We start from the raw sequence: 72,089 nt of genomic DNA on the forward strand, positions 1-72,089 counted from the left end.
CAGAATCTAACCACTCAGAGATACTTAGTTGTTCTTTGAACAGAACTGGCCTTGGGCTGTTTAGAAACAAAGGTCCATTACAGTACAGTGAGGTCATTAGCATAATTTGTTTATCAAGTGTGAACCTATTATGTGCCAAGCCTGCTATTTCAGAAGTGTGGCTCTCTGGACAGAGGACAGCAAATACTAACAGGACAATTACTGGCCTCAATCAGTGGATTCAACTTGTAGGGCCACAGTGATTCATTACTTAGGCCAATACACATCAAGTGCAGGGCTTTTCTTAAAAATATTGACAAGAGATGGACTCTATTGCTCTGAACTTTTGCAAATTACAGGAGATGTTCAAAATCCCTAGGAAGGAAGCTGTGATGATGAATGAGTTGCTGTATCACTTTAGTAGACGATGCCCATGCTCTCTCACTGTCTTGTTGATCCCTCAGCCAGGGCCCTTCCCATACAGTACTCTGGTCACTGATGTTTCTGTCTCCTCCACCAGATGGCCAGCTCTGTAAGGGAAGGAGACACAGCTCCAAGACGTTTCTTCATTGCACAGAGAAGGGCCTAAACACACATCCGCAAAAGAAATTATCTTGATGGATTTGGTAGCATGGAAATAAGGCATTGGTGGTTCTATCACTGGGGACTCAGGTTTCTGGGCTCCAGCACGTCTACTGGTCAATACCACATCCTACAGTCCCCACCTCAGACCCTTGGGTTCCTGCTCTGGGCTGGAACAAGTTGTCTGCTCTGAGTCATCAGCTGTGGGTACTGATGTGGTCTATGCCTAATTCTCATACAACCACCCAGAGAACGTTATCAGGCAGGAGGTGTGAGGGCGGGGAAACTTTCATAGAAAGCCTTGTAAAATGAAGCTCTACAAAACCATAGGGGAACTCGAGGTCCCTGGGCCCACCTGCACCTCCTTCCTCTCGCAGGGGCTAAAAGAGAGCACAGAGAAACACCAGCGATCCAATCGGGGCAGCTTTCCTGGGAAGATGTGGCCATTCCTGCTCCTGCTTCTGCTGGCCTTTCTACTGCCCCCCAGGGCACAAACAGGTGAGTGACAATCCCCACTCTCATTCCCACAGAGGGCGCAGACCTCTTGCCCCTCTGCACAACCCTGATCCATCTATCCACCAGGAATGTTCTGAACCCCAGCTCTTGCCCCATCTCAGACTCCCAAGCATGATGCTGGATAAATTACCAGCATAAAGGCAGGGCAGAAGGCTGTTCTCAAGAAAATCCAGAGGGTTCTATTTTATCCCCAGGCCCTACCTTCGCCATCTGGAAAGGGGAACTTTCCTAGAAGTGCCTGGCTGAGGGTGGAAAACTGGAGAGCAGTCCCAACTTCCATGTCTGGAATGAGACAGGTGCTCTTCTCAGTATCTGCTTAGGAAGGAAGCCCAGCACACAGAACACCCCAAAGTTTCTGGGTTTACTGTCCCCAGAAGAGTGCCATTGCCTTAGATCAGTCCCAAGGCCCCTCATTTCCTTTCTCCAATTCTGCTTTTCTTCCCAGATCATCAGCAGCACCCCTCATTCAAGGATGGGCCTCTGAGTTTGGCAACCCCAATCTTCTCTGCTTTCCAGAATCCCGCAGCACTGCCCCTACAAAACCTCCTCAAGAGGTCCATTGTTGGCTTCATGCAGCCAATAAACACTTATTGGGCATAAACCCAGAGCCCTAAATTTAAGTCTGGCCACTAGATAGCAGCATAGTCCTGGACTTCATGGGACAACAAAGCCTCAGAAACTCACTGTAAACCAAACAATGTCCAGAGATGAATTTTCAGCAGCCTCTAGGAATTTGCTGTTCCAAAGATAGTTATGCTCACCTCCAACTAAATGTGGAGAAAAACTCATAGACAAAGCCCACTGCTCTTCCCTTTCGAGATGAGAAATTTGAGACCCTCCAAGCTCGAGGCCAGCCCAGGCTCCCAAGTCCCCATCAATTTAGAGTTAAATCAATGTCTTTCTGGTGGACTCAGTGAGTGCATGCAAGCACAACAAACTTTTCCTTCAGAGGAGATCATCGGGGGACATGAAGCCAAGCCCCACTCTCGCCCCTACATGGCCTACATTCAGTTTGTGGATAAGGGGACAGAGAAAAGGTGTGGAGGTGTCCTTGTCCAGGAGAACTTTGTTCTGACAGCTGCTCACTGCAACGGAAGGTGAGGGGCAGCAGCCAGACTACCCCCTCCCAGACGCCTAAAGGGTTCCCTGTCCTTCCCCAGGGGCTGCAGCCCAGGCGAGCTCCCCGGGCTCCTGCTAACTCCAATCCACAAGAACTCTTCACAGGAGCCATCTTAGAGCCGACACGATGAAAAGCTGAGAAATAGTACAGGCAAGCTGGGTTCAGAGGGTCAGAGGTGAGAACAAGGGCACAGTTGAGAAGAGAGGGACCACACTAGCCAAATCCAGCAATGGTGGGGGCCAAAAGTATTCATTAGGGTAAAAATGCAAACTCAGGCAATGTCATGATACTGCCTGAGGGCAAGAGACAGCTCCCAGAAACCCTACCTTCAGAGTCCTTGAGAAGCAGAGAGGACACTCAACTCCTGGCCCTCCTGTTGCCTCATTTCCCCTAACTGCAGCCCTGTCCCACCTCAGCTGTCACCTACCCTTCACGACTCATGGGCTGTATGTCCTCAGACCCCGCGCCCCCCACACTCTCATTCTGCTCTCTGTGCAGGTCAATCATTGTCACCCTGGGGGCCCACAACATCAAGCAGCAGGAGAAGACCCAGCAGGTCTTCCAGGTGACAAAAGCCATCCCCCACCCAGACTATAATCCCAAGAACATCTCCAATGACATCATGTTACTACAGGTAAGGAAACCTCCTCCTGCGATAGCTCTCCTGGGTCCAGATTGTTTCTCCTCTCACTGTGACCTCTTCCTTCCTTCTTGCTCATCCTGGCCACCTTACTAGCTCTAGTACCTCAGGGGGGAAGGAAGATAGTGCAGCACCATCGCAAGTCCAGGCCCTGGGGTCGCTGGCTGACCTGGGCTGTCTTGCCTTTTCCCGATCAGCTGAAGAGAAATATCAAGCTGACTAAAGCTGTGAAGCCCCTTCGCCTACCCAGGGGCAAGGACTCGGTGACACCAGGACAGAAGTGCAGTGTGGCCGGCTGGGGACAGGTCACCCCAATGGGCACTTTAGCAAACACTCTACAGGAGGTGAATCTGACTGTGCAAGAGGATTGGGAGTGTAAATGCTACTTACAAAATTATTATGACCCTGCCATTCAACTCTGCGCAGGGAACCCGACAGAAAAGAAGGCTTCCTTTCAGGTGAGATTGAGCTTGGCTAGCTTGGATCTGGGGAAAGGGGTGTTTAGGGAAGGATGGGGACCTGGAGACCCAAGCAGTGGGGAACTCCTCCACCCTCCAGCCTGTGATCTTTCTCCCCAGAAAGGCAATGGAGCCAGAGCTGGGGAGAAATAGGGCCTCTGAGACCCAACCAAGGGCCCATGGTCAATCTATACATGGTCCTCCTCCAGAAGGATGATTCTGTTATTCTCTGGCACACACTGAGGCTCAGCGCTTATATAACTGTGCTCCCTGCATGAGCAGTAATTGTCACGCACCCTGGATAACGGGCTCATCCTCCATGCTAAGTGTGAGCCCCAGCCACCTGCATTCATGTCCTTACACAGTAGACAAGCCACAGTCCCACAGACCTGTAGAGGAAGAGCATCAGGGACCTGGGAGAGGAGAGGGAGCTGACACCTGGGGTGAAGTGAAGCTGTGACAATGTCTAATCTGAGGGTCCTACAGCTGCCTACCGCCCTCTGATCTCTCACATGGAAGCCAAGCAAGGTGGTCTTCTCTGAGAGGGGGTTTGGGATGGCAGAGAGAGCAGGACCAGGAGGAGAGCTGGCACCATCCTCCCTACTGTTTGTCTGCAGGGAGACTCCGGGGGCCCTCTTGTGTGCCAACATGTGATCCAGGGCATTGTCTCCTATGGAAGAAAAAATGGGACATCTCCACGGGCCTACACCAAAGTCTCAAGTTTCTTGCCCTGGATAAAGGAAACCATGAAAAATGCCTAACTGCAGGAACCAGACTGTCTTCTCGAGCTAATCCAGAATCACGCTGAGGGGGCTGGGAGAGGGCAGGTGGGGCCAGCACCCTAATAAATGTCTCTTAGCTGAGTGGGAAGAGCTGGTTCCTTGTTTATTCATTGACCCTGATTAACAGACACCAGCTCTATGCGTAGATGGCCAAGGGAACAATTCTGCTGTTTTCTGCTTCCCCTTCTTCCCCAGGCGCCCACCCCCTCTCCCAAACCCCATGTGAAGCAGTTACCCAGCTGTTACCCAGCTCTGTTACCCAGCTCATTCTTACCTAAACCTCTACCTCCAGGGCTCCCTGTGCCAGGGCTGAAGCTGAGCCCCATCAGGAGAAAACAGGAGGCTCTCAGGTGCTGGGTCTCAGCTTGAACTGCTTCCCTCCTTCCCCTGTTACATGGCAGAGAGGAAGGGGTAACACCCTGTGTGCTGGACTCCAAGCCAGGGGCTACAGCTTAAGGGCATTGCCCACCCACACCGGGGAGGGGATGTCCTCCTGAGCAGGACATACTCTCCCACAGCCAGGGTCACTGGTAGAGTTGAGAGGGAAGGGTCCTTGAGAAGCTCTCATTCTCAACAAAGCTCACTCTTTCCTTGCCCTACTCTATCCTCCTCTGAGATCAGAGCCCAGGTTGGCCTCCAGGACTCTGCAGTCCCTCCTTCTCCTTCCCTGCTTGCCGCTGAGAGATCGCAGAGTCTACCAACTCCTGTTTCCTGCAGACTACAAATCTAAGGTGGCCACTTCCCATGTCTCTCCGACCTAGGGCACCCAGAGCTTGCCCCGCCCCCACCTGCCTAGTGCTGGAAGCAGAACAGTAACAGTGTCAGATCAAAGGAGGAGAATATTTGCAGTCCTGAGAACTGTGGTGCACAGACACAGATTCGCAGCCCAATTAGTTCCGGCAAAGGGGAGGGAGATGTGGAAGCAGGACCAGCTGTTTAAGTGGTCGCCGCCATTGCTCTGGGCCACCTCTCACAACTCACCCGGCCCCTGGCCCCCTGGCTTCCATTCTCTGCTCAGCAGTGAGGGCCCAAAGCACTGTTTTCAGCCTTCTTCCCTCAGTCTTATCTCCGAAGTCTCTGCCGTGAGCGTTGGGCTTAGCCGTGTTATATGCTGCCCCCTCAGCCCTGTGGGCCATAAGCGGAGCCCTAGCAGTCCGAGTTCTTCCCTCTCCCGCAGCTGTGATAGTTCCGGGATGCAGCAGGCTCGGAGCACTGAGCTAGGTCTGCATCCTGCCCTGCACAGCTTTGTCTCCTCACTTCTCCCTTCCCTCCTCCCCAACTCGTGCAGTTTCCCCATCTTTAGGTGAATTCAGTCGTGAGACTCTTCATCTAGGCTGTCTGCTGTGCAGGGAGTCCTTTGTGGAGTTATAGTTTTAAATTTGTTGTAAAGTTCATTGCAGCTTTGTTTACGGTGGCCAAGACATGGAAACAACCAAAATGTCCTTCAATAGATGAATGGATAAAGAAGTTGTGGTACATATACACAATGGAATACTATTCGGCGTTAAGGAAAGATGATATAGGAGCATTTGTGACAACATGGATGGATCTTGAGAGTATAATGCTAAGTGAAATAAGTCAGACAGAAAAAGCAGAGAACCCTATGATTTCACTGATATGTGGTATATAAACCAAAAAGAACAAGACAAACAAATGAGAAACAAAAACTCATAGACACAGACAATAATTTAGTGGTTACCAGAGGGTAAGGGGGTGGGGGGTGGGTGATGAGGGTAAGGGGGATCAAATATATGGTAATGGAAGGAGAACTGACTCTGGGTAGTGAACACACAATGGGATTTATAGACGATGTAATAGAGAATTGTACACCTGAAATCTATGTAAATTTACTAACAATTGTCACCCCAATAAATTTAATTAAAAAGAAAAATTTCAGGGGAGCTTATCAGAGGCTCACCTCAGCCTCCAATTTGATGACGTCCTCCCAAATCTTCCTAATGAATATATATTACCACTATAATCAGAGAGGTATTTTTATTTTTAAAATGTCTAGTACTAGGCAAGCTAAGTTCAAAAAAGTAGAATGTGAGAAGGAGAACATTTACACTGAAATTATGCATTTTGATACATAATATTCCTCATAGAAAAATTGTAAAGCACAGAAAATGCAAAGATGGAAATTTAAATTACCAGAATCTAATCACTCAGAGATACTTAGTTGTTCTTTGAACAGAACTGGCCTTGGGCTGTTTAGAAACAAAGGTCCATTACAGTACAGTGAGGTCATCAGCATAATTTGTTTATCAAGTGTGAACCTATTATGTGCCAAGCCTGCTATTTCAGAAGTGTGGCTCTCTGGACAGAGGACAGCGAATACTAACAGGACAATTACTGGCATTTGGTTGCCCAGCATGCATTCCCACTTCACGTGGTATTGGCAGGTTAGCAATCTGAACTTCCTTTGGGAAACCAGCCCTTTCTGAGTCCTAGTAGAAGTGGCTTGAGTGAGAGCAACCCCAGCCTACCCAAAATAGGAATGATGTAGGCTTAGTGAATCAATGGATTCAACTTGTAGGGCCACAGTGATTCATTACTTTAGGCCAATACACATCAAGTGCAAAGCTTTTCTTAAAAATATTGACAAGAGATGGACTCTATTGCTCTGAGCTTTTGCAAATTACAGGAGATGTTCAAAATCCCTAGGAAGGAAGCTGTGATGATGAATGAGTTGCTGTATCACTTTAGTAGACGATGCCCATGCTCTCTCACTGTCTTGTTGATCCCTCAGCCAGGGCCCTTCCCATACAGTACTCTGGTCACTGATATTTCTGTCTCCTCCACCAGATGGCCAGCTCTGTAAGGGAAGGAGACACAGCTCCAAGACGTTTCTTCATTGCACAGAGAAGGGCCTAAACACACATCCGCAAAAGAAATTATCTTGATGGATTTGGTAGCATGGAAATAAGGCATTGGTGGTTCTATCACTGGGGACTCAGGTTTCTGGGCTCCAGCACGTCTACTGGTCAATACCACATCCTACAGTCCCCACCTCAGACCCTTGGGTTCCTGCTCTGGGCTGGAACAAGTTGTCTGCTCTGAGTCATCAGCTGTGGGTACTGACGTGGTCTATGCCTAATTCTCATACAACCACCCAGAGAACGTTATCAGGCAGGAGGTGTGAGGGCAGGGAAACTTTCATAGAAAGCCTTCTAGACTAAATCACTACAAACCATAGGGGAAATGGAGGTCCCTGGGCCCACCTGTACCTCCTTCCTCTCGCAGGGGCTAAAAGAGAGCACGGAGGAACACCAGCGATCCAATCGGGGCAGCTTTCCTGGGAAGATGTGGTCATTCCTGCTCCTGCTTCTGCTGGCCTTTCTACTGCACCCAAGGGCACAGGCAGGTGAGTGACAATCCCCACTCTTACTCCCACAGAGAGCACAGAATTTTTGCCCCTCTGCACATCCCTGATCCATCTATCCACCAGGAACGTTCTGAACCCCAGCTCTTGCCCCATCTCAGACTCCCAAGCATGATGCTGAATGAGCTACCAGCATAAAAGGCAGGGCAGAAGGCTGTTCTCAAGAAAATCCAGAGGGTTCTATTTTATCCCCAGGCCCTACCTTCACCATGTGGAAAGGGGAACTTTCCTAGAAGTGCCTGGCTGAGGGTGGAAAACTGGACAAGAGTCCTGGCTTCAATGTCTGGGATTAGACAAGTGCTCTCCTCAGTGTCTGCTTAGGAAGGAAGCCCACAGCTCAGCACACCCCAGAGTTGCTGGGATCACTGTTGCCAGAAGAGTGCTGTTGTCTTAGATTAGTCCCAAGGTGCCTCATTCCCTTTCTCCAATTCTGCTTTTCTTCCCAGGCCGTTAGCAGCTCCCCTCATTCAAGGATGGGCCTCTGAGTTTGGCAACCCCAAACTTCTCTGCTTTCCAGAATCCCGCAGCACTGCCCCTACAAAACCTCCTCAAGAGGTCCATTGTTGGCTTCTTGCAGCCAATTAAATACTTATTCGGCATAAACCCAGATCCCTAAACTTAAGTCCTGGCCACCAGATAGCAGCATTCTCCTGGATTTCACGGGACCACAGAACCTCAGAAACTCACTGTAAACCATGCAATGTCCAGAGACGAATTTTTGGAGTCTCTAGCACTTTGCTGTCCCAAAGATAGTTATGCTCACCTCCAACTAAATGTGGAGAAAAACTCACAGACAAAGCCCGCTGCTCTTCCCTTTTGAGAGGAGAAACTTGAGACCCTACGAGCTCGAGGCCAGCCCAGGCTCCCAAGTCCCCATCAATTTAGAGTTAAATCAATGTCTTCCTGGTGGACTCAGGGAGTGCACGCAAGCACAGGACACTTTTCCTTCAGAGGAGATCATCGGGGGACATGAGGCCAAGCCCCACTCCCGTCCCTACATGGCCTACATTCAGTTTGTGAATAAGGGAAAGAAGATGTGTGGAGGTGTCCTTGTGCGAGAGAACTTTGTGCTGACGGCTGCTCACTGCCTGGGAAGGTGAGGAGTTGCGCCTGGGCCCCCACCCTTCTGTAGACACCTGGAAGGGAACCCTCATCTTGGGGGCCACAGACTTGAACCCCCTAGTAACACTAGGAGCTGTTCATAAGACAGGTAAGGTTTGGGGAGGGAGGGACAGGCCAATGCAGGTGGCCTGTTAAAGACAGAAGGGACGATTGATTGTGGCATGGGAAGGAGGTTGAGGTTGTGCCCTGGAGCCCAGCGGGGTTGAGGAGGGGGTGAGACCTTCACGGTTTGGCTTAGAGACAGGCAAGCTCAGCACAATGAAATCTGCTCCAGGAACTGCCTCTGAGCACGAGCTGCCAAGAAGCAGAGGCACAAACATGCTCAGCCCCAGGGACCCTGTCACTCCTCTCCACTCCAGTCCTGCCCTGTCCCCAGCTGGCCTCTTTCCTTCACAGCCCCTAGGCTAGATCTCCTGTGACTTAACCACCCTCTCTGGTCTCTGCAGCTCAATCACTGTCATCCTGGGAGCCCACAACATCAAGGTGAAAGAGACTACCCAGCAGGTCATCCCGGTGAAAACACCCATACCCCACCCAAACTATAATAAAACCACGCGTGCGAACGACATCATGTTACTGCAGGTAGGTCTCCACTGGATCTTGCACATTTTAACCCCAGGGTTTTGTGTCCACATGACCTCTGTCCTGTCCTTCTTCCCAGTGTGGCCTCTTTACTTGTCCCAGGACCGTGAAGATGGCAACCACATGACTGTCGCTGCAGTCTGTGGGCCACGGGTATATTAGAATCCTGTCCTCTGCCTTCAGCTGGAGGACAAAGCCAAACTGAATCACGCCGTGGGAACCATCGGTCTGCCCGGGAGAAGAGATAAGGTGAAGCCAGGGATGGTGTGCAGTGTGGCCGGCTGGGGGCTCCTGGGTGTAAACACCACAGGCCCTGCGAAACTGCATGAGGTAGAACTTGAAATCCAGAGAGACAAAGAATGTATTTCTCGCCTCAAATATTACAACAATGCATTCCAGATATGTGTGGGGGACCCGACAAAGATTCAGTCTTCTTTTAAGGTAAGATCCCATCACTGTTCTTAATGCCCATTGCTTGTGGGGACAGGCAAGCTTTGAAGAGACCCAGGGCAGTGTGCCCTGTGCTTTTCAGTAGCTCGGGCTGAGTGGCAATTCCTGGAGTGGGCATACACCTATGTCCTCAGATATTCTGGTGCCAGTTCCCTGGGGTTAGGGTGGGGTTAATGAGGGACTGTCCCACAGCCACTTATGGACAGGCTTTATGGAGAAAGTAAAAGGGGACCAATCAGAGTCTGCTGGAAACCTGGCCTTGGGACCTAGGGAGGAACAAGGCCTGTCCTGGCACTGAACTGCCACACAGCCCCTAACAGAGACCACCCACCCTTGATACAAGAAAGGTTGGACCACAAGAGAGTCCAATTAAGTCCTTCATCCCTCTGCCCACAGGGGGACTCCGGGGGCCCACTCGTATGTGGACAGAAGGCCCAGGGCATTGTCTCCTTTGGAAAAACAACTGGAAAACCTCCACGAGTCTACACCAGGATAAAATACTTTTTGCCCTGGATAAAGAAAACAATGAAACGCTTCATCTGCGGAGACCAGATTGAGTCAGCCCGAATTCATCCATCCATCTGAGCTGGGGCACAGACCAATACTGCAGTAGGTGGAGGGGACTCTGTCAGACACTTAATAAACTCCCATCTCTAGACTGAAAATCATTGACTCCTCCATTTTTCACCGAAACCTTTATTAGTTACCTAGAGAAACAGGTAGACTGGACTCAGAGGATCAGAGGTGAATACAAGTAACAAGGTGAGAAGACAGGGACAACACTGGCCAAATCCAGCCATGGTGGAGGACGAAAGTATGCATTAGGGTAAACATGCAAACTCAGGCAATGTCATGATACTGCCTGAGGGCAAGAGACAGCTCCCAGAAACCCTACCCTCAGTGTTCTTGAGAAGCAGAGAGGACACTCAGCTCCTGGCTCTCCTTTTGCCTCGATTTCCCCTAGCTGCAGCCCTGTCCCACCTCAGCTATCACCTACCCTTCACGACCCATGGGCTGTATGTCCTGAGACCCCACGCCCCTCACACTCCCACTCTGCTCTCTGTGCAGTTCAGTCATTGTCACCCTGAGGGCCCACAACATCAAGCCACAGGAGAAGACCCAGCAGGTCTTCCAGGTGATAAAAGCCATCCCCCACCCAGACTATAATCCCAAGAACTGCTCTAATGACATCATGTTACTGCAGGTAAGGAAACCTCCTCCTGCGATTGCTCTCTGGGTCCAGATTGTTTCTCCTCTCACTGTGACGTCTTCCTTCCTTCTTTCCTATCCTGGTCACCTCACCAGTCCCAGGGCCTCAGAAGAAAAGGAGGACAGTGCAGCCCCATCGGATGTCCAGTCCCTGGGGTCGCTGGCTGACCTGGGCTGTCTTACCTCTTCCCCATCAGCTGGAGAGAAACATCAAGCTGACTAAAGCTGTGAAGGCCCTCCACCTGCCCAGTGGCAGGGATTCTGTGAGGCCAGGACAGAAGTGCAGTGTGGCCGGCTGGGGAGAAGGCACGATGGGCACTTTACCAAACACTCTACAGGAAGTGGAGCTGACCATTCAGAAAGATCCAGAGTGCAGATCCCGCTTCCCCTGCTATTACTGTAGGGACACCCAGATTTGTGTAGGGGACCCAAAGAAGAGGATGACCGGTTTCAAGGTCAGGTTTCTACCGTTTACCTAGACAGGTCCTGAGGGAGAGGAACTTGGGGAGCTCTGGGGTATGGGAATGGCCATATCTTCACGCGTAAGCCTGAGAGTTTGAACAGCCCAGTCCACAAATATAGTCTTCATTGTTCTGCCCTGAGTGGGTCTGGGGTTGGGGAGGAAGAAGGATCAGTCATCCCACAGCAGTGTCATCACCAGAGTTTCCCTGAGGATTGCAGAGAAAGGCTTGGCGTGGGCCAAGCTGGAAAGAACAGTCAGAGCCAGGCTGGAGCCCTCTGACAAGGAGGTGAGGAGGCCTGCCCTAGCCCCGATCCCCCACGCAGCCCCTAACAGAGGGCACCCACCCCTGGCGTAGGCATAAGTTCCAGCTCTGGGCTAATTCCCTCCTGCCCCAAATACACGAAACACTACACTCTCTTCTGACGTGGGGTAAATACTCTGAGATGGCCTAATCCTCAAAGACCCATATGGCTTCTCACATCTTGTTGCACACAAAGCATGCAGCTACACAATCGCTGAATGACCTTGGGCACTTTTACAAGGGAACAACAGTATTATCACACAGCTACTGATTTGCAGCTGAAAAAAATCCCCACGTCTAAGACTTGCTAAGGACCTCGCACCTTGACTGAAAAAGACAAAGGAAACCATAGAATGCAAAACAAAACTAGTATTTTAAAAAGTTGCCAAACCTCGAACCTCGTACTGGTTTAGATACAACATTTACTTTGAGGAAATGTTTCTGTGCTTTAAAACAACTTTGAGGATCCTGTTGTACGACATCCTCTTTTAAGAAATGAGAGAGAGAGAGACACAATGTCCCAGGAGGCAGTGGCGAGCAACTGAAAGTACCACAGAGTTAGGACAGAGCCTGGACTGAGTCCAGGCCCCCTTGCCGCCAGCCCAGCAACAGGTCTCATGTGTTTTCTAACACCTGCCCTGTACCACTTCCTGGCCCCCTGAACAAAAGATAAGCTTCTGCTCAGACACCTCGCTGGAGAGAAAGCTTCTAGGATCCTAGGGCAGCCGTTCTGTGACAAGTCTTCAAAACACTTTCCTTTGTGAGCTGAAGTCTGCCCATGGACACATTGGGATGGAGGCCTGTAAGCACCTTAAACATGCTGATTCCTTCAAATCTCCTTTGCCTGTGGAAGCACCCCTCCCACCCCGTGTCACCCCATCATGGAGGAAACACTCCTTTCCTTGCTTAAAAGTCTTTGTCATGAATATTCAAAAATAAAACAAAACAAGATATCTCTGTAACGTCTCTACTCACAAAGACCCATTTCCACCACACCTTCTTCTCTCCAGACCACAAGAAGAGTTAGGTTTCAGCATGACTATGGAGAGAACTGGAAAGCCTGCACCTTGAGCATGGGGAATGGGCCCAAAGGAATGCAAGAGCTTGCTAACTTGTCCCAGGAACATGTGTTGGGATGGCTCTGCCTTCCCTGTCCATTACCTGACTTCTGCCATATTTCCATGCTACGTGGTCTTAGGTCTTACAGCGTTTATTTCCTGGCTTGGTATCCTATACAATACTGAGTTTGAACAATAAACATATTTTACCATCAAAGGAGTACAGCCATGGATTTGTTTTTTCACAGGCCTCTTGCTAGACTCCATTTCTAATCCACAGATTCAGGATTGTCAGTGAACTTCCGATGGGACAAAGACAGTCACATCTACGCATATACCATAATAGTCAAAATGGTAAAAATCAACGATAAAGAGAAAAAATTCAAAGTAGACACAAAGAAAATATAAGTTACCTTACTTTAGAGAAGCAACAATAAGATTTACAATGAGCTTCTCATCAGAAATAATGGACGACAGAAGACAGTAAACTGATATTTTCAAATAGTTGAGAGAAAAAAAGAAATAAGCAATCTAGTTCTGGAATTCTATATCCACTCAAAATGTTGCTTAAAAATGAAGGTGAAAATAAGGATGTGTTCAAAAGAGCACAGGTAAGAGAATTTGTTGCCATCACACATGCACTGAAAAACTTACTAAAAGATGTTCAGGCTGAAGGGAAATGATCTCCATTGTAACCAGAAGGGGAAAAGAGACATTAAAGTTTAAATTGAGACGAAGTACAAAAGATGGGAGGGAGGATAAACAGAAACGTAGCATTACGAGGTTTTCATAGGAAGTGCTATAACATTAATTCCAAGTAGATTGTGAGCTGTGAAGAAGGCATATTGTACCCTAGAGTAACCACTGAAGTAACATACTAAGCCCAACAATTAAATTTGCGAACTCATCCAAGAAAAAATGCTCCATCCTCATTGCTGAATATCACTATGACTTCATCAAAATGTTTTCCTTTAAATTGTTCCTTTACCTTCAGGTAAAGAAAGAAGTCATTGGGGGCCAGATCAGGTGAGTAGGGAGGGTGTTCCAATACAGTTATTTGTTTACTGGCTAAAAACTTCCTCCCGACAGTGCCGTGTGAGCTGCTGCATTGTCGTGATACAAGAGCCATGAATGTTAGTGAAAAGTTCAGCTCGTCTAACTTTTCAACACAACCGTTGCAGCACTTCCAAATAGTAAACTTCGTTAACTGTTTGTCCAATTGGTACAAATTCATAATGAGTAATCCTCTGATATCAAAAATAGTCAGCAACAAGTTCTCGAAATTAATTGTCAGACCACATACAAGAACATAATTATAGGACAAAAAATCAAAACAAAATGAGATACCTTTAAAGAAAAGAGGAAAAGGACAACAGAAAGAATAAATTGGAAAAATATCAAAATGGCGGCATCAAGTGAGCCTCTGTGGCGCTCCCCTGGAATTTACAACTAATCGGACAACAGTAACTCCACAAAGGACTCCCTGCACAGCAGACAGACAAGACGAAGAGGCCCACTACTGAATTCACCTCCAGGTGGGGGAATCGTGCGAGCGGGGGAGGAGGGAAGGGAAAAGAGCGGAGACGGAGCCACGCGGGCGCAGGACTCAAACCCAGCTCAGTGCTCCGAGCTCACTGCATCCCGGAAGTACCGCAGCTATGGGAGAGGGAAGGACTCGAAATGCTAGGCCTCCGCTTACGACCCACAGGGCTGAAGGGGCAGCATACACGGCTGAACCCAAATCTCACAGCAGAGACCTCAGAGCAAATACTGAGGGAAAAAGGCTGAAAATGGTGGTTTAAGCCCTCACTGTTGAGCAGAGAATGGAAGCCTTAGGCACTGAGACTAGCCGCCCCCTCCCTACCCTACCAGAGCTCTCCCCGCCCCCACCTGCCGGGTACTAGAAGCGATCAAGTAGCAGTGTCAGATCAAAAGGACAGAATATTTGCTGTTCTGAGAACTGTGGACCGCAGACACAGATTCGCAGCCCAACTAGTTCCGGCAAATGGGAAGGAGCTGTGGAAGCAGGACCAGCTATTTAAGTGGTCGCCGCCATTGCTCTGGGCCACCTCTCACAACTCACCCCGCCCCTGACCCCACCTATCTGGGCGGATCCCTGGAGTAATAAACAGAACTGCTGAAACATATGGGCTCTGAATCGGGTGCAGAAAGAGCTTTGGAACTTCAAAAGCTCTCCGCACCCCCACAGAGACATGGCGCCCTATGACCCAGGTGAACTGTTAACAGAGGAGAGGCCCATCTCCCAGGGAATCCCCCCATTGTGTGAGAAACTGGAATACTGCAGAGAAAACAGCACTACTGTGTGAGAGAAAAAAGACAGCTGCAGTCGGAGAGAAAATAAAACATTCTACCAACAAGTATTGGAACACAAAAAAAAGACCTCTTCCTATCAACCTGTTGCAGAAGCCACTCCTGTAGATGTCTAGAAAGAGAAATAATAAATCAGTAATTGCCATGAATAACCAAGGCAACAAGACAGCTCAGAAAGAAAGTGAAAAGTATCCAGAAAACGAACTTAAAGATATGGAAATATGTGACTTAAATGATAGAGAATTCAAGATTGCAGTTCTGAAAAAACTCAACAAGATGAAAGAAAACACAGAAAGGCAATTTAATGACCTCAGAAACGCAATCAAAGAACAACACGAACATTTTACGAAAGAGATTGAAATTTTAAAAAAGAAACAAATGGAATTTCTGGAGATTAAGAACTCAATAGAAGAAATTAAGAATGAAATAACCAGCTTAGGTAGTAGAGTTGACCAGGTGGAGGAAAAAATCAGTGACATCGAAAATAGAAACCTGGAAATGACACGGATGGAAGAAGAAAGAGACTTGAGACTTAAAAGAAATGAAAGAATTCTACAAGCATTTTCTGACTCTATCAGAAAGAGCAATATAAGAATAATTGGCATACCAGAAGGAGAAGAAAGAGGGAAGGGAACAGAGAATATCCTAAAACAAATCGTCGATGAGAACTTCCCAAATTTGTGGACGGAACTGGATCCTCGAATTCAAGAAGCAAAAGAACACCTAATTACCTCAATCCCAACAGGCCTTCTCCAAGGCACATTGTATTGAAGCTGTCTAAAATTAACACCAAAGAAAGAATCCTCAAGGCAGCAAGGGAAAAGAAGACAGTAACCTACAAAGGAAAGCCCATTAGATTATCATCAGATTTTTCAGCACAAACTCTACAAGCCAGGAGGGAGTAAAACCAAATATTCAAACTATTAAGAAAGAGAAATCATGAGCCAAGAATAATATATCCAGCAAAGATATCCTTTAGATATGAAGGAGAAATAAAGACCTTTCCAGACATACAGAAGCTGAGGAAATTTTCTAATACACGACCTGCACTACAAGAAATACTAAAGGAGGCTATTGGACCACCATCAACAGGGACAATTTGTGGCAACCGAAACAAAAAAGGGGGAGAGTAAAGGCCAGAACTGGAATATGGGCATGGAGAAAGTGAGCGTGCTGAAGAAAATGGAATACTCTAAATATCAAACTTTCTTTTACATAAACGTAAGGGTAACCACTCAAAAAAATCCAGAACTGAAATACATACTGTAATAAAAGAAGAAACAGAGGGAAACAACATAGAATACCACCACACAGAAATAATAGACAACAACAAAAAGGCAAAGAAACAATGGAGACACAGCCTTACCAGAAAACTAAAGATAGAATGACAGGAAATGCTCACGTATCAATAATCACCCTAAATGTAAATAGACTGAACTCACCAATAAAAAGGCACAGAGTAGCAGATTGGATCAAAAAACAAAACCCAACCATATGCTGTCTCCAAGAGACACATCTCAGCTACAAGGACTAGCATAGACTCAAAGTGAAAGGGTGGAAATTGACACTCCAAGCAAATGGTACCCAGAGAAAATCAGGTGTAGCCATAATGATTTCCGATGAAACAGACTTCAGGGTGAAAAGGATAACAAGAGACAAAGATGGACATTTCATAATGGTAAAGGGGACTATACAACAAGAAGACATAACAGTCATCAATATTTATGCCCCCAATCAGGGAGCACCGAAATATACCAAGCAACTACTAACAGAACTAAAGGAAGAAACTGACCAAAACACAATTATACTAGGGGACTTAAATACATCATTGACAGCTATGGATAGATCATCCAAACAGAAGATAAATAACGAAATCGCAGCCCTAAATGACACATTAGATGAATTGGACATAATTGACATATATAGAGCACTTCATCCTAAAACATCAGACTATACATTCTTTTCTAGTGTACATGGAACATTCTCAAGGATAGACCATATATTGGGACACAAAATCAGCCTCAGCAAATTTAAGAAGATTGAAATCATACCAAGCATATTCTCTGATCACAAAGCTTTGAAATTGGATATCAACTGCAAAAAGAAAGCAGGAAAAAACACAAATACATGGAGATTAAACAACATACCTTTAAAGAACGACTGGGTCAAAGAAGAAATTAGAGGAGAGATCAAAAGATACATAGAAACAAATGACAATGAAAATACGTCCTACCAAAATTTTGGGGATGCAGGGAAAGCAGTTTTAAGAGGGAAATATATATCATTACAGGCCTATCTCAAGAAACAAGAAAAATCCCAAAAAAATAACCTCATGTTACACCTTAAAGAACTAGAAAAAGAAGAACAAGTGAAACCCAAGGACAGCAGAAGAAAGGAAATAACAAAAATCAGAGCAGAACTAAATGAAATAGAGAACAAAAAGACAATAGAAAAAATTAATGTGAGAAAGAGCTGGTTCTTTGAAAAGATTAATAAAATCGACAAACCCTTGGCTAGACTCATTAAGATAAAAAGAGAGAAGACACTAATTAACAAATCAGAAATGAAAAAGGGGAAGTTTCACGGACACTACAGAAATACAAAGGATCATGCAAGAATACTATGAAGGACTATATGCCACCAAATTCAATAACCTATAAGAAATGGACAAGTTCTTAGAAACGTATAGCCTTCCAAAGCTGAACCATGAAGAACTGGGAAATCTAAACAGACCAATCACCAGTAAAGAAATTGAATCAATCATCCAAAACCTTCCCAAAAGCAAAAGTCCGGGACCAGATGGCTTCAATAGTGAATTCTACCAAATCTTCAAACAGGATCTAATTCCAATACTGCTCAAACTCTTCCAAAAAATTGAAGAAGAGTCAGTACTCCCTAATTCATTTTATGAGGCCAACATTACCCTGATACCAAAACCTGATAAGGACAACACAAAAAAAGAAAACTACGGACCTATATCTCTGATGAATACTGATGCAAAAATCCTAAACAAGATTTTAGCAAATGGAATACAACAATGCATTAAAAAGATTATTCATCATGACCAAGTGGGGTTCATCCCTGAGGATAAGGGTGGTTCAACATCCGCAAATCCATCAATGTGATACATCACATAAACAAAATAAAGGACAAAAATCATATGATTATATCAATTGATGCAGAAAAAGCATTTGACAAGATACAACATCCATTTATGATTAAAACACTTAATAAAATGGGTATAGAAGGAAAATACCTTAACATAATAAGGGCCATCTATGACAAGCCCTCCGCTAATCTCATAATTAATTGTGAAAAACTGAAGCCCTTTGCTCTACGTTCAGGAACATGACAGGACTGTCCCCTATCACCTCTGTTTTTCAACATAGTGTTGAAAGTCCTTGGCAGAGTCATCAGGCAAGAGAAAGAAATAAAAGGCATCCAAATTGGAAATGAAGAAGTTAAAATATCACTCTTTGCAGATGACATGATGCCATATATAAAAAACCCTAAAGACTCCACCAAAAAGCTGTTAGAAACAATCAACGAATACAGTAAAGTTGCTGGCTACAAAATCAACGTACAAAAAAGGCCATTGCATTCCTATATACTAACAATGAAATCTCAGAGGAAGAAATACAAAAAACAATTCCCTTTGCAATTGCAGCAAAAAGAATAAAATATGTAGGAATAAACTTAACCAAAAATGTGAAGGATGTATATGCTGAAAACTATAAGACATTTTTGAAAGAAATTGAAGAAGACACAAAAAAATGGAAAGACATTCCGTGCTCATGGATTGGAAGAATCAACATAGTTAAAATGGCCATATTACCCAAAGCAATATACAAATTTAATGCAATCCCCATCAAAATCCCAATGGCATTTTTTAAAGAAATAGAACAAAAAAATCATCAGATTTGTTTGGCACCACAAAAGACCGCAAATAGCCAAAGCAATCTTAAGAAAAAAGAACAATGCTGGAGGTATCACACTGCCTGACTTTAGCTTGTACTACAGGGCTACAATAACCAAAACAGCATGGTATTGGCAGAAAAACAGACACATAGACCAATGGAATAGAATTGAGAACCCAGAAATAAAACCACATAAATATGGACAGATAATTTTTGACAAAGAAGCTAAAAACATACAATGGAGGAAAGACAGCCTCTTCAATAAATGGTGCTGGCAGAATTGGATAGCCACGTGCAAAAGAATGAAACTGCACTGTTATCTGACACCATGTACCAAAATTAATTCAAAATGGATCAAAGACTTAAGCATAAGACCTGACAACTTAAACTGCACAGAAGAAAACATAGGTACTAAACTTATGGACCTTGGGTTCAAAGAGCATTTTATGAATTTGACTCCAAAAGCAAGGGAAGTAAAAGCTAAAATAAGCAAATGGGACTATATGAAACTTAAAAGTTTCTGCACAGCAAAAGAAACCATCAACAAAATAAAGAGGCAACCTACTGAATGGGAGAAGATTTTTGCAAACAGTTCCTCCGATAAGGGTCTAATATCCAAAATATACAAGGAACAACAAAAAAACAAATTGAAAAATGGGCAGAGGATCTGAAGAGACATTTCTCCAAAAAGGACTTACAAATGGCAAATAGACATATGAAAAAATGTTCAACATCTCTAATCATCTGAGAAATGTAAATAAAAACCACAATGAGATATCACCTCACCCCAGTCAGAATGGCTATCATCAACAAGACAAATAGTAACAAGTGTTGGAGAGGCTGTGGAGAAAAAGGAACCCTCATACACTATTGGTGGGAACGCAGACTGGTGCAGCCGCTATGGAAGGCAGTGTGGAGGTTCCTCAAGAAATTACGAATAGAATTACCATATGACCCAGCAATCGCTCTCCTGGGTATCTACCCAAAAATTTTGAAATCATTTATACATAAAGACACGTGTGCTCCAATGTTCATTGCAGCTTTGTTTATGGTGGCCAAGACATGGAAACAACCAATATGTCCTTCGATAGATGAATGGATAAAGAAGTTGTGGTATATATATACACAATGGAATACTATTCGGCGTTAAGGAAAGATGATATAGGAGCATTTGTGACAACATGGATGGATCTTGAGAGTATAATGCTAAGTGAAATAAGTCAGACAGAAAAAGCAGAGAACCCTACGATTTCACTGATATGTGGTATATAAACCAAAAACAACAAAAGAACAAGACAAACAAACGAGAAACAAAAACTCATAGACACAGACAATAGTTTACTGGTTACCAGAGGGTAAGGGTGTTGGGGGGTGGGAGATGAGGGTAAGGAGGATCAAATATATGGTGATGGAAGGAGAACTGACTCTGGGTGGTGAACACACAATGGCATTTATAGATGATGTAATACAGAATTGTACACCTGAAATTATGTAATTTCATTAACAACTGTCACCCCAATAAATGTAAAAAAAAAAGAAAGAATAAATCATGCTGAGAGAAATCAAATGGCAATATGATATTCTTCAATCCAACCTTCTCTGTAATAGCATTAATAGTAAATAGATTAACCACTCCAATTAAAAAGCAGAGGTTGCCAGTCTGGCTAAAACAATGCAAGACCCAATCGCGTTCTGTTTAGAAGAGACACATCCTAAATATGAAGACATGTGTAGAATGAATGTAAAACTATAGAAATATAAAAGAGATACTCTGCAAGCAATCCAAAGAAAACAATCTTGCCCGTGAAGTGTGCTGTTTAACTTTTGAATTTTTGGCTACCTGTGAAAGAGCTAAAGTGTCTCAGTTGAAGTTTCATTTCCATTTGTCCATATTTATTTCCATTTCTCTTAATATGAGTGAAGTTGACTTCTGTTCATTATTTTTTAAATATATTTTACCGTGATCTGTGCAGGTCTTTGCCCATCCTTCTGTCAACTTTCCCTATTTTTCTTCTGTATATTCAGAGTTCTGTTTATATAAGACAGATTCCTTCTATAATTGTGATACATATTGCAATGATTTATTTCCAAGATTGCTGTCTGTATTTTGAGTTCGCTTCTGCTACTTTTTGACATTCAAAATTTTAAAGACTATTTTTAACATATTAAAATTTATTTATTAATCTGTTCTATTAATGTTTCTCTCTTTAGAGTTATTGCTAGAAAGGCTTTCCCCTTTCTGAGTTTATAAAGAAATATACTCATGTTACTATCTAGTGCACTTACAGTTTTATTTTGTGTATTTGAGTCTCTTATCCATTTCAAGTTTATTCTGGTGGTTTATGTGAAATATACTCCAACTTAATATCTTAAAAAAATATATCTAGATGTTGCAATATCCATTATTAGAAAGTCTATTTCCCAATGAACTGAATTGCCACCTTATCATAAACTACATGTCCTTACGTACTTGGAAATGTTTCTGGAATTTCTATTCCATTTTGTTGGTCTCTCTGTTTATTCATGAGTCAGCATCATGCTATTTTCTAGAAAGAAGTTTTATAGGATCTTTCTAATATGTGATAAAGCTAACCCTCTCCTTTAACATTCTATTTTATTTTTGTCATAATTTTCCTAGCTATTCTTGCATGCTTATTTTCCACATAAATTTTAGAAGAGTCTAGAACTTATATAATGCTAGGAGAATAAACTATATTTTCTAGTGCAAATATTCTTATTCAAATCACATTAAATGCATATGTTAGCCTAGTACCAGGATATCAGAAATGTAGTAGTTCTATGGACAGTGGTCTGACAATAATGCTTTTGCTTCCTGGCATCCATTCCCACTTCACATGGTATCAGTAATTCATTAAAGAGAACAGCTTTGGAGAGATCCTACCCTCTTCCATTCTCAGGACACGTGGTTTGGACAGAGCCCCCGACGTTTCCAAAAGCTGAGATCTTGGCTTACAGGGATTAGTGGTTTCGAGTCATGTGTCCACCTCTACATGTACCTAAAGCAGTGTGGCAGACTGTGCTTTTCTCTGACCGCCACTGTGTATGTCCCATCTCACCGGCTCTCCTTACATGACTGCAGCACTCCTTCCTTTTTAAATCTGGGTCAGGGCTATTGATTGCCCCAAACAGTACCTCGTGGTACAATAGATACCATACAACATCAAAGTCTAGGTAAGAAAAAGAATACATCTTCTACCCTGGTAGATTTTTCAGAGATGCTCACTCTGCAGACACCCACCATCATGCTGCCAGACCAACCAATCCTTTGCTGAGACCATATGATAGGCCCTCACGGAGAGGAACTGACATGCCCAGTGGGCAGCGGCACCAACCACTGGGCATGTGGCAGTCATCCCTCGGGTGATCCCAGGCTCCAGGCTGAAGCATGCCCTTCGTGAAGGGGAACAAATGGGAACGATCCACACTACATCCTGACCAACATGCAGATCTGTGAGAAGAATAAATTGTGTTGTCATTGTTGTTTGAAACCACTCGGGTCTGTAGAAACTGGAATAAGCCCTCCTCAGCACTGTTGCCACACCATTGTATCCATCCCTCTAACCGTGGCCTCACCATCTTTATCTGATCACTGATGGTTTTGTCTTCACCGGATGAAAGAAATCTCATGACCAATACCCCTGAGTCTCAAAAAAGGGGCCTCAATAAACAGTCTACGAAAACCAAGGAAATGAAGAGTTCTTGCATGCATAATCATGAGACTCAGGTTTCTGGGGGCTCTGGGACCTGCTACTGGCTAATACAGCATCTCCCATCACCCCACCCTGTAGCCACTGTTTCCCGTTTTCAGCTGCTGTGCCCAGCATTGAGTCAAGAGCTACACGTGCTTATGCCGTTACTGATAAGTTCTTACTCCACTCAGGCTTGAATATTTCACCAGACGGATGTGTCAGGCATGCAAATAGAGTGATGTGATAAAGGCCTCAACACCAAAGAGCCCTCAGGTTAGAAGACCAAGAGGCAGCACCAGCAGCTCTGACCTCGGCCACCTTCTCGAGAAGATGCAGCCACTTCTGCTCCTGATGGCCCTTCTTCTGTCCCCCAAGGCAGAGGCAGGTGAGTGACTGTCCCGACCAACAGACTCCCAACCGCATCGCACACTGGCACAGCCATGCTCAGACTGTGCTCCATCCCCAGGAACTTTCTGAACTCTAGGTTCAGCCCTGAATCAAAGACCAGCGTATCTGATGCTGAATAAACACTCCACTGGAATGCAGGACAGAAGGCTGTTCGCCAGGAGGGCCAGTGGGTACCATGTCCTTCCCAGGTCCTACCCTTCTCGTGTGGAATGTGGGCTCTTCCACAAAGGAATCTGGCAGAAGGCTGGAAGCTGGGAAAGAAAAATAACTAATTCCCCAGGAAAGGGCAGCTTGGAAAAGGGGCTGGCTTTTGGAATAAAGAAGGCCCTCACATTCTAACTCAATGTCTTAAAAATCTACCCTCAATCTTCCCCTCCTTCTCCAAGCTTTGTCATTCCTGTGCTGCCTAGGAAAGAAGCTGAGGACACAGTTGGTCCCAGAGTTTCTGGCATCTTAGTCCCCTTAACACTTGTGATTGGCTGGTTCAGTCTCAAGTTCTCTCTGGTAATTTGTCAGTCAAAATGTTCTGAGTCTTACAAACTAGCAACAGCTCAGTGAATCTGGGAAACAAGAATGGAGAGAGGACCCAGGGGACGTCAGGGAAAAGATTTTCCAGGATGGACAGGGCCTTCCCTGCTTGTTCCAAACACAAATCCTCTCTGCCGACATAAGTGTTTGCAGCTGCAATTGAGTAATGAGGACTGTTCTTCTCTTTGTCAGAGGGACAATCTGAGTCTTGTGTGTTACTTGGCAGGCCACAGTTGTTGCCCCAGTAATCAACAGGACCTCTTCCTATTACTGCTGCTGACTACAGACCTCACCATCACCACCCCACTCCTCCCAAACCTGCCTTTTTTGTCCCAGCCTGCCTTGATTCAGTCCTTGACTCCATGAGCACAGCACACAGAGTAGAATTTTTCTTTCAGGGGAAATCATCGGGGGCCGTGAAGCCAAGCCTCATTCTCGTCCCTACATGGCATATCTTAAAATCACATCTTCAAAGAATACATACTGTGGGGGTTTCCTTGTGCGTGAGGACTTTGTGCTGACAGCAGCTCACTGCCTGGGAAGGTGAGGAGTTGCGCCTGGGCCCCCACCCTTCTGTAGACACCTGGAAGGGAACCCTCATCTCGGGGGCTACAGACTTGAGCCCCCTAGTAACACTAGGAGCTGTTCATAAGACAGGTAAGCTTTGGGGAGAGAGGGACAGGCCAATGCAGGTGGCCTGTTGAAGAGAGAAGGGCCTGATTGATGGTGGCATGGGAAGGAGGTTGAGGTTGTGCCCTGGAGCCCAGCGGGGTTGAGGAGGGGGTGAGAACTTCACGTTTTGGCTTAGAGACAGGCAAGCTCAGCACAATGAAATCTGCTCCAGGAACTGCCTCTGAGCACGAGCTGCCAAGAAGCAGAGGCACAAACATGCTCATCCCCAGGGACCCTGTCACTCCTCTCCACTCCAGTCCTGCCCTGTCTCCAGCTGGCCTCTTTCCTTCACAGCCACCAGGCTATATCTCCTGTTACTTAACCACCCTCTCTGGTCTCTGCAGCTCAATCACTGTCATCCTGGGAGCCCACGACATCAAGCAGAACGAGACTACCCAGCAGTTCATCCCGGTGAAAACACCCATACCCCACCCAAAATATAATAGTACCACAGCTGAGAACGACATCATGTTACTGCAGGTAGGTCTCCACTGGACCTTGCACACTTTAACCCCAGGGTTTTGTGTCCACATGACGTCTGTCCTGTCCTTCTTCCCAGTGTGGCCCCTTCACTTGTCCCAGGACCGTGAAGATGGCAACCACATGACTGTCGCTGCAGTCTGTGGACCACGGGTATATTAGAATTCCTGTCCTTCAGCTGGAGGACAAAGCCAAACTGAATGACGCCGTGGGAACCATCGGTCTGCCCGGGAGAAGAGATAAGGTGAAGCCAGGGATGGTGTGCAGTGTGGCTGGCTGGGGGCGCCTGGGTGTGGACATCAAACGCACTGGGAAACTGAATGAGGCAGAACTTGAAATCCAGAGAGATGAAGAATGTACTTCGCGCTTCGAATATTACAACAAGAAATTGCAGATATGTGTGGGAGACCCGACAAAGATTCAGGCTTCTTTTCATGTAAGATCCCATCATTGTCCATACCCAGTTCTGGGCACAGGTGAACTTTGAGGAGACCCAGGGCAGTGTGCCCTGTGCTTCTCAGCAGCTCGGGCTTAGTGGCAATTCCTGGAGTGGGCATACCCCTATGTCCTCAGATATTCTGCTGCCGGCTGCCTGGGGGCGTGGGGTGGGGGAGAATGAGAGACTGTCCCACAGCCACTTATGGACAGGCTTTATAGAAAAAAAAGAAGGGGAACCATCAGAGTCAGACTGGAACCCTCGCCCTGGGACCTAGAGAGGGAACAAAGCCTGTCCTGGCACTGAACTGCCACACAGCCCCTAACAGAGACCACCCACCCTTGATACAACAAGAGTCAGACCAGGAGAAAGTCCAACTAAGTCCTCCATCCCTCTGCCCACAGGGAGATTCCGGGGGCCCCTTCATATGTGAACTGAAGGCCCAGGCCATTGTCTCCTTTGGAAATCAGAATGGAAAACCTCCAGTAGTCTACACCAGGATCAAACACTTCTTGTCCTGGATAAAAAAAACAATGCGGAGTTCAAACTGCGGAGTTCAGATTGAGGCACCCCGAAATTGATCCATCCATCTTCTCTGGGGCACAGGCCAATACTGCAGGTGGTGGAGAGGACCCTGTCAGACACTTAATAAACTCCCATCTCTAGACTGAACATCATTGATTCCTCCATTATTCACCGAAACCTTTATTAGTTACCAACTATTGTGTCCAGAAACCATCTGTTAACATCTCTGATCTTTTACAGGCTTCCTCATTTAATGTAACTCACCTTCCATCTCTACAATAAAAAATCATGCTGCATCAATAACAAACTCCTTCCAAACACACCTTCCCAGTGCCAGCTCCCCCTGCCAGGATGAATGTAAGCTCCATCAGGAAAAAGGAGAGACTCCCCAGGAAAAAGTGACCCTCTTCCTGACAACCCTCATATGGCATCCATATGCCTCTCCTACTTCATTCCACACCTACAGCCCTATCCCACTGGCAGAACCAAGGGCCAATACACAACATAAAAGAATTCAGATATTGAAAGAAGGAATATCTAAGACACTCTGGGTAGGGAGCCATTTCTCCTACCAGGACAGAAATGGGTGAGAAGCTTTTGGAAAGCTGTAATTTTACCCCACAAAACACTCCTTCCCCAAATCTGAGCAGTTGGAAGCCAGAGAAGATTCGGGAGGGCCCTTCAGTACTCCCAGGCCCAGCTCAGTGCCTGTCACAGCCCTGTCTTGGGCCCAGGGCTCAGTGCAACCTCTGCTGTCCTGGCAGCCCATCCTCCTGCAGCCCGAAATGACCTTGAAGGTGCTCTTCCATCTTGGTCTAAGCCAGCCTCTCCCCACCTCCCATTGTTCGTGTGTGTGTGTATGTGTGTGTGTGTGTGTGTGTTTGTGTGGTGTGTGTATCTCCAAAGGCAACTCACTATAATGAAAAGTGCTAGTTTCACAAGTTTTTTTCCATTGTTTCAACAGTATCCTATAGTATAAAGCTTATTGAGGGAGCTTTTTTTCTTCTATTTTTCAACAGTCTCTAAATCTTTTACAAGACTGAATTCAGAAAAGTAACCTCATTTTAAACATCCATCTTGGAGAAGGCAGGACAGAAAAAGAGTGGTTCACTGAATGTTGGCCATTGATGAGTATGCTTCGACTCAGGGAAAATGTATTTAGGGTATATAAGTAATACCTATTTGTCATAGAAAGGGAGGTAAAGACATAAATAAAAAAATGAAAACTATCGAGACCTCCACCACCCAGAGATCATCACTTGTAGTCGCACAACAGCCTAGCCAACTGTCCCTCCATGTCTTTCCTTAAGGAAGAAGAGTCTGTGAGATTGTGCCTTTCTGGGACTCTGTTCCATCCTTGTGTTTACACCTTATGTCTCTCTGTCTGGTCACCAAAAGATGGCTTGCAGCCAAAGACGGGTAAGATATCTCACGGGAGATACAACCTAAGCCAGGCAGAACAGCGTGGGGACCCACAATGAGCTGCCTTAAACAAATATGGGAAAGAGCCTTGCCTCCCCTTCCCCCTGCTTGGGAAAGTCTGTTGCCGGCTCTGGCTTTTCACTCTATCCTGTTTGTTAGAGAAATAATGAGGAGAACAAAGATCAGTTATCTCTACGGAGCTGTTACAATATGAGAGACTTGACCCTGAGAAGGTACATACCTTAGGTAAGACATCATGGACCTTGTGCTTCGGCTGTTTGAAGATCAAAATAATAGGTTTGGGATGTTTCTATAACGTGATAAGTGAGTCTCACAGACCGTGCCAAAAACACTGCTGCTACTCCCTTGCATACTTATCATTAAAAGCCTCCAGTCGGCTTTGTTCTGGGCTCCAGTCCTCTGAGAGTGAGAGACCCTGGGCTTCTGAGAGATTTAACTGCATTAAGTCTCTCTTTGTTTCTTTCTTAAAAACTTAACCCAAACCGCCCCTTCTTGCACCTTCCCTGCCCTTGTTGCGCGGGACACGAAAATCACTGATGCTAAAGCATATTTACTTCCACTCTTTCTCGATGTATTCATGAGATACTGTGCCTAGAACACAACTGGGGTTGGGCTGTTTGGAACTCATCATGCCTTCCTTTCCACTTCTCTTTCTTCTTCTGTCACACTGATGACAGCATTGGGATAATCAGTTTGCACCATATATAAGTGGTAGGCCCAAGGACATCAGAGACAAGGTTCTCTGGACACTGGACAGAGAAAACTTAGTGGAGAGTAACTGTTAGGATAGTCGGCATCCATTTCCCCATTGCCTAGCAACAGAAACCAGCATTTCTTGAAGGGAAATTGCCCACACAGAGGCTCTATGATTTGAGTGGAGCAGTGCCCTCCTCAGCCTAAGGGGTGCTAAATAACCGCAGCATAAAGTAATCAGGCCACTCAGCTCCCACAGACCCCATGATGACTGTTTCCATCCAGTGAATATCATGTCCAGGACTTGTGTTCAAAACTGTGGGGTATGTGAAGTTCTAGCTCTGTGTGTCACAGAATATTTATGTTTAGAGTGGGGATTCTAAATATTCGAAAAACATGGGCTGGAGTGGTGGTAAGATAGGAAATGGAGTGACCGTTTGGCATACTGGGGTGTGTCCAGGGCTACCTGGGCCTCAGGCCAGTCCAGCCTCTATCTCACACCACCAAGCAGACCCTCCACCATAGCCCTTGGCACCCCAACTACCCACAGATTCTCAGTCTACTCCAGCTGACCGTCAGCTTCTGAGGGACAGGGCCGTGTCACTCATACCACACAACACAACTTGCTAAGTGATTATTCATGATTTCATCAGAAAGGAAAAAGAGGCAGGAGCCATGAAATGGAAACATTCTTGATTTAATCACTAAGGGACTTCTGGGGTTTCAGCCTCTCTGCTGGCAGTAGCCATGCTCTTACTTTCTTTTTCCTTCTTTCTGCTTTTGCCCTGTCACTTAGCATATGAGTACAAATGTGGTGACAGTGCCATTCTCACATAACCAAACGAGAGAACGTTTACAAACCATCTTCTATGATAACACCCATCAAAACTAAAGGAGCAAGTGTTGAGGAGGTTGTGAGTCACTGAGCCACACTTCCTTTGTTCCCCTCTGGGGCTTTGTGTCTGGAAGGCAGAAACACCAGCAGCTCTGACCTGAGCAGACCTTCAGGGAAAATGCATCCTCTCCTGCTCTTGTTGGCCTTTCTTCTGCCCAATGAGGTCAGGACAGGTGGTGACCATCCCATTCCTGAGGCCTCAGCCCATCTCATAGAACCCCCTGTACTCCTAACCCTTTGGACCAGCACAGTCGGGGCTTGTACTGCATTTGAGCCCAGGAACTCCTAAAAGGCCAGTTTGTTTCCCTCTGAAACCCAGACCAACATGTTCCATGCTGGATAGATACGCAACAAGGATGGCTGAGAAGATGGATTCCACTACAAGGTCTTAGCCTCTCTCTTATCACTGGGAAAGGAGGTTTTTCATAGAAAGGCATTTAGCAAATGTTGTAAAGCTATGAAAGACAAGGAAATAAATCCCTCACTCCAACCCAGGAAAGGGCACTTCAGACAAATATCTTGTAGTGAGAGTTGTCCCTGGACCAGCTTAAGACCCAGTTAAAGTTTTCATGCCCTGCATCACCTTGCTCCTGCCCAGGAGAGGAGCCCAGGGTGCGACTGGTCTCAGCAGTGGCGAGATGACTGCACACAAGCTCCCCGGTTGCCTTGCCTCTGCCCACGGCCTGGGCTGCCTATTTCATCTTCTCCTCCCCTGGCTTTCCCAGGCCCTCAGCTGCTCCACTGTCTTTGGCAGTGCCCTCTACCCTCCCTGTGGCTTTGAATCCCACCAGCACTGTCCCCACCAATCCTCAGCCAGAAGCTAATTGGATGCCAGGCATTGATGCAATCAAAGCATGCCTACTGAGAACCCAGGATGTGTTAGACCTTAAGACAGGAAGATTTAGAAATCCAACTCCATATCTCATGGGTAGATCATTAGTAACAGCACCAATCAGGATTCTACCAGAGGTTTGGAGTGGTCAGGGAGACTCAATGCGTCCTGTCCACATTACCTGCAGCTCCGCCATCTTCAAGATATGTCTTACCTCCTCCATACATGTGTCTGCGTAGGACTTGGAGAACAGGCACTGTCCCCCTTTCTCAAGCTGGATTCTGAGGCTTGAGGTTCAGAAAAGGAGATTCTGCTGCAAGAGAACCAGAGATCCTCCCCACATTGTCTTCAGGGCACACCTCAGTCATCACCTCCCTAGCCTTCCCTCCTACCACAGCCACTGCCAGTCACCCACCTTCCAGCCTTTCCTTCAGAGGAGATCACAGGCAGACAAGCTGCACTCCCACCCCTACATGGCCTACATTCAGTTTGTGGATAAGGGGATGGAGAATTGCTGCGGAGGTGTTCTTGTACGAGAGAACTTTGCTCTGACGGCTCCTCACTGCAGCGGAAGGTGAGGGGTAGCAGCCAGACTATCCCTCCCCGCTAGACTCCTACAGGGTCTCTGTCCTTCCCCAGGGACTACAGCTCAGGCGAAATCCCCAAGCTCCTCCTAAATCACCACACTGGCCAAATCAAGCAATGGTGGAGGACGAATGCATGCATTAGGGTAAACATGCAAACTCAGGCAATGTCATGATACTGCCTGAGGGCAAGAGACAGATCCCAGAAGCCATATCCTCAGTGTCCTTGAGAAGCAGAGAGGACACTCAGCTCCTGGCCCTGCTGTTACCTCAATTTCCCCTAACTGCAACCCTGTCCCACTTCAGCTGTCACTTACCCTTCACGGCTCATGGGGTGTATGTCCTGAGACCTCGCACCCCCAACATTCCCACTCTGATCTCTGTGCAGCTTAACATTGTCACCCTGGGGGCCCACAACATCAAGCAACAAGAGAAAACCCAGTAGGTCTCCCAGGTGACAAAAGCCATCCCCACCCAGACTAAAATCCCAAGAACCTCTCCAATGAAAACATGTTACTGCAGGTAAGGAAACCTCCTCCTGCGATTGCTCTCCTGGGTCCAGATTGTTTCTCTTCTCACTGTGACCTCTTCCTTCCTTCTTGCCCATCCTGGCCACCTCACCAGTCCCAGTACCTCAGGGGGGAAGGAAGACAGTGCAGCCCCATGGCATGTCCAGGCCCTGGGTCGCTGGCTGACCTGGGCTGTCTTGCCTCTGCCACATCAGCTGGAGAGAAATATCAAGCTGACTAAAGCCGTGAAGCCCCTCCGCCTACCCAGCGGCAAGGACTCTGCGAGGCCAGGACAGAAGAGCAGTGTGGCCGGCTGGGGACAGGTCACCCCAAGGGGCAAATACCCAAAAAACCTGAAAGAGAAAAATCTTTGCAAGAGGATTTGGAGTGTGAAAGCTACTTAGGAAATTCTTATGATCCTGCCATTCAACTCTGCACGGGGAACCCGACAGAAAAGAAGGCTTCCTTTCAGGTGAGATTGAGCTTGGCTAGCTTGGATCTGGGGAAAGGGATGTTTGGGGAAGGATGGGGACTTAGAGACCCAAGCAGTGGGGAACTCCTCCACCCTCCAGTGTGTGATCTTTCTCCCCAGAAAGGCAATGGAGAGCAGCCAGGGCTGGGGAGAAATAGGGCCTCTGAGAACCAACCAAGGGCCCATGGTCAATCTATACATGGTCCTCCTCCAGAAGTATGATTCTGTTATTCTCCAACACACACTGAGGCACAGCGCTTATATAACTGTGCTCCCTGCATGAGCAGTAGTTGTCATGCACCCTGGATAACGGGCTCATCGTCCATGCTAAGTGTGAGCCCAGCCACCTGCTTTCATGTCCTTACACAACAGACGAGCCACAGTCCCACAGCACCTGTAGAGGAAGAGCATCAGGGACCTGGGAGAGGAGAGGGAGCTGACACCTGGGGTGAAGTGAAGCTGTGACAATGTCCAAGCTGAGGGTCCCTCAGCGGCCTGCTGCCCTCTGACCTCCCACATGGCAGCCACGCAAGGTGGCCTTCTCTGAGAGGGGGCTTAGGATGGCAGAGAGCGCAGGACCAGGAGGAGAGCTGGCTCAGTCCTCCCCCCGTCTGTCTGCAGGGAGACTCCGGGGGCCCTCTTGTGTGCCAACATGTGATCCAGGGTATTGTCTCCTATGGAAACCCAGATGGGACATCTCCTCGGGCCTACACCAAAGTCTCAAGTTTCCTGCCCTGGATAAAGGAAACCATGAAAAAAGCCTAACTGCAGGAACCAGACTGTTTTCTCAAGAGAATCCAGAATCACGCTGAGGGGGCTGGGAGAGGGTAGGTGGGGCCAGCACCCTAATAAATGTCTCTTAGCTGAGTGGGAAGAGCTGGTTCCTTGTTTATTCATTGACCCTGATTCACAGACACCAGCTCTATGCGTAGATGGCCAAGGGAACAATTCTGCTGTTTTCTGCTTCCTCTTCTTCCCCATGTGCCCACCACCTCTCCCAAACCCCATGCAGACCTGTTACCCAGCTGTTACCCAGTTCTGTTACCCAGCTCCTTCTTACCCACACCTCTACCTCCAGGGCTCCCTGTGCCAAGGCTGAAGGTGAGCCCCATCAGGAGAAAACAGGAGTCTCTCAGGTGCTGGGGCTCAGCTTGAACTGCTTTCCTCCTTCCCCTGTTACATGGCAGAGAGGAAGGGGTAACACCCTGTGTGCTGGACGCCAAGCCTGGGGCTGCAGCTTAAGGGCATCGCCCCCACACACCGGGGAGGGGATGCCCTCCTGGGCAGGACATACTCTACCACAGTCAGGGACGCTGGCAGAGTGAAGGGGCGAGGGGCCGTGAGAAGCTCTCATTCTCACCAAGGCTCACTCTCTCCTTGCCCTACTCTGTCCTCCTCTGAGATCAGAGCCCAGCTTGGCCTCCAGGACCCTATTGTCCCTCCTTCTCCATCCCTGCTGACCGCTGAGAGATCGCAGAGTCTACCAACTTCTGTCACCTCCAGACCACAGATCTGAGGTGGCCACTTCCCATGTCCCTCCCACCTAGGGCACCCAGAGCTGGGTGTGCTTCCAGCAGGGTCTCACCACGGAGATGCCTCCCCAGCTAACACCCTGAGAGAGGGTGATCAGAGGCACCAGGCCTGTGCCTGCTCCAGGCAGGACCCCTGGAGGACAGGGCTGGCAGGATGTCTCTCCAGAACCCTTCTCCCATCCGCCACCCCGATAGGGCCAGCCTAACCCCTCACATCCAGCCCAGTGTCCCACATGTGCTCAGAGTCTACTGGCCTCCTGGGCACGGGGTAGCCTTAGTCCCTGTCTGCCTGCTCCTCTGAGTCACTGCTGGCCCCTAGGCTAAGACTTCCTGCTGGCCACCTCGGGCCATCTCTACATTTTTAGTTAGAAAAGACTCTGCTCTGCAGAAAAACTGCAAAGCACAATTTTTTCTATCGATCAACAAACACGTGCTGATTGAGCACCTACTATGGACCAGGTATTCAGGATACACAGTGAACATAATACAGGTTCTGTCACCCAAACCCAAAAGAAAATGACTGTGTTGGCTTTTATCCAAATCATCTAATGCCCTCTCCTCCTTCACATGAGTCCCTGTGGCCTAGGTCTATGTGGGAAGCCCACAGGAGTGAAGTATTGGTGTTTATTTATTTTTTGTCTTTCTTTGTCTTTTTTTTTAATCTATTGGCGTGACAATGTTAGTGATATTACATAGATTTCAGGTGTACAATTCTGTATTACATCATCTGTAAATCCCATTGTGTGTTCACCACCCAAGGTCAGTTCTCCTTCCATCACCATATATTTGATCTCCCTTACTGTCATCTCCCTCTCCCCACCCCCTTTACACTCTGGTAACCACTAAATTATTGTCTGTGTCTGAGTTTTTGTTTCTCATTTGTTTGTCTTGTTCTTTTGTTGTTTTTCGTTTACATACCACATATCAGTTAAATCATAGGGTTCTCTGCTTTTTCTGTCTGACTTATTACGCTTAGCATTATACTCTCAAGATCCAACAATGGTGTCACAAATGGTCCTATATCATCGTTTCTTACCGCCGAATAGTATTCCAAAGTAGTATATACCACTACTTCTTTATCCATTCATCTATTGAAGGACATTTGGTGCCATGTTTAGGCCACCGTAAACAAAGCGCAATGAACATTGGAGCACACGTGTCTTTATGTTTATGTGTTTTCAAATTTTTTGGGTAGATACCCAGGAGAGGGATTGCTGGGTCATATGGTAATTCTATTTGTAATTTTTTGAGGAACCTCCACACTACCTTCCATAGCGGCTGCACCAGTCTGCGTTCCACCGACAGTGTATGAGGGTTCCTTTTTTTCCACAGCCTCTCCAACACTTGTTACTATTTGTCTTGTTGATGATAGCCATTCTGACTGGGGTGAGGTGATATCTCATTGTAGTTTTTCTTTGCATTTCTCAGATGATTAGTGATGTTGAGCATTTTTTCACGTCTATTTGCCATTTGTAAGTCCTCTATGGAGAAATGTCTCTTCAGGTCCTCTGCCCATTTTTCAACTGGGTTGTTTGGTTTTTTTTGTTTTTGAGTTGCATGAGTTCCTTGTATATTTTGGATATTAGCCCCTTAACGGAGACACTGTTTGCAAAAATCTTCTCCCATTCAGTTGGTTGCCTCTTTATTTTGTCTCTGGTTTCTTTTGCTGTGCAGAAGCTTTTAAGTTTCATATAGTCACATTCGTTTATTTTAGCTTCTACTTCCATTGCCTTTGGAGTCAAATTCATAAAATGCTGTTTGAATCCAAGGTCCATAAGTTTAGTACCTATGTTTTCTTCTACGCAGTTTATTGTGTCAGGTCTTATGCTTAAGTCTTTGATCCATTTTGAATTAATTTTGGTACATGGTGACAGATAGCAGTCCAGTTTCATTCTTTTGCACGTGGCTATCCAATTCTGCCAGCACCATTAGTGAAGAGGCTGTCATTCCTCCATTGTATGTTTTTAGCTTCTTTGTCAAAAATTATCTATCCATATTTATGTGGTTTTATTTCTGAGTTCTCAATTCTATTCCATTGGTCTGTGTGTCTGTTTTTCTGCCAATACCATGCTGTTTTGATTATTGCTGCCCTGTAGTACAAGCTAAAGTCAGGGGAGTGAGATACCTCCAGTATTGTTCTTTTTTCTTATGATTTCTTTGGCTATTCGGGGTCTTTTGTGATTCCAAACAAATCTGATGATTTTTTGTTCTGTTTCTTTAAAAAATGTCATTGGGATTTAGATAGGGATTGCATTAAATCTGTATATTACTTTGGGTAATATGGCCATTTTAACTATGTTGATTCTTCCAATCATGAGCACGGAATGTTTCGATTTCTTTGTGTCTTCTTCAATTTCTTTCAAAATGTCTTATACTTTTCAGCATATACATCCTTCACATCCTTAGTTAAGTTTATTCCTAGGTATTTTATTCTTTATCATGCAATTGCAAAATGAATTGTTTTTTGTATTTCTTTTTCTGAGATTTCATTGTTAGTATATAGGAATGCAATGGACTTTTATACGTTGATTTTGTAGCCAGAAACTTTACTGTATTTGTTGATTGTTTCTAATAGCTTTTTGGTTGAGTCTTTGGGAATTTCTATATATAGCATCATGTCATCTGCAAAGAGTGATGATTTAACTTCTTCATTTCCAATTTGGATGCCTTTTATGCCTTTCTCTTGCCTGATTGCTCTGACAAGGACTTCCAACACTATGTTGTAAAGCAGAGGTGATAGGGGACAGCTCTGTCGTGTTCCTGAACGTAGAGCAAAGGGCTTCAGTTTTTCACTATTAATTATGAGATTAGCTGAGGGTTTGTCATATATGGCCTTTATTATGTTAAGTTATTTTCCTTCTATACCTATTTTATTAAGTGTTTTAATCATAAATGGACGTTGTATCTTGTCAAATGCTTTTTCTGCATCAATTGATATAATCATATGATTTTTGTTCTTTATTTTGTTTATGTGATGTATCACATTGATGGATTTGTGGATGTTGAACCATCCTTGTGCCCCGGGATGAACCCCACTTGGTCGTGATGAATAATCTTTTTATGCATTGTTGTATTCGATTTGCTAGAATTATGTTTAGGATTTTTGCATCAGTATTCATCAGAGATGTAATATGCGAGTTTTAAGCCTGAATTTTCCTCTGTCCAGTTTAGCTGCATTCCACAATTTTTAATAAGTACTGTTATTTTTATTATTTAATTCAAAACATTTTCCATCTCTTTTGAAATTGTTTGGTTTGTGGGTTATTTAAAAATATAGTTCTTTTTTTCTAATCACCATTTTATTTGTTCCTCATTTAATTGTGTTGTTGGCCAGAAAACATTCCAAAGATTTACATCTTTGGTATTTCTCAAGATTCACTTTACGGCCCAGTAAATTACCGATTTATTTATGAAAATATACACTCTGCACTGGGTGGGTGCAATGTTTTAGATACGATGTTGGGACCAAGACTGGAGCAAGAGAGAGGATGGAAATGCCCTGCGCACCCCTTGATCCTCACGTGGAGGGGTCTAGTCTCTTCTTGCTCCTCACATATTACTAGCATAGAATGGGATCCCTGGCCCTACCTACTCGTGTAAAGGTAAGACCTAGGGATGAAGAACACAGTGATGGAATGCCATTGTACTGTAGTAATAGCTAAGAAAGTGGCAGGGTACGAACCAGAGAGGGCTTAGGGCCAGGACGCAGGATGTCCTCTTTCCTTCGTAATTTTCCCAGCAGCAAGGAGAAACAGTTAACTAATGCAACATAAATTTTTAATGTCTGTATTATATGACAATAATTCTGCTGCTAGGGCATATTCTATTTTCTAAAAACAGAACTCAAACACACATGCCTGCAATAAAGTGTGAGTATAAGATGCTCTTCTCAATATTAATTAAAATGTCAAAAATTAGAAACAGCCTAAATAACAAGTGGGGAATATTAACTATGTTATATCTACATAAGAGAGTACGATACAAACACAAAATATGACCTTTAGGAATCCTATAGAAAACTAGGCTAAAAACATTAATTGGCTACTTCCATTCTCTCATTACCAATAAAAGAAACTCATTAAAACATCAAGATAACACTTTATCCTTTTGGACTGGCAATGAATTCAAAGAATGACATATTCAGTACAGGCACAGCTGTGGAGAAACTGCCATACAGATTTCTTGATATTGAATATACAAATTGGTACAATCTTTTTTTTCCCCTTCTTCTGCCTCCCCCTCCCCCACTGCAATTCAAGCCAGTTGTTTCTCAGTCTAGTTGTGTAGGACACAGCTCCCTGGCCCATGCTGGTATTGTAAGCCTTGCGCGCACCCTCTCCACCACCACCCCACCCTCGCTGAGGCAGTCGGTCACTGGTTGTGGGTTGGCCACTCACACCAGCACACGATCAGCCATGGCAGCTCACGCCAACCTCGGGCTGCTCACGGCAGCACAGCTCCAGGGAGAGCTATTGTTCACAATCTTAGCTGTAAAGGGCACATCTCACTGGCACTTGTGGGAATCAAACCGGTGACCTCGGTGTTAGGAGCACAGCACTCCAACCACCTGAGCCACCTGGCTGGCTCAGATACAATTTTTTTAGACATCAATTGCTAATCTGTACTAATTTTTATAGATGCACGTACAATTTGAAATAGCAAACTCACTTTGTGTACTTATCTTCAGAAAATGAGATAAGTACATAAAAATTATTAATTACCATGCTAATATATACAAGCAAAAAAATGGGAACAATCTTGATATAAAGCAAAAGGAGAATCATTAAGTAAATTTTTGTAAGTTCACATGTCACATGCAAGTGGCAAAACAGAAGCGGCCATTAAAATGATGATTACTATTTCCTGAGCCATATATAGCTAAGTAACAAAAGCAGGTTACAAAATCTTATGTATAGAAGAGTGACAGCACCAAGATCGCAACAGAGATCATTCCTGACTTCGCTCCCCATGACAAGAAGAACAGCTAACAACTATTCGTGAACAACACACCACTGAAACACTCCTAGAGCACGCGAGTGAGGCTGACGCACCCCTTGTACCACAGAGAGGAACATGAGGAAGCCAGCTCAGTCTTTCCTCTCTCTGCCCACAGGAGGCTCCAGAGGCCTCTTGCGTGTAACATCACACCCAGGACGTTATCTCTTTTGGATGAAAAAATGGAACACCTCCAGGTGTTCACCAAGATCCTCAATTTCCTGCCCTGAAGAAAGTGATCAATGAGAGCAGGGACTCAACTGAGTTCCTTTTGTGACTGTCCATTTTCTTGAAGGAAGAGGCCAGACCTCCCTGCGTGGAGGCTGCCATGGCCAGAATAAATATCCATTTCTAGACGGGAATGGCTGATTTCTCCTTTATATATTGAACAATAGTCACTGGGTACCAGCTGTAGACCAGACCTGCCTCTGTTCCCTTTGCCCACATTTCTCCCCTGTTTTCTGTGTTCTCTACCTCACACACCCCACCTACCACCACCATTTGATAAATCCTTGCCATGTTATGTCCCAGCTTAACCTTGTCCCACACGTCTTCTATGGCTGAGCCCTTCACATGCAGCCTCCTAACCCCCATGGACTCTGAGTTCACCTATAGGTATTTCACTGACAGCCTCAGTCCCTTTCAGCTGGTCTCTTGGTCACCTGTGGTAATCTGGCTTCTAGTCTGACCCTCAGCTGCCCACCTGGGATATAGCTACCAGTTGAGTAAGGAAGGGAATCTTGGCAGCAGGACTGGACAGCACTACTTTGCCATCAATCAACAAACAAATCGATATAGAGCACCCACTATATGCCATGCACTGGAGGCTCAGAAGTGAGCACGGTAGGTACCATCCTGCCCTCCTGTCTGGGTTGGTCAGATTGACCTGAATCTCACACAACAGAAATCGTCTTGTTTGAGAATAGTAACATTCATTTCTCTTATGGCTTCCAGTTTCCATGTGCATTGTCACATTCGACTCCAGAGCAGCAGTGCATGGGATTGGAAATCAGTTTCTAGTTCTGCAGCCAGTGGAACCCCACCTCTGGATGAAGGAGAGATGCAGGGAGGAAAAACACAACCAGGGCCGCCATTTCTTTATGGTTTACATAAACCATAGAGTACTTTGTGGGTATACAGTTCAGTATAAAGTCTGCCATGGAAGAGGTGCCATATTTCTTTATCTTCCTTCAATCACATCAGATCAGAGAGGCTCACATGGTGCCCGAAAAAAATGGTGACCAGCCTTTCAACCCACAGGCCATCATGCTTGCTGCTACATCCGTACTTTCCAAGGCCATAGTGACCCTAAAAGTCATCCAGCTCTTAGCTTGGAGGCCTCACATGTGGTATGAGATTTTTTATTGACAGTGGATTATCCTGTGTCTGGGTCGGTCTAGCCAGCCATGCCCAGCAGCCATCCCCTCCTAGGTCTTGAGGCCAATCTGAGGTGCTTTTTTGAAGCCAGGCTCACTGACAGTTGTAGATGAATACTCTCCAACCAAAATACACATACACCAACACCAAATTCATTTTCACATGGGTCAATATCTGCTTCAGGGTTCCCATAACCCTCAAAGGTGTGCCTTCTTACATCTTGTTACCCACAAAGGCCTCTGTAGCAGAATATTTTAATCTTGACCATTTTTGCAATGAGGTGAGAACAGCTGACTTCACACAACTTCTGGTTCAGTGCTGGAAATCCTCCTGAAACAAAGATGGACTAAGATCACACTCAGAAAGGGAAAATGGAAAATGAAGAGATCAAAACAAAAATATGCAACTATACACACAAGAACACATAAATATATGTATGCATATGGACATATGTGTGCATGTAATCATGAAAATTGTGTATATGTAAAAATATGTATACATGCATCTATGTACGTAGGTATAAATGTAGACATATAATTTCCAAAAGCTACATTGTCACATATATAATCCACTTGAGGAAAGGTTTCCATGGTTAACAATGTTTGAAAAACCTCTGCTATAGTCCAATCTTCTTTCACTAGATGAGAATAATGAGGCCCAGAAATTGGCAATTGAGCTACCTAACTGAACAGGAGCCCAGGGCTCCTAACCCTCAGGTCAGGTTTCTTCTGACTGAGCGATAAAGGCTCAGACCTGCGAAGGATGTTAAACGTGCACCTGTGAAGGATGTTAAACGTGCTCTTGCCCACACCCATGATAACCTCACAGGGCCCCGGACTAAGAGGTTTCCCAGCCTCTGCTGCAAAAATTCCCTGGAGAGAAAGCTTCTGGGCTACCTGAGCAGCCATTCCAACAGAACTCTAGGTGTCAGAACACTCTGTTTTGCTGAGCTAAAATCTGTCTGCTATGGCTTCCACCACTTCTTAGGGTAGTATAAAGGGCACATTGCAGCTTGTCAGGCATGCATCGTGTGTGTGTGTGTGTGTGTGTGTGTGTGTGTGTGTGTGTGTGTGTACAAACTTTCCATAACCATGTGACCTTGGGCACATCACCTAGTATCTCTAAGTCTGTTTCATTTGAAAATGTGATTCATGAAAATGCCCATGCAGAAGGTGGAAAGTTCAATGGTATAACCTATGTAAATCATGTATTCTTTGGAACATAGTAAGGTATGGATTCATACTAATGCCCTTTGCCTTTCTGGTTTCCTGTTTTCTGATTTCCCCCATGCTGTATTTGTGTTTAAAAAAAAAAAAAGCTCCCAAATGTCAGCCTCCAATTGTTTGTCGATAGCTGAGGTGCACACCCACCTCCCTACCTGAGTCAGCTGGGAGTTAACTTATGAGTGAAGACCCTCTCCTCTGAGACACTCTGCAAAGCCCACAGTAGACACCTTCTTGAGACAAGACTTTCTCCTTCTATGTGTTATAGTCTCTGTGGGGTCAAGAAAAGAGCCTGAACTTCTACCCCTGTGAGATTCTGGCAAAGATGAGATTTCTGGGAGGATGGGGCCAAGCCATAGACACAAACCAATGCTAATCCCACTGATTCTGGTCCCCATTATGTCCTCAGGCGTTATCAAGTACGACTACGAATAGGTATTTATGTGTAGGTATTTAAGGTGCTTGTAGCAGCACAGCCAGTCTTAGCATATGATGCAAAAGGGGACCAGAGGGCTGACTCCTAAAAGTCTTAAAAATAGAGTTCAAGGCCTTGGTGAGTTAAACATGGTCCAATAATAGATTGATCCTCAGTCTTCCAGCCTAAAAAACCTGAGACAAGGGAACATTAAAAACGTCTAGAGCTGGCCCAGTGGCTCAGGTGGTTAGAGCTCCATGCTCCTAACTCTGAAGAATGCCAGTACGATTCCCACATGGGCCAGTGGGCTCTCAACCACAAGGTAGCCAGTTTGATTCCTCTAGTCCCGAAGGGATGGTGGGCAGCGCCCCCTGCAACTAAGATTTAACATGGTACTTTGAGCTGAGCTGCCATTGAGCTCCCGGATGGCTCAGTTGGTTGGTGCCCGTCTTCTCAACCACAAGGTTGCCAATTCGACCACCGCAAGGGATAGTGAGCTGCACCCCCTGCAACTAGTAATGGCAACTGGACCTGGAGCTGAGCTGTGCCCTCCACAACTAAGATTGAAAGGACAACAACTTGATTTGGGGGGAAAAAAAATTCCTGGAAGTACACACTGTTCCCAAATAAAGTCCTGTTCCCTAAAAAAAAAATAAATAAATAAAAAAATAAAGTCTAGAGTTTTGCAATCACATGATGGAGGTGCTGGCAAATGACTGACCATAGAAAACACAGAGAGAGTAATGTCGTAATTGCTGTTACAGTAAATCATCCTTCCACATTTCCATTGGTAAAACGCTCTCAGAGGCACAACAGGTCTCCACAATACTTGATTTCTCATGGGTAGACTGAAGAGCTGTCTGGGATGGTCTTGATTGTCCGCTTTGTTCACATATGGTTCCAGTGTTGCTTCCTACTATTCGGTCAAAAACAGAGGAACTTAGTAGCAGAGGGGTATCTACAACTAGGATATGTCATAGCATGATTGGAGAACATAGAGGGGATGGGACACAAAAATTCTTAGGAATGAAATAGATTTCCAGATGTAACAGTTTGTTGCATCTGACCCGAGCTGTGAAATACAAAGACCCACCTGTTTTGCAATCATATGCTAGGGGTTCTGGTAAATGATTCAGCAGCATTCCTCTTATCTACCCCAAACCAAACCAATTGCCACATCCCATACACACATGGTGAGAAAGTGCACACCACTAGCCCCTGAGCAAGATGGGAATAGAAAGAACCCATTTGCTGCAGAAGGATAAGGTATGACCTTTAGGCCTTGTGGAAACAAAATGCTTTGAGGAAAAGAAATGGCCTTGGTGGGCAAAGTTCCTGGGGAGATAAAGATCCTTAGATAAGGGAGTTGGGGAGGGGGTTCTTGAGTTTGATCTAAGGTCACATCAAATGCAACATCACAACCCAGAACATCACTCCCTTCCAATTCTTTCCCACCCAGAAGAGCAGTCAACACCAACAGACTTTTCTGGGCCTGCATTTATCCACTTATCCCCAGTTTGGTGGGGATGGGTACACCGTAGTCATCTTTCAACTCATCACCCCAGACATTTACCCACTCCAGAGTTTTACTGAATTACCCCCAATCCAACATCCAGACCTTGTTTTTTCGTTGGTGGCTGGGCAACGATTGGTGTAGGCAACAGGGAAAAATCAAAGGGTGTTCTAGTTGATGCCAAACTCTGCAAATCTCACAGATGTACATCTGTCCTATAGACATATTGTCTCCACATCCCTGCCCTCTCTCCCCCATCCTTCTACTACAGAGGCCAGGTGGAAGTACAACCCTCACCACTTCAACACGTATCCAGGTTCTCCTTCACTGACAGGTCTCACTCTCAAAACTGGTTTTGATGTCGTGTAAACACCCCAGAAATTATGACTATCATCCCAGCCTCCTAATAGGAATGCAGAGATAATCCCTAACTGAAGCAGGAATATCTTCTCAACAGCACGACTGAGTCTCATGGTCAAATGAAATCAGCTAGGGCCAAGTTTTAGCCCCTTATGCCTATAGGTTCTGATCTTAGGTATAACTTAAAGAGAATGATCAGGCTCAGGGGAGTTGGCTAATAGCGGCAGCCTCAAATGCCATGTATGAGTATGGCAATGTCATGTGATTGTGCCATTGTCATTGCCTACAAGGAATGGTCCTGCCCACTTCCAATAGGTAGTACATATGATTCAATGAGAGGCCAAGGCCCAAGGGTATTGTCCCTCATGGGCCAGGCATGACATTCTCCTGCTCTTTGAGGAAGAACAGCAGGGGAATAAAGGATAAGAGCAAAGGGAATGTGATCCAAATGACTTTTCTATCACAATATTGCAGCCACTGAGGTACCTTTGTCTTCTAAGAGAACCAGAGTTCCACATTAGAGATATAGACAGAAACTTTCATTCTTCAATGCCCACTTAATTTTTCCCCAGATTCCTTGAACAATATAAGAAATGATGGTGTTTATAAATCTGTGGATAAGATCACAGACTATGAAATCACATCCCTGCATTCTAATCTCCATTCTGACGAGCTGAATTATATAGAACAGGTCCCTTACCTTCTCAGTGTCTGGCTTTCTCATTTATGAATTGGAAGAAAATCAGTAGCCAGCTCAGAGGGTGGACAAAGGATCTACGGTCAGTAATCAATACATAAGCCAGTATTGTGATGTTAGATATTATTTTCTCATTTGTTCAACAAACTAATCGTATCTTCTTTTCCAGTTGTTTATTATTATTAATACACATGTTTATTAATAATGTTCATTATTAATTTTTACTTAGACACAGATTCTTAAATTTCTAAGTCTCAAATGGATTTCACCATCTTTGAGGCTGACTGTTTAGTCACATCTAGGAAGAAATATATTCTCCCCAGTGATGCTTTCTCCAGATTTTTTCTTGTGAAGTTACCTGTTTCACACTCTTTTCCACATGTTTGCACACACTTCAGTAAACTTTCCTCTACCTTACATTGGTATTTCTTCTTCTGGATTTGGGAGAACTTTCCTGCACAGCCTTGGCCATTTGACTAGCCATTACAGTTTAAAGAAAAATTTCCCTGAACTCCCCCAACGTCTCCATTTTCAGCCTAATCAGCATAGCATAGCAAGGTGGCTGTGTTGAGGACCCCAGCCCAAGTCTCAAAGCACCAATCCAAACAGTGTCTGGGGGTAGGAATGAGGATTGTGGGAAAAGTCAATATGTCTCCAAAGAAGATATACCAATGAGCAGCAAACACAGAAAAATGTGCTAAATCTCATTAGTCATTTAAAAAATGTAAATCAAAACCACAATGAAGTACCACTTCATACCTCCTAGAATGGCTATAATCAAAATTTGAAAAATAACAAGTGTTGACAAGGATGTGGAGAAATAGAAACACTTGTACCTTCCTGGTGGGAATATAAAATAGTGCAACCACTGCAATAAACAGTAGTGATTCCTCAAAAACTTAAACATATGATGACCATATGACCCAGCAGTTCCCTCCTAGGTATACAGGTGTATCCAAGGGAAATGAAAACATATCATCCACACAGAAGTCTGTTCACAAATATTTATAGCAGTATTAGTCACAATAGTGAAAAGGTGCAAACAAACTAAGTGTTTATTAACTGTTAATAGAGAAATTGTGCCATATACATACAATGAAATACTGTTTGGCCATAAAAAAAGAAAAAAATGCTGATACATGCTACAACTGGGATGGACCTCAAAATCATCATGCTAAGTGAAAGAAGCCAGACACAGCAGGTCACATATTGTATGATTCATTCTATATGAACTATCCAGAATATGCAAATCCATAGAGACAGAAGGAAGATTAGTGGTTGCCAGGGGTCGGGGAGGGGGTGGGTGGGAGAGGGAGAATGGGAAGTGATTAAGGGCCCTAGTTAACCCACAACTTAATAGGTCCACAGCTTAATGGGTATGGACAAAATGTTTTCATGGAGTCATGGAAAAGGTTTCAAACTAAAGAGAGGCGGTTGTTGCATGCACTAAATGCCACTTAATTGTACACTTTCAAATCGTTAATGTTATATGAATCTAACCTCAATTTTTAATAAAGGTCATAACATAGTCTTCCATTTAGGATAATCCCTTGTTAATTCAAAATGAAGATATACATGAGGGTAAATATATTAGATCAAGATATTAAAGATTATTATCAATGAATAATCAGAAATCAGATGATTTTCATTGTTTTCTCTTCATGGAATTATTTTTTTAATTTTCCAATAATTCTAGAAATTAATTCCATGTTCATTTTTTTAATAACTAGTAAAGAGAGACTGTAGTTGGTATTGAGTAATAGCTTTTTAAGAGCATGGGGGAAATGCTTACATCGTAGGGTTAACTGAGGAGAAAAGAAAATTGCATTGTATGTATAACATGGTCCCATGTATTTGAAATGCACTTCTTATACTAACAGTCTATGTGTGGGAAATAGGCAAATGAGCGATACTTTTCCTTTCTACTCTCCAAATTTTCTTAATGAACATATATTACCACTATAATCAGAGAATTATTTTTATTTTTAAAATGTCCAGTACTAGGCAAGCTAAGTTCAAAAAAGTAGAGTATGATAAGGAGAACATTTACACTGAAATTATGCATTTTGATACATAATATTCCTCATAGAAAAATTGTAAAGCACAGAAAATGCAAAGATGGAAATTTAAATTACCAGAATCTAACCACTCAGAGATACTTAGTTGTTCTTTGAACAGAACTGGCCTTGGGCTGTTTAGAAACAAAGGTCCATTACAGTACAGTGAGGTCATCAGCATAATTTGTTTATCAAGTGTGAACCTATTATGTGCCAAGCCTGCTATTTCAGAAGTGTGGCTCTCTGGACAGAGGACAGCGAATACTAACAGGACAATTACCGGCCTTTGGTTGCCCAGGATGCTTTCCCATTTCACATGGTATTGGCAGGTTAGCAATCTGAACTTCCTTTGGGAAACCAGCCCTTTCCGAGTCCTAGTTCCAGTGGCTTGAGTGAGACCAACCCTAGCCTACCCAAAATAGGAATGACGTAGGCTTAGTGAATCAATGGATTCAACTTGTAGGGCCACAGTGATTCATTACTTTAGGCCAATACACATCAAGTGCAGGGCTTTTCTTAAAAATATTGACAAGAGATGGACTCTATTGCTCTGAGCTTTTGCAAATTACAGGAGATGTTCAAAATCCCTAGGAAGGAAGCTGTGATGATGAATGAGTTGCTGTATCACTTTAGTAGACGATGCCCATGCTCTCTCACTGTCTTGTTGATCCCTCAGCCAGGGCCCTTCCCATACAGTACTCTGGTCACTGATGTTTCTGTCTCCTCCACCAGATGGCCAGCTCTGTAAGGGAAGGAGACAGAGCTCCAAGACGTTTCTTCATTGCACAGAGAAGGGCCTAAACACACATCCGCAAAAGAAATTATCTTGATGGATTTGGTAGCATGGAAATAAGGCATTGGTGGTTCTATCACTGGGGACTCAGGTTTCTGGGCTCCAGCACGTCTACTGGTCAATACCACATCCTACAGTCCCCACCTCAGACCCTTGGGTTCCTGCTCTGGGCTGGAACAACTTGTCTGCTCTGAGTCATCAGCTGTGGGTACTGATGTGATCTATGCCTAATTCTCATACAACCACCCAGAGAACGTCATCAGGCAGGAGGTGTGAGGGCGGGGACGCTTTCATAGAAAGCCTTCTAGAATGAAGCACTACAAAACCAGAAGGAAACTCGAGGTCTCTGAACCCACCTGCACCTCCTTCCTCACCCAGGCCCTAAAAGACAGCACAGAAGAATACCAGCGATCCAATCGGGGCAGCTTTCCTGGGAAGATGTGGCCATTCCTGCTCCTGCTTCTGCTGGCCTTTCTACTGCCCCCCGAGGCACAGGCAGGTGAGTGACAATCCCCACTCTCATTCCCACACAGAGTGCAGACCTCTTGCCCCTTCTACATATCCCTGATCCATCTATCCACCAGGAATGTCCTGAACCCTCGCTTCTGTCCCATCTCAGATTCCCAAGCATGATGCTGGATAAGCTACCAGCATAAAAGGCAGGGCAGAAGGCTGTTCTCAAGAAAATCCAGCGGGTTCTATTTCCTCCCCAGACCCTAATTCACCATCAGGAAAGGGAAACTTTCCTAGAAGTGCCTGGCTGAGGGTGGAAAACTGGACAACAGTCCCGGCTTCAATGTCTGGGATTAGACAAGTGCTCTCCTCAGTGTCTGCTTAGGAAGGAAGCCCAGAGCTCAGCACAACCCAGAGTTGCTGGGGTCACTGTCGCCAGAAGATTGCTGTTTCCTTAGCTCAGTCCCAAGACCCCTCATTCCCTTTCTCCAATTCTGCTTTTCTCCCCAGGCCGTTAGCGGCTCCCCTCTTTCAAGGATGGGCCACTGAGTTTGGCAACCCCAAATTTCTCTGCTTTCCAGAATCCCACAGCACTGCCCCTACCAAACCTCCTCAAGAGGTCCATTGTTGGCTTCATGCAGCTAACACTTATCGGGCGTAAAACCAGATCCCTAAACTTAACTCTGGCCACTAGATACAAGTGTTGTTCTGGACTTCACAGGACCACAGAGCCTCAGAAACTCACTTGAAACCAAGCAATGTCCTGAGATTAATTTTCAGGAGCCTCTAGGACTTTGATGTCCCAAAGATAGTTATGCTCACCTCCAACTAAATGTGAAGAAAAACTCACAGACAAAGCCCGCTGCTCTTCCCTTTTGAGAGGAGAGACTTGAGACCCTACGAGCTCGAGGCCAGCCCAGGCTCCCAAGTCCCCAGCAGTTTAGAGTTAAGTCAACGTCTTCCTGGTGGACTCAGGGAGTGCACGCAAGCACAGGACACTTTTCCTTCAGAGGAGATCATCGGGGGACATGAGGCAAAGCCCCACTCCCGTCGCTACATGGCCTACATACAGTTTGTGAATAAGGGAAAGAAGATGTGTGGAGGTGTCCTTGTGCGAGAGAACTTTGTTCTGACGGCTGCTCACTGCAATGGAAGGTGAGGGGCAGCAGCCAGCCTATCCCCTTCCAGACCCCTAAAGTGTCCCCTGTCCTTCCCCGGGGGCTGCAGCCCAGGTGAGCTCCCCGGGCTCCTGCTAACTCAAGTCCCCAAAAGCTCTTCACAGGAGCCATCTTACAGCGTGAGTGGGCAATGAAAAGCTGAGAAATAGGACAGGCTAACTGGGCTCAGAGGGTCAGAGGTGAAAACAAGTAGCAAGCTGAGAGGAGAGGGACCACACTGGCCAAATCCAGCAATGGTGGAGGATGAAAGTATGCATTAGGGTAAACATGAAAACTCAGGCAGTCATGATACTGCCTGAGAGCAAGAGACAGCTCCCAGAAACCCTACCTCAGTGTCCTTGAGAAGCAGAGAGGACTCTCAGCTCCTGGCCCTCCTGTTTCCCTGATTTCCCCTAACTGCAGCCCTGTCCCACCTCAGCTCTCACCTACCTTCATGGCTCATGGGCTGTATGTCATGAGTCCCATGCACAACACACTCCCATTCTGCTCTCTGTGCAGGTCAATCATTGTCACCCTGGGGGCCCACAACATCAAGCAGCAGGAGAAGACCCAGCAGGTCTTCCAGGTGACAAAAGCCATCCCCCACCCAAACTTTCATTCCGAGAGCCTCTCCAATGACATCATGTTATTGAAGGTAAGGAAACCTCCTCCTGCAATTGCTCTCCTGGGACCAGATTGTTTCTCCTCTCACTGTGACCTCTTCCTTCCTTCTTGCCCATCCTGGCCACCTCACCAGTCCCCGTGCCTCAGGGGGGAAGGAAGACAGTGCAGCCCTATGGCATGTCCAGGCCCTGGGTCGCTGGCTGACCTGGGCTGTCTTGCCTCTGCCCCATCAGCTGGAGAGAAATATCAAGCTGACTAAAGCTGTGAAGCCCCTCCGCCTGCAGAGGGGCAAGGACTCGGTGACACCAGGACAGAAGTGCTGTGTGGCCGGCTGGGGACAGGTCACCCCAAGGGGCAAATACCCAAACAAACTGCAGGAGGTGAATCTGACTGTGCAAGAGGATAAGGTGTGTGAAAGATACTTACCAAATTATTATAACAGTACCACTCAACTCTGCGCCGGGAAAAAGACAGAAAACAAGGCTTCCTTTAAGGTGAGATTGAGCTTGACTTGCTTGGATCTGGGGAAAGGGGTGTTTAGGGAAGGATGGGACCAGGAGACCCAAGCAGTGGGGAACTCCTCCACCCTCCAGCCTGTGATCTTTCTCCCCAGAAAGGCAATGGAGAGCAGCCAGAGCTGGGGAGAAATAGGGCCTCTGAGAACCAACCAAGGGCCCATGGTCAATCTATACATGGTCCTCCTCCAGAAGTATGATTCTGTTATTCTCTGACACACACTGAGGCACAGCGCTTATATAACTGTGCTCCCTGCATGAGCAGTAGTTGTCATGCACCCTGGATAACGGGCTCATCGTCCATGCTAAGTGTGAGCCCAGCCACCTGCTTTCATGTCCTTACACAACAGACGAGCCACAGTCCCACAGCACCTGTAGAGGAAGAGCATCAGGGACCTGGGAGAGGAGAGGGAGCTGACACCTGGGGTGAAGTGAAGCTGTGACAATGTCCAAGCTGAGGGTCCCTCAGCGGCCTGCTGCCCTCTGACCTCCCACATGGCAGCCACGCAAGGTGGCCTTCTCTGAGAGGGGGCTTAGGATGGCAGAGAGAGCAGGACCAGGAGGAGAGCTGGCTCAGTCCTCCCCCCGTCTGTCTGCAGGGAGACTCCGGGGGCCCTCTTGTGTGCCAACATGTGATCCAGGGTATTGTCTCCTATGGAAACCCAGATGGGACATCTCCTCGGGCCTACACCAAAGTCTCAAGTTTCCTGCCCTGGATAAAGGAAACCATGAAAAAAGCCTAACTGCAGGAACCAGACTGTCTTCTCAAAAGAATCCAGAATCACGCTGAGGGGGCTGGGAAAGGGTAGGTGGGGCCAGCACCCTAATAAATGTCTCTTAGCTGAGTGGGAAGAGCTGGTTCCTTGTTTATTCATTGACCCTGATTCACAGACACCAGCTCTATGCGTAGATGGCCAAGGGAACAATTCTGCTGTTTTCTGCTTCCTCTTCTTCCCCATGTGCCCACCACCTCTCCCAAACCCCATGCAGACCTGTTACCCAGCTGTTACCCAGTTCTGTTACCCAGCTCCTTCTTACCCACACCTCTACCTCCAGGGCTCCCTGTGCCAGGGCTGAAGCTGAGCCCCATCAGGAGAAAACAGGAGTCTCTCAGGTGCTGGGGCTCAGCTTGAACTGCTTTCCTCCTTCCCCTGTTACATGGCAGAGAGGAAGGGGTAACACCCTGTGTGCTGGACGCCAAGCCTGGGGCTGCAGCTTAAGGGCATCGCCCCCCCACACCGGGGAGGGGATGCCCTCCTGCGTAGCACATTCTCTCCCACAGCCAGGGAAACTGGCAGAGTTGAAGGGGCGAAGGGCCGTGAGAAGCTCTCATTCTCACCAAGGCTCACTCTCTCCTTGCCCTACTCTGTCCTCCTCTGAGATCAGAGCCCAGCTTGGCCTCCAGGACCCTATTGTCCCTCCTTCTCCATCCCTGCTGACCGCTGAGAGATCGCAGAGTCTACCAACTTCTGTCACCTCCAGACCACAGATCTGAGGTGGCCACTTCCCATGTCCCTCCCACCTAGGGCACCCAGAGCTGGGTGTGCTTCCAGCAGGGTCTCACCACGGAGATGCCTCCCCAGCTAACACCCTGAGAGAGGGTGATCAGAGGCACCAGGCCTGTGCCTGCTCCAGGCAGGACCCCTGGAGGACAGGGCTGGCAGGATGTCTCTCCAGAACCCTTCTCCCATCCGCCACCCCGATAGGGTCAGCGTAACCCTTCACATCCAGCCCAGGTCCTACATGTGCTCAGAGCCTACTGGCCTCCTGGGCACGCGGTAGCCTTAGTCCCTGTCTGCCTGCTCCTCTGAGTCACTTCTGGCCCCTAGGCTAAGACTTCCTGCTGGCCACCTCGGGCCATGTCTACATTTTCAGTTAGAAAGGACTCTGCTCTGCAGAAGGACTGCAAAGCACAATGTTTTCCATCAATCAACAAACACGTGCTGATTGAGCACCTACTACGGGCCAGACATTGAGGATATACAGTGAACATAATACAGGTTCTAGCACCCAAACCCAAAAGAAAATGAGTGTTGGCTTTTATCCAAATCATCTAATGCCCTCTCCTCCTTCACACGAGCCCACGTGGCCTAGGTCTATGTGGTAAGCCCACAGGAGTGAAGCATTGGTGTTTAGTTTTATTTCAGCTTACAACCTGAACGAATTTTATCACATGTCACAGTAGAACAGCCGTGTACGGGATTGGGAATGACTTCAGTCCCTTAGTTCCTAGATGTGAAGTGGCCAAACTCTTCACTGGAACATCCTCTTCACCCAGGGCAGAGGGCAGCAGGCAGGTGGCGCAGCCTTATTTTCATTTGCATTCAAAGTAGCAGGTGTGAATGTCATTGTACAGATTCAAAGGGTAGGACAACCCGGTTACATACCTGCTAGAAGGCAGTGAGAGTCTGACTTTAAACCCCCACCCGATTGGACGGGCAGAAACATGATCCCTGTCATGACTGCAAGCTCCGGCTTCTGTAGAATCAAGTAGAATCAGGGAGGCTCTCGTGGTTTGGAAAATGAAGGAATGCCTCTGCTCCTTAATCCGTCATGGTGACTGCTGCGTCCATGGTATCCAAGACCATCTAGACATTTCCACGTCGGGAAGTTCTTGGCTAGAGGCCACACATATATGTCTCTAAAAGATATTTTGGCTGAGCCAGGTTCTCCCTGTGCTGGGCTCACCCCACCAGACCTTCCCAGCAGCCATCCCTCCATGTCTTGCCACTATCGTGGGGCACTGCCTGAGAGCTGAGCATAAGTTCCAGCTCTGGCCTAATTCCCTCCTCCCCAAATACACAAAACACGACACTCTCTTCTGATGTGGGGTAAATGCTCCAAGATCGCATAACCCTCAAAGGCCCATGTGGCTTCTCACATCTTGTTGCACACAAAGCCTGCAGCAACACATCGCTGAATGTCCTTGGAAGCTTTTACAAGGGAAGAACAGTATTGTCACACGGCTACTAATTTGCTGCTGAAAAAAATCCCCACATCTAAGACTTGCTAGGGATCTGGCACCTTGACTAAAACAACAAAGGAAAACATAAAACGCAAAACAAAACTAGTGTTTTCAAAAGTAGCTGAGCCTCGTACTTGTTAACATACACCATTTACTTTTAGGAAATGTTTCTGTGGTTTAAAACAACTTTGGGGACCGTGTTGTACGACATCCTCTTTTGAGAAATGAGAGATAAAGAGACACAATGTCCCAGGATGCAGTGGCAAGAAACTGAAAGTACCACAGAGTTAGGACAGAGCCTGGACTGAGTCCAGGCCCCCTTGCCGCCAGCCCAGCAACAGGTCTCATGTGTTTTCTAACACCTGCCCTGTACCACTTCCCGGCCCCCTGAACAAAAGATAAGCTTCTGCTCAGACACCTCGCTGGAGAGAAAGCTTCTAGGATCCTAGGGCAGCCGTTCTGTGACAAGTCTTCAAAACACTTTCCTTTGTGAGCTGAAGTCTGCCCATGGACACATTGGGATGGAGGCCTGTAAGCACCTTAAACATGCTGATTCCTTCAAATCTCCTTTGCCTGTGGAAGCACCCCTCCCACCCCGTGTCACCCCAACATGGAGGAAACACTCCTTTCCTTGCTTAGAAATCTTTGTCATGAACATTCAAAAATGAAACAAAATAAGATATGTCTGTAACGCCTCTACTCACCAAGACTCATTTTACCACCCCTTCTTCCCTCCAGACCCACAAGAAGACTCAGGTCTCAGCACGGCTACGGAGAGAACTGCAAAGCCAGCTCATTGAGCAGAGGGAATAGGCCCAAAGGAATGCAAGAGCTTGCTAACTTGTCCCAGTAACATGTATTGGGATGGCTCTGCCTTCCCTGCCCACCACCATACTTCTGCCTTACTTCCACTCTATGAGGACTTAGGTCCTACAGGGTTTGGGTTTGTCTCCTGGCTTGGTATCCTACACATCACTGAGTTTGAACAATAAACATATTTTAGCATCAAAGGAGTACAGCAATGGGTTTCTTTTTTCACGGGCCTCTTGCTAGACTCCATTTCTGATCCACAGATTCAGGATGATCAGTGAACCTCGGATGGGACAAAGACAGTCTCATCTACACACATACCATAATAGTCAAAATGGTGATAATCAAAGATAAAGGGAAAAAGTTGAAAGTAGAAAGGGAAAATATAAGTTACCTTACTTTAGGGGCAGCAACAATAAGATTTACTGTGAGCTTATCATCAGAAATAATGGAAGTCAGATGACAGTAAAGTGATATTTTTAACAGTTGAGAGAAAAATAAATAAGCAAAATAGTTCTACAATTCTATGTCCACTGAAAATATTGCTTAAAAATGAAGGTGAAAATAAGGATGAGGTCAAATGAGCACAGGTAAGAGAATTTGTTCCCATCACACATGCACTGAAAGAATTACTGAAAGATGTTCAGGCTGAAGGGAAATTATCTCCATTGTAAGCAGAAGGGGAAAAGAGAAATTAAGGTTTAAAATGAGACGAAGTACAAAAGGTGGGAGGGAGGATAAACAGAAACGTAGCATTACGAGGTTCTCATAGGAAGTGCTATAACATTAATTCCACAGATCGTGAGCTGTGAAGAAGGCATATTGTAACCACTGAAGTAACATACTAGGCCCGACAATTAAGTTTGCGAACTCCTCTGAGAAAAAGTGCTCCATACCTCATTGCTAAATATCACTATGACTTCAGCAAAATGTTTTCCTTTCAATAGTTCTTTTATTTTCGGGTAAAGAAAGAAGTCATTGGGGGCCAGATCAGGTGAGTGGGAAGGGTGTTCTAAAACAGTTATTTGTTTACAGGCTAAAAACTCCCTCACAGACAGTGCCTGTAAGCTTGGACATTGTCGTGATGCAAGAGCCATGAATTGTTGGTGAAAAGTTCAGGTCGTCTTTTTCACACAGCCTTTGCAGCACTTCCAACTAGTAAACTTCATAAACTGTTTGTCCAGTTGGTACAAATTCATAATGAATAATCCCTCTGATACCAAAAATAGTTAGCAACAAGTTCTCGAACTTAATTGTCAGACAACGTACAAGAACATAACTACAGGACAAAAAAAAAAAAAAATGAGATTCCTCCAAAGAAAAGAGGAAAAGGACAAAGGAAAGGAGAAATCATGCTGAGAGAAATCAAATGGCAATATGATATTCTTCAACCCAACCCTCCAGTAATCGCATTAAATGTGAACAGATTAAACACTCCAATTAAAAGGCAGAGGTTTCCAGTCTGGCTAAAACAATGCAAGACCCAATTTTGTGCTATTTGCAAGAGACACATCCTGTAGAATGAATGTAAAACTATAGAAATACAAAAGAGATACTCTGCAACCAATCCAAAGAAAACAACCTTGCCTGTGAATTGTGCTGTTTAACTTTTGAATTTTGGCCACCTGTGAAAAGAGCTAAAGTGTCTCAGTTGAAGTTTCATTTCCCTTTCTCCATATTTATTTCCATTTCTCTTAATTTGAGTGAAGTTGACATTCTCTACATTATTTTTTAAATATATTTTACCGTGATCTGTGCAGGACTTTGCCAATTCTTCTGTCAACTTTTCCGTATATTTCTTCTGGATTTTCAGAGTTCTTTCTATATAAAATAGGTTCCCTCTTTAATTGTGATACATATTGCGATGATTTATTTCCAAGCTTGTTGTCTGTACTTTGAGTTTGCTTACGCTGCTTTTTCACATTCAAACTATTAAAGAAGAGTTCCACATGATAGATGAATTCAGTAAAGTAGCAGGATATAAAATTAATATTCGGAAATCAGTTGCATTTGTATATACCAATGATAAAATAGCAGAAGGAGAAATTTAAAAAACAATTCCATTTACAATTGCTCCAAAGACTATAAAATATCTGGGAATAAATCTAACCAAAGATGTAAAAGATCTGTACTCAGAAAATTATACAACACTGAAGAAAGAAATGAAAGAAGACATAAATAGATGGAAACACATTCCATGTTCATGGATAGGAAGAATTAATATAGTTAAAATGTCCATACTGCCTAAGGCAATATACATATTCAACGCAATTCCTATCAAACTACCAACGACGTTTTTCACAGAAATAGAACATATAATCCTAAAATTTATATGGGACCATAAAAGACCCCGGATAGCCTCAGCAATCTTGAAAAATAAGAACAAAGTGGGAGGTATTACGATACCTGATTTCAAATTATACTACAAGGCTACAGTAATCAAAACAGCATGGTACTGGCATAAAAATAGACACATAGATCAATGGAACAGAATAGAGAGTCCAGACGTAAATCCATGTTATATGCCCATCTAATCTACGACAATGGAAGCAAGAATGTACGATGGGGTAAAGACAGTCTGTTCAATAAGTGGTGTTGGGAAACCTGGACAGACACATGCAAGAAAATGAAGCTGGACCACCTCCTTACACCATATACAAAAACAAATTCAAAATGGCTTAAAGACTTAAATGTAAGATCTGAAACCATAAAATATCTAGAAGAAAATATAGGAAGAAACTTCATGGACATTACCCGGAGTAAGATTTTCACTGACATATCCCCTCGCGAGAGGGAAGTAAGAGAAAAAATAAACATGTGGGATTACATCAAACTAAAAAGTTTTTTCACAGCAAAGGAAACCATCAATAAAACAAAAAGGGATCCTACTGTATGGGAAAAGATATTTGCCAATGATATATCTGATAAGGGATTAATATCACAAATCTATAAAAAACTTACTCAACTCAACTCCAAAAAAACAAACAACCCAATTAAAAAATGGGCAGAGGACTTGAGGAGACATTTTTCTAAAAAGGACATACAGAAGGCAGGAAGACATATGAAGAAATGCTCAACCTCACTAACCATCAGAGAAATGCAAATAAAAACCACAATGAGATACCACCTCACTCCAGTCAAAATGGCTATCATCAATAAATCAACAAACAACAAATGCTGGCGTGGATGTGGAGAAAAGGGAACTCTAGTGCACTGTTGGTGGGATTGCAGATTAGTGCAGCCACTATGGAAAACAGTATGGAGGTATCTCAGGAATCTGAAAATGGAACTACCCTATGATCCAGTAATTCCACTCCTAGGCATCTACCCGGAGAAATCCAAAACTCCAATTCAAAAATCTGTATGCACTCCTATGTTTATTGCAGCACTTTACACAATAGCCAAGATATGGAAACAACCGAAATGCCCATCGGTAGATGACTGGATTAAGAAGCTGTGGTACATTTATACAATGGAGTATTACGCAGCCATAAAGAAGAAAGAAATCTTATCATTTGCAGCAACATGGATGGATCTAGAGAACATTATGTTAAGTGAAATAAGTCAGAAAGAGAAAGACAAGTACCATATGATCTCACTTATATATGGAATCTAAAGAAAAGACTATGTGAATAAACTAATCAGAAACAGTTTTGGGGACACAAAGGAAAAACCGAGAGTTGTTAGATGGGTGTGGGGGGGGGTTGGGGATAAGGGGAAAGGTGAAGGGATTTGGAAGCAGCTGGTAACCACAAGATGGCCTCAGGGTTTTTTTGAAAATTAATTTGGGGAAGGTATTCAATAATGTTGTAAAGATTTTGTTGGGTATCCAATGGACATGCGTCCTATTTGGGAGACCACCTCAGGGATACTGTGGATACCTGATCATGGCATTGTACACCAGAAGCTAAACATTAATGAATGCCAACTATAGTTTTATATATATAATGTGATGGTTCAGTGTGAGGTCGGAGGGATAGTGGATGGGGGGAGGGGGGTTCACAGTGTGAGGGATATAAATGATGAACGTCTAAGTATTACCTTGTCTTGTACACCTGAAACTAATAAGTAAATTAAAAAAAAAAGAAAAAAAAAAGAAAATAAAGGTGGAAAGTAAAAACATCAAAAAAAAATAATAATAAATAAAGAAGAGTTCCACAGATTAAATTTTATTTATCAATCTGTTCTCTTCTCTTTCTCTATTTAGAGTTATTGCTAGAAAGGCTTCCCTTTTCTGAGTTTATAAAGAAATTTGCTCATGTTTATTTCCAGTGCCGTTACAGTTTTATTTTGTGTATGTGAATCTCTTATCCATTTCCAGTTTATCCTGGTGGATTATGTGAAATATACTCCAACTTGATATCTCAGAAAAGGACTATCGAGTTGTTGCAACATCCCTCATTAGAAAGGCTATTTCCGAATGAATTGAAATGCCACCTTATCATAAACTACATGTCCTTACATACTTGGAAAGGTTTCTGGACTTTGTTTTCCATTTCATTGGTCTCTCTGTTCACTCACGAGTCAGCATCATGCAATTTTCATGAAAGAAGTTTTATAGGATCTTTTTAATATGTGATAAACCTAAGCATCTCCCTTACCATTCTTTTCCTTTTTGTCAAAATTTTCCTAGCTATTCTTGCATGCTTATTTTCCATGTGAATTTTAGAAGACTCTAGAACTTGTAGAAGGCTAGGAGAATAAACTATATTTTCTAGTGCAGTTATTCTTATTGAAATCACATTCAATGCATATATTAGCCTAGTACCAGGATATCAGAAATGTAGCAGTTCTTTGGACAGTGGCCTGACAACACTGCTTTGGCTTCCTGGCATCCATTCCCAATTCACATGGTATCAGTAATTCATTAAAGAGAACAGCTTTGGGGAGAGCCAACCCTCTTCCATTCTCAGGACTCGTGGATTGGACAGAGCACCCGACCTTTGCAAAGGCTGTGACTTTGGCTTACAGGGACTAGTGGTTTTGACTCCTCTGGCCACCTCTACATGCACCTAAAGCAGTGTGGCAGACTACGCTTTGCTCTGACGGCCACTGTGAATGTCCCATCTCACCGGCTCTCCTTACATGCCTGCAGCACGCATTCCTTTTTAAATCTAGGTCAGGGCTTCTGATTGCCCCAAGCAGTAGCACGTGGTACAATGGATAACACACGACATCAATGTCTAGGTAAGAAAAAGAATACATCTTTTACCCAAGTCGATTATTCAGAGATGGTCACTCTGCAAACACCCACCATCATGCTGCCAGACCAACCAATCCTATGTAGAGACCACATGAGAGGCCCTCACGGAGAGGAACTGACATGCCCAGTGGGCAGCGGCACCAACCACTGGGCATGTGGCAGTCATCCCTCGGCTGATCCCAGGCTCCAGGCTGAAGCATGCCCTTCGTGAAGGGGAACAAATGGGAACGATCCACACTACATCCTGACCAACATGCAGATGTGTGAGAAGAATAAATTGTGTTGTCATTGTTGTTTGAAATTTCTCGGGCCTTTAGAAACTGGAATAAGGCCTCCTCAGCACTGTTGCCACACCATTGTATCCATCCCTCTAACCGTGGCCTCACCGTCTTTATCTGATCACTGATGGTTTTGTCTCCACCGGATGAAAGAAATCTCATGACCAATACCCCTGAGTCTCAAAAAAGGGGCCTCAATAAACAGTCTACGAAAACCAAGGAAATGAAGAGTTCTTGCATGCATAATCATGAGACTCAGGTTTCTGGGGGCTCTGGGACCTGCTACTGGCTAATACAGCATCGCCCATCACCCCACCCTGTAGCCACTGTTTCCCGTTTTCAGCTGCTGTGCCCAGCATTGAGTCAAGAGCTACACGTGCTTATGCCGTTACTGATAAGTTCTTACTCCACTCAGGCTTGAATATTTCACCAGACAGATGTGTCAGGCATGCAAATAGAGTGATGTGATAAAGGCCTCAACACCAAAGAGCCCTCAGGTTAGAAGACCAAGAGGCAGCACCAGCAGCTCTGACCTCGGCCACCTTCTCGAGAAGATGCAGCCACTTCTGCTCCTGATGGCCCTTCTTCTGTCCCCCAAGGCAGAGGCAGGTGAGTGACTGTCCCGACCAACAGACTCCCAACCCCATCGCACACTGGCACAGCCATGCTCAGACTGTGCTCCATCCCCAGGAACTTTCTGAACTCTAGGTTCAGCCCTGAATCAAAGACCAGCGTATCTGATGCTGAATAAACACTCCACTGGAATACAGGACAGAAGGCTGTTCGCCAGGAGGGCCAGTGGGTACCATGTCCTTCCCAGGTCCTACCCTTCTCGTGTGGAATGTGGGCTCTTCCACAAAGGAATCTGGCAGAAGGCTGGAAGCTGGGAAAGAAAAATAACTAATTCCCCAGGAAAGGGCAGCTTGGAAAAGGGGCTGGCTTTTGGAATAAAGAAGGCCCTCACATTCTAACTCAATGTCTTAAAAATCTACCCTCAATCTTCCCCTCCTTCTCCAAGCTTTGTCATTCCTGTGCTGCCCAGGAAAGAAGCTGAGGACAGAGTTGGTCCCAGAGTTGGTGGCATCCTAGTCCCCTTAACACTTGTGATTGGCTGGTTCAGTCTCAAGTTCTCTCTGGTAATTTGTCAGTCAAAATGTTCTGAGTCTTACAAACCAGCAAATCTCAGTGAGTCTGGGAAACAAGAATGGAGAGAGGACCCAGGGGACGTCAGGGAAAGGATTTTCCAGGATGGACAGGGCCTTTCCTGGTTGTTCCAAACACAAATCCTCTCTGCCGACATAAGTGTTTGCAGCTGCAATTGAGTAATGAGGACTGTTCTTCTCTTTGTCAGAGGGACAATCTGAGTCTTGTGTGTTACTTGGCAGGCCACAGTTGTTGCCCCAGTAATCAACAGGACCTCTTCCTATTACTGCTGCTGACTACAGACCTCACCATCTCCACCCCACTCCTCCCAAACCTGCCTTGTTTGTCCCAGCCTGCCTTGATTCAGTCCTTGACTCCATGAGCACAGCACACAGGGTAGAATTCTTCTTTCAGGAGAAATCATCGGGGGCCGTGAAGCCAAGCCTCATTCTCGTCCCTACATGGCATATCTTAAGATCACATCTTCAAAGAATAGATACTGTGGGGGTTTCCTTGTGCGTGAGGACTTTGTGCTGACAGCAGCTCACTGCCTGGGAAGGTGAGGAGTTGCGCCTGGGCCCCCACCCTTCTGTAGACACCTGGAAGGGAACCCTCATCTCGGGGGCCACAGACTTGAGCCCCCTAGTAACACTAGGAGCTGTTCATAAGACAGGTAAGGTTTGGGGAGGGAGGGACAGGCCAATGCAGGTGGCCTGTTGAAGACAGAAGGGACGATTGATTGTGGCATGGGAAGGAGGTTGTGGTTGTGCCCTGGAGCCCAGCGGGGTTGAGGAGGGGGTGAGACCTTCACGGTTTGGCTTAGAGACAGGCAAGCTCAGCACAATGAAATCTGCTCCAGGAACTGCCTCTGAGCACGAGCTGCCAAGAAGCAGAGGCACAAACATGCTCATCCCCAGGGACCCTGTCACTCCTCTCCACTCCAGTCCTGCCCTGTCTCCAGCTGGCCTCTTTCCTTCACAGCCCCTAGGCTATATCTCCTGTAACTTAACCACCCTCTCTGGTCTCTGCAGTTCAATCTCTGTCATCCTGGGAGCCCACGACATCAAGCAGAACGAGACTACCCAGCAGGTCATCCCGGTGAAAACACCCATACCCCACCCAAAATATAATAGGACCACGCATGCGAACGACATCATGTTACTGAAGGTAGGGTCCACTGGATGTTGCACACTTTAGCCTCACTGTTTTGTGTCCACATGACCTCTGTCCTGTCCTTTCCAGTATGGCCCCTTCACTTGTCCCAGGACCGTGAAGATGGCAACCACACGACTGTCGCTGCAGTCTGTGGGCCACGGGTATATTAGAATTCCTGTCCTTCAGCTGGAGGACAAAGCCAAACTGAATGACGCCGTGGGAACCATCGGTCTGCCCGGGAGAAGAGATAAGGTGAAGCCAAGGATGGTGTGCAGTGTGGCCGGCTGGGGACGCCTGGGTGTGAACACCACAGGCCCTGCAGAACTGCACGAGGTAGAACTTCAAATCCAGAGAGACAAAGAATGTATTTCTCGCTTCAAATATTACAACAACGCATTCCAGATATGTGTGGGGGACCCGACAAAGATTCAGTCTTCTTTTAAGGTAAGATCCCATCATTGTCCATGCCCAGCCCTAGGCACAGATGAGCTTTGAGGAGACCCAGGACAGTGTGCCAGTGCTTTTTGGCAGCTCGGGCTCATTGGCAATTCCTGGAGTGGGCATACCCCTATGTCCTCAGATATTCTGGTGCCGGCTCCCCGGGGCTGGGGAGTGAGGGGAATGAGAGATTGTTCCACAGACACTTATAGACAGGCTTTATGGAGAAAGGAGAAGGGGACCTATCAGAGCCAGGCTGGAACACTGCCCCTGGGACCTGACACTGAACTGCCACACAGCCCCTAACAGAGACCCACCCTTGATACAACAAGGAGGGTCAGACCAGGAAAAAATCAAACTAAGTCCTTCATTCCTCTGCCCACAGGGAGACTCCGGGGGCCCCCTCGTATGTGGACAGAAGGCCCAGGGCATTGTCTCCTTTGGAAAAAATACTGGAAAACCTCCACGAGTCTACGTCAGGATCAAATACTTCTTGCCCTGGATAAAAAGAACAATGAAACGCTTCATCTGCGGAGACCAGATTGAGGCACCCCGGAACTGATCCATCCATCTTCTCTGGGGCACAGACCAATACTGCAGGTGGTGGAGGGGACTCTGCCAGACACTTAATAATCTCCCATGTCTAGACTGAAAATCATTGATTCCACCTTTATTCACCGAAACCTTTATTAGTTACCTACTGTTGTGTCCATCTGTTCACATCTCTGAGATGTTACTGGCTTCCCTCTTCAGTGTAACTCACCTTCCATCTGTACAATAAAAAATCATGCTGCATCAATAACAAACTCCTTCCAAACACACCTTCCCAGTGCCAGTTCCCCCTGCCAGGATGAATGTAAGTTCCATCAGGAAAAAGGAGAGACTCCCCAGGAAAAAGTGACCCTCTTCTTGACAACCCTAGTATGGCATCCATACAAGGCATCCATATGCCTCTCCTACTTCATTCCACACTTACAGCCCTACCCCACCAGCAGAACCAAGGGCCAATACACGACATAAAAGAATTCAGAAATTGAAAGAAGGAAGATCTAAGACGCTCTGGGTAGAGGGCCATTTCTCCTACCGGAACAGAAATGGGTGAGAAGCTTTTAGAAAGCTGTAATTTCACCCCAGGAAACACTCCTTCCCCAAATCAGAGCAGTTGGAAGCCTGAGAAGACTCAGGAGGGCCCTTCAGTACTCCCAGGCCCAGCTCAGTGCCTGTCACAGCCCTGTCTTGGGCACAGGGCGCAGTGCAACCTCTGCTGTCCTGGCAGCCCATCCTCCTGCAGCCCGAAATGACCTTGAAGGTGCTCTTCCATGTTGGTCTAGAGCAGCCTCTCCCCACCTCCCATTGTTCGTGTGTGAGTGTGTGTGAGTGTGTGTGTGTGTGTGTGTGTGTGTGTGTGTGTATCTCCAAAGGAAACTCACTGTAATGAAAAGTGCTAGTTTCAGGAGTACTTTTCTATGTTTCAACACTATCCTATAGCGTAAAGCTTATTGAGGGAGCTTTTTTTCTTCTATTTTTCAACAATCTCTAAATCTTTCACAAGATTGTATTCAAAAAAGTAACCTCATTTTAACCATCCACCTTGGAGAAGGCTGGACTGAAAAAGAGTGGTTCACTGAATGTTGGCCATTGATGAGTATGCTACGACTCAGGGAAAATGTATTTTGGGTATATAAGTAATACCTATTCGTCATAGAAACAGAGTTAAGACATAAATAGAAAATGAAAACTACCAAGATCTCCACCACCCAGAGATCATCACTGATGCTAAAGCATGTTTACTTCCACTCTTTCTCGCGGTATTCACGAGATGCCGTTCCTAGAACACAACTGGGGTTGGGCTGTTTGGAACTCATCATGCCTTCCTTTCCACTTCTCTTTCTTCTTCTATCACACTGATGACAGCATTGGGATAATCAGTTTGCAGCATATATAAGTGGTAGGCCCAAGGACATCAGAGACAAGGTTCTCTGGACACTGGACAGAGAAAACTTAGTGGAGAGTAACTATTAGGATAGTCGGCATCCAATTTTCCATCGCCTGGCAACAGAAACCAGCATTTCTTGAGGGGAAATTGCCCAAACAGAAGTTCTTTGATTTGGGTGGGGCAGTCCCCTCCTCAGCCTAAGGGGTGCTAAATAACCTCAGCATAAAGCAATCAGCTCCCACAGACCCCATGATGACTTGTTTCCATACAGTGAGTATCATGTCCAGCACTTGTATTCAAAACTGTGGGGTATGTGAAGTTCTAGCTCTGTGTGTCACAGAATATTTGTATTTGAAGTGGGGATTCTAAATATTCGAAAAACATGGGCTGGAGTGGTGGTAAGATAGGAAATGGAGTGACCGTTTGGCATACTGGGGTGTGTCCAGGGCGACCTGGCCTCAGGCCAGTCCAGCCTCTATCTCACACCACCAAGCAGACCCTCCACCATATCCCTTAGCACCCCAACTACCCACAGATTCTCAGTCTACTCCAGCTGACCGTCAGCTTCTGAGGGACGGGGCCATGTCATTCATACCACACAACACAGCTTGCTAAGTAATTATTCATGATTTCATCAGAAGGATAAAGGCAGGAGCCATGAAATGGAAACATTCTTGATTTAACCACTAAGGGACTTCTGGGGTTCCAGCCTCTCTGCTGGCAGTAGCCATGGCCTCACTTTCTTTTTTCTTCTTTCTGCATTTGCCCTGTGGCTTAGCAGTCTGAATACAAATGTGGTGACAGTGCCATTCTCACCTAACCAAACAAGAGAACTCAGACAAATCACCTTCTATGGTGACACCCAGCAAAACTAAAGGAGCAAGTGTTGAGGAGGTTGTGAGTCACTGAGCCACACTTCCTTTGTTCCCTTCTGGGGCTTTGTGTCTGGAAGGCAGAAACACCAGCAGCTCTGACCTGAGCAGACCTTCAGGGAAAATGCATCCTCTCCTGCTCTTGTTGGCCGTTCTTCTGCCCACGGAGGTCAGGACAGGTGAGTGAGCATCCCATTCCTAGGGCCTAAGCCCATCTCATAGCACCCCGCGTACTCCTGACCCTTTGGTCCAGCACAGGCAGGGCTTGTCCTGCATTTGAGCCCAGGAACTTTCTGAAGCCCAGCTTGATTCCCTCCCAAACCTAGACCAACAAGTCCCATGCTGGATAGATACGCAACAAGGATGGCTGGGAAGAAGGGTTCCACTACAAGGTCTTAGCCTCTCTCTTATCACCGGGAAAGGAGGTTGTTCTTAGAAAGGCATTTGGCAAAGGATGTGAAGCTACGAAAGACAAGGAATTAAAATCCCTCACTCCAGCCCAGGAAAGAGCACCTCAGACAAATCACTTGTAGTGTGAGTTGTCCCTGGACCAGCTTAAGACCCAGTTAAAGTTCTCATGCCCTGCATCACCTTGCTCCTGCAAAGGAGAAGAGCCCAGGGTGCGACTGATCTCAGCAGTGGCGAGATGACAGCACACAAAGCTCCCCGGTTGCCTTGCCTCTGCCCACGGCCTGGGCTGCCTGTTTCACCTTCTCCTCCCCTGGCTTTCCCAGGCCCTCAGCTGCTCCACTGTCTTTGGCAGTGCCCTCTACCCACCTTGTGGCTTTGAATCCCACCAGCACTGTCCCCACCAATCCTCACGCAGAAGCTAATTGGACGCCAGGCATTGATGCAATCAAAACATGCCTACTGAGAACCCAGGATGTGTTAGGCCTTAAGACAGGAAGATTTAGAAATCCAACTCCATAGCTCATGGGTAGATCATTAGTAACAGCACCAATCAGGATTCTACCAGAGGCTTTGAGTGGTCAGGGAGACTCACTGCGTCCTGTCCACATTACCTGCAGCTCCGCCATCTTCAAGATAGGTCTTACCTCCTCCATACATGTGTCTGCGTATGTCTTGGAGAACAGGCATTGCCCCCGCTTTCTCAAGCTGGATTCACAGGCTTGAGGTTCAGAAAAGGTGATTCTGCTGATAGAGAACCAAAGACCCTTGTCTTCAGGGCACACCTCAGTCATCACCTCCCTAAGACTTTCCTCCTACCACAGCCACTGCCAGTCACCCACCTTCCAGCCTTTCCTTCAGAGGAGATTATCGGGGGACATGAGGGCAAGCCCCACTCCCGTCCCTACATGGCCTACATTCAGTTTGTGGATAAGGGGATGGAGAATTGGTGCGGAGGTGTCCTTGTGTGAGACAACTTTTTTCTGACACCTGCTCACTGCAGCAGAAGGTGAGGGGCAGCAGCTAGCCTATCCCAACCCCTCTGACCCCTACAAGGACCCATGTCCTTCCCCAGGGGCTGCAGCCCGGGTAAGCTCCCCAGGCTCCTGCTAACTCATCAAACTGGACAAATCCAGCAATGGTAGAGGACGAATATATGCATTAGGGTAAACATGCAAACTCACACAATGTCATGATACTGCCTGAGGGCCAGAGATCGCTCCCAGAAGCCCTACCCTCAGTGTCCTTAAAACAGAGATGACACTCAGCTCCTTGCCCTCCTGTTGCCTCGATTTCCCCTCACTGCAACCCTGTCCCACCTCAGCTGTCACCTAACCTTCACGGCTCCTGGACTGTATGTCCTGAGACCCCACACACACCACACTCCTACTCTGCTCTCTGTGCAGCTCAATCACTGTCACTCTGGGGGCCCAAAACATCAAGGAACAGGAGAAGACCCAGCAGGTCTCCCAGGTGACAAAAGCCATCCCCCACCCAGACTATAATCCCCCACCCAGACTAAAATCCCAAGAACTTCTCCAATGACAACATGTTACTGCAGGTCAGGAAACCTCCTCCTGCAATTGCTTTCCTGGGTCCAGATTGTTTCTCCTCTCACTGTGACCTCTTCCTTCCTTCTTGCCCATCCTGGCCACCTCACCAGTCCCAGTGCCTCAGGGGGGAAGAAATACAGTGCAGCCCCATCGCAAGTCCAGGCCCTGAGGTCGCTGGCTGACCTGGGCTGTCTTGCCTCTGCCCCATCAGCTGGAGAGAAATATCAAGCTGACTAAAGCTGTGAAGCCCCTCCGCCTACCCAGGGGCAAGGACTCGGTGAGGCCAGGACAGAAGTGCTGTGTGGCTGGCTGGGGACATGATATGATGGGCACTTTAGCAAACACTGCACAGAAAGTGGAGCTGACTGTGCAAGAGGATTGGAAGTGTGAAAGCTACTTACCAAATTATTATGACAGTACCATTCAACTCTGCGCAAGGAACCCGACAGAAAAGAAGGCTTCCTTTTAGGTGAGATTGAGCTTGGCTAGCTTGGATCTGGGGAGAGGGTATTGGGGGAAGGATTGGGACCTGGAGGCCCAAGCAGTGGGGAACTCCTCCGCCCTCCAGCGTGTGAGCTTTCTCCCCAGAAAGGCAATGGAGAGCAGCCAGAGCTGGGGAGAAATAGGGCCTCTGAGAACCAACCAAGGTTGTTGAACCAACCCATGGTCAATCTATACATGGTCCTCCTCCAGAAAAATGATTCTGTTATTCTCTGGCACACACTGAGGCACAGCGCTTATATAACTGTGCTCCCTGCATGAGCAGTAGTTGTCATGCACCCTGGATAACGGGCTCATCCTCCATGCTAAGAGTGAGCCCAGCCACCTGCTTTCATGTCCTTACACAACAGACGAGCCACAGTCCCACAGCACCTGTAGAGGAAGAGCATCAGGGACCTGGGTGAGGAGAGGGAGCTGACACCTGAGGTGAAGTGAAGCTGTGACAATGTCCAAGCTGAGGGTCCCTCAGCGGCCTGCTGCCCTCTGATCTCTCACATGGCAGCCACGCAAGGTGGCCTTCTCTGAGAGGGGGCTTGGGATGGCAGAGAGCGCAGGACCAGGAGGAGAGCTGGCTCAGTCCTCCCCCCGTCTGTCTGCAGGGAGACTCTAGGGACCATCTTGTGTGCCAACATGTGATCCAGGGCATTGTCTCCCATGGAAGAAAAAATGGGACATCTCCACGGGCCTACACCAAAGTCTCAAGTTTCCAGCTCTGGATAAAGAAAACCATGAAAAAAGCTGAACTGCAGTCTTCTCTAGCTAATCCAGAATCACACTGAGGGGGCTGGGAGAGGGCAGGTGGGGCCAGCACCCTAATAAATGTCTCTTAGCTGAGTGGGAAGAGCTGGATCCTTGTTTATTCATTGACCCTGATTCACAGACACCAGCTCCATGCGTAGATGGCCAAGGGAACAATTCTGCTGTTTTCTGCTTCCTCTTCTTCCCCAGGCGCCCACCACCTCTCCCAAACCCCAAGCGAAGCAGTTACCCAGCTCCTTCTTACCCACACCTGTACCTCCAGGGCTGCCCTGTGCCAGGGCTGAAGCTGAACACATCAGAAGAATACAGGAGTCTCTCAAGTGCTGAGACTAAGCTTGAACTGCTTCCCTCCTTCCCCTGTTACATGGCAGAGAGGAAGGGGTAACACCCTGTGTGCTGGACGCCAAGCCTGGGGCTGCAGCTTAAGGTCATCGCCCCCCCCACACCGGGGAGGGGAAGTCCCTCCTGAGCAGGACATTCTCTCCCACAGGCAGGGACACTGGCAGAGTTGAAGGGGCGAGGGGCCGTGAGAAGCTCTTATTCTCACTAAGGCTCACTCTTTCCTTGCCCTACTCTGTCCTCCTCTGAGATCAGAGCACAACTTGGCCTCCAGGACCCTGCTGTCCCTCCTTCTCCATCCCTGCTGACTGTTAAGAGATCGCAGAGTCTATGAACTCCTGTCCCCTTCAGACCACAGATCTGAGGTGGCTGCTTCCTCATGTCCCTCCCACCTAGGACACCCAGAGCTGGGTGTACTTCCAGCAGGGTCTCACCACGGAAATGCCTCCCCAGCTAACACCCTGAGAGAGGGTGATCAGAGGCACCAGGCCTATGCCAGAACCAGGCAGGAACCCTGGAGGACAGGGCTGGCAGGATGTCTCTCCAGAACCCTTGCCTCCATCCCCCACCCCGACAGGATAAGCTCAACCCCTCACATCCAGCCCAGGCCCCACATGTGCTCAGAGTCTACTGGCCTCCTGGGCAATATGTAGCCTTAGTTTCTGTCAGCCTGCTTCTCTGAGTCACTGCTGGCCTCTCAGCTAAGACTTCCTGCTGGCCACCTCGGGCCATCTCTACAGGCAAAGAAAGGCAAAAGAAACAATGGAGACACAGCCTTACCAGAAAACTAGAGATAGAATGACTGGAAATCCTCGCATATCAATAATCACCCTAAAAGTAAATGGACTGAACTCACCAATAAAAAGGCACAGAGTAGCAGATTGGATCAGAAAACTAAACCCAACCATATGCTGTCTACAAGAGACACATCTCAGCTACAAGGATAAGTATAGACTCAAATTGAAAGGGTGGAAATTGACACTCCAAGCAAATGGTACCCAGAGAAAATCAGGTGTAGCCATAATGATATCCGATGAAACAGACTTCCGGGTGAAAAAGATAACAAGAGACAAAGATGGACATTTCATAATGGTAAAGGGGACTTAACAGTCATCAATATTTATGCCCCCAATCAGGGAGCACCGAAATATACTAAGCAACTATTAACAGAACTAAAGGGAGAAATTGACCAAAACACAATTATACTAGGGGACTTAAATATATCATTGACAGCTATGGATAGATCATCCAAACAGAAGATAAATAATGAAATAGCAGCCCTAAATGACACATTAGATGAAATGGACACAATTGACATTTATAGAGCACTTCATCCTAAAACATCAGACTATGCATTCTTTTCTAGTGTACATGGAACATTCTCAAGTATAGACCATATATTGGGACATAAAATCAGCCTCAGCAAATTTAAGAAGATTGAAATCTACCAAGCATATTCTCTGATCACAAGGCTTTGAAATTAGATATCAACTGCAAAAAGAAAGCGGGAAAAAACACAAATACATGGAGATTAAACAACATACTTTTAAAGAACGACTGGGTCAAAGAAGAAATTAGAGGAGAGATCAAAAGATACATAGAAACAAATGACAATGAAAATACATCCTACCAAAATTTTGGGGATGTTGCGAAAGCAGTTTTAAGAGAGAAATTTATATCATTACAGGCCTATCTCAAGAAAAAAGAAGAATCCCAAATAAATAATATCACGTTACACCTTAAAGAACTAGAAAAAGAAGAACAAGCGAAACCCAATGTCAGCAGAAGAAAGGAAATAAAAAAAATCAGAGCAGAACTAAATGAAATAGAGAACAAAAAGACAATAGAAAAAATTAATGTGAGAAAGAGCTGGTTCTTTGAAAAAATTAACAAAATTGACAAACCCTTGGCTAGACTCACTAAGATAAAAAGAGAGAAGACACTAATTAACAAAATCAGAAATGAAAAAGGGGAAGTTATCACGGACACCACAGAAATACAAAGGATCATCCAAGAATACTATGAAGGACTATATGCCACCAAATTCAATAACTTAGAAGAAATGGACAAGTTCTTAGAGACATATAGCCTTCCAAGGCTGAATCATGAAGAACTGTAAAATCTAAACAGGCCGATCACCAGTAACAAAATTGAATCAGTCATCCAAAACCTTCCCAAAAGCAAAAGTCCGGGACCAGATGGCTTCACTAGTGAATTCTACCAAACCTTCAAACAGGATCTAATACCAACCCTGCTCAAACTCTTCCAAAAAATTGAAAAGAGACAGTACTCCCTAACTCATTTTATGAGGCCAACATTACCCTGATACCAAAACCTGGCAAGGACAACACAAAAAAAGAAAACTACAGACCAATATCTCTGATGAATACTGATGCAAAAATCCTAAACAAAATTCTAGCAAATCGAATACAACAATGCATAAAAAGATTATTGATCACGACCAGTGGGGTTCATCCCCGGGACACAAGGATGGTTCAACATTTGCAAATCCATCAATGTGATACATCACATAAACAAAATAAAGGACAAAAATCATTTGATTCTATCAATTGATGCAGAAAAAGCATTTGACAAGATACAACGTCCATTTATGATTAAAACACTTAATAAAATAGGTATAGAAGGAAAATACCTTAACATAATAAAGGCCATATATGACAAGCCCTCAGCTAATGTCATAATTAATGGTGAAAAGCTGAAGCCCTTTGCTCTACTTTCAGGAACACGACAGAGCTGTCCCCTATCACCTCTGCTTTACAACATAGTGTTGGAAGTCCTTGCCAGAGCAATCAGGCAAGAGAAAGAAATAAAAGGCATCCAAATTGGAAATGAAGAAGTTAAAATATCACTCTTTGCAGATGACATGATGCTATATATAGAAAACCCAAAAGACTCCACCAAAAAACTATTAGAAACAATCAACGAATACAGTAAAGTTGCTGGCTACAAAATCAACGTACAAAAGTCCATTGCTTTCCTATACACTAACAATGAAATCTCAAAAAAAGAAATACAAAAAGCAATTATTTTGCAATTGCAGCAAAAATAATAAAATACCTACAAATAAACTTAACCAAGGATGTGAAGGACCTATATGCTAAAAACTATAAGACATTTTTGAAAGAAATTGAAGAAGACACAAAGAAGTGGAAAGACATTCCTTCTCATGGATTGGAAGAATCAACATAGTTAAAATGGCCATATTACCCAAAGCAATACACAAATTTAATGCAATCCCCATCAAAATCCCAATGGCATTTTTTAAAGAAATAGAACAAAAAAATCATCAGATTTGTTTGGAACCACAAAAGACCCTGAATAGCCAAAGCAATCTTAAGAAAAAAGAACAATACTGGAGGTATCACACTCCCTGATTTTTGCTTGTACTACAGGGCTACAATAATCAAAACAGCATGGTATTGGCAGAGAAACGAACACATAGACCAATGGAATAGAATTGAGAACCCAGAAATAAAACCACATAAATATGGACAGATAATTTTTGACAAAGAAGCTAAAAACATACAATGGAGGAAAGACAGCCTCTTCAATAAATGGTGCTGGCAGAATTGGATAGTAACATGCAAAAGAATGAAACTGGACTGCTATCTGTCACCACGTACCAAAATGAATTCAAAATGGATCAAAGACTTAAGCATAAGACCTGACACAATAAACTGCATAGAAGAGAACATAGGTACTAAACTATGGACCTTGGGTTCAAAGTGCATTTTATGAATTTGACTCCAAAGGCAACGGAAGTAAAAGCTAAAATAAGCAAATGGGACTATATGAAACTTAAAAGCTTCTGCACAGCAAAAGAAACTATTGAGAAAATAATGAGGCAACCAACTGAATAGGAGAAGATTTTTGCAAACAGTTTCTCTGAAAAGGGGCTAATATTCAAAATATACAAGGAACTCATGAAACTCAACAACAAAAAAACAAACAACCCAATTGAGAAGTGGACAGGGGACCTGAAGAGACATTTCTCCAAAGAGGACATACAAATGGCAAATAGACATATGAAAATATGCTCAACATCACTAATCATCAGAGAAATGCAAATGAAAACCACAATGAGATATCACCTCACCCCAGTCAGAAAGGCTATCATCAACAAGACAAATAGTGACAAGTGTTGGAGAGGCTGTGGAGAAAAAGGAACCCTCATACACTGATGGTGGAAATGCAGACTGGTGCAGCCGCTATGAAAGGCAGTGTGGAGGTTCCTCAAAAAATTACGAATAGAATTACCATATGACCCAGCAATCACTCTCGTGGGTATCTACCCAAAAAATCTGAAAACATTTATCCATAAAGACACGTGTGCTCCAATGTTCATTGCAGCTTTGTTTACCGTGGCCAAGACATGGAAACAACCAAAATGTCCTTCGATACATGAATGGATAAAGAAGTTGTGGTATATATAAACAGTCTTGATTTAATCACTAAGGGACTTCTGGGGTTCCAGCCTCTCTGCTAGCAGTAGCCATGACCTTCACTTTCGTTTTCCTTCTTTCTGCATTTGCCCTGTCCCTTAGCATCTGAGTATAAATGTGGTGATAGTGCCTTTCGCACAACACCAACCAGAAAACTCAGACAAACCACCTTCTATGGTGACACCCAGCAAAACTAAAGGAGCAAGTGTTGAGGAGGTTGTGAGTCGCTGAGTCACACTTCCTTTGTTCCCTTCTGGGGCTTTGTGTCTGGAAGGCAGAAACACCAGCAGCTCCGACCTGAGCAGACCTTCAGGGAAGATGCATCCACTCCTTCTCTTGTTGGCCTTTCTTCTGCCCATGGAGGTCAGGACAGGTGAGTGACCATCCCATTCCTGAGGCCTCAGCCCATTTATAGAACCCCTCGTACTCCTGACCCTTTGGTCCAGCACAGGCAGGGCTTGTCCTGTACTTGAGCC

General features: G+C 45.6%; 4 protein-coding genes across 4 annotated transcripts in view; all 4 read left to right on the forward strand.

The window, feature by feature from the left end:
- Positions 1 to 869: 869 nt before the first annotated feature.
- Positions 870 to 4,056, forward strand: LOC308497713 (granzyme B-like; the record flags this gene model as incomplete). Its single annotated transcript, XM_081048702.1, has 5 exons — positions 870 to 1,059; positions 2,027 to 2,174; positions 2,696 to 2,831; positions 3,035 to 3,295; positions 3,913 to 4,056. The coding sequence occupies 5 exons, from the start codon at positions 870 to 872 to the stop codon at positions 4,054 to 4,056; spliced, it is 879 nt and encodes a 292-aa protein (XP_080904828.1).
- Positions 4,057 to 22,879: 18,823 nt separating this feature from the next.
- Positions 22,880 to 49,533, forward strand: LOC308497831 (uncharacterized protein; the record flags this gene model as incomplete). The annotated part of the gene is made up of 10 exons (XM_081048934.1): positions 22,880 to 22,987; positions 23,937 to 24,081; positions 24,555 to 24,690; positions 24,869 to 25,126; positions 30,876 to 31,079; positions 46,420 to 46,540; positions 47,505 to 47,649; positions 48,171 to 48,306; positions 48,509 to 48,769; positions 49,390 to 49,533. Exons 1-10 carry the CDS (start codon positions 22,933 to 22,935, stop codon positions 49,531 to 49,533), a joined length of 1,605 nt encoding a protein of 534 aa, XP_080905060.1. The 5' UTR covers positions 22,880 to 22,932.
- A 9,067-nt stretch (positions 49,534 to 58,600) lies between these two features.
- LOC308497714 (mast cell protease 1A-like) lies at positions 58,601 to 61,579 on the forward strand (the record flags this gene model as incomplete). The annotated part of the gene is made up of 5 exons (XM_081048703.1): positions 58,601 to 58,655; positions 59,604 to 59,748; positions 60,221 to 60,356; positions 60,531 to 60,788; positions 61,168 to 61,579. 5 exons carry the CDS (start codon positions 58,601 to 58,603, stop codon positions 61,342 to 61,344), a joined length of 771 nt encoding a protein of 256 aa, XP_080904829.1. The 3' UTR covers positions 61,345 to 61,579.
- A 10,352-nt stretch (positions 61,580 to 71,931) lies between these two features.
- Positions 71,932 to 72,089, forward strand: part of LOC308497716 (granzyme H-like) — a gene marked incomplete at both ends in the record, with an annotated part of 2,980 nt that continues 2,822 nt past the window's right edge. The window contains one exon of the mRNA XM_081048705.1: positions 71,932 to 71,986. Within this exon, the coding sequence (XP_080904831.1) occupies positions 71,932 to 71,986 (55 nt within the window). The remainder of the gene's footprint in view (positions 71,987 to 72,089) is intronic.

This window comes from Rhinolophus hipposideros (assembly GCF_964194185.1).
Source record: "Rhinolophus hipposideros genome assembly, chromosome: 5".
Classification (NCBI taxonomy): domain Eukaryota; kingdom Metazoa; phylum Chordata; class Mammalia; order Chiroptera; family Rhinolophidae; genus Rhinolophus; species Rhinolophus hipposideros.